The sequence below is a fragment of the Rhipicephalus microplus genome, chromosome 7 (genome assembly GCF_043290135.1).
Source record: "Rhipicephalus microplus isolate Deutch F79 chromosome 7, USDA_Rmic, whole genome shotgun sequence".
Lineage (NCBI taxonomy): Eukaryota > Metazoa > Arthropoda > Arachnida > Ixodida > Ixodidae > Rhipicephalus > Rhipicephalus microplus.
In genome coordinates, this window is record NC_134706.1 from 75736751 (window position 1) to 75808839 (window position 72089).

Consider the following 72089-nt stretch of genomic DNA (forward strand, 5'->3'; position numbering starts at 1 on the left):
AAATGCACAAGAAACTTACCTCCTCATGTACAAACAGTGAAGGGATCTCTGCTTTCTCTTTTACATGAGAACAAATGATCTTGGGCGTGGCACTAGCGAAGAGGCCTGCAAAAAAAAGTAAAAGATTTACTGACTTTAATCACGCCTCTAACAATCTGAGGAATTGTGACGATTCAGCAATCAGTGCAATTCTGACTGCCTCTATAAGGGCATCAAATTTGAACAATTTTCTCGTTTTTTCTACCCTCACAAGAAGCTCCATCAATGGCATCTAATCCTAATTTGACGCTGTGCTTCCTATTTGCCTGCTTTTAGACGTAGGGCGGCGAACATGTATTTTGTGCAACTAATCTAGCACAGAAATTCGTCATCTATATTTCAATCATCTTAATTTCATTGCGATTTGATAAAAGATGTGATAGCTCGTCCAGTTTTTAAAGAGTTGCGGGCCTGCAATAGGCACTGCCTAGCACGTATGAAACTATTTATTTAAAAAAAATTCTTCAAAGCTTGCTTTCAGAAAAAGCGTCTGGCATATTTCGACAACCAAGCCCATCTTCTGATAGCAATCAGGGGAACGCTATTAGCGATTATTGACCATGGGATTTACAAACGTAACCCGTGCCTAAATACTCAGTTGAACACAATCAAGCAAGTAGGAGCACTCGAACGACACCAGTGCGCGCGGACGCCGTCTAAGTTGCAGCAGCCATGGCTTACGCTAGAGCTACCACACATAGCTCCCACAGTCACGTATACTCTCTCGATTCTGTTATAACGCCGAACGTTATCGCAGATGAAAGCAAAGCACGAAAACAGCAAACAGAAACGAGGGAAAAAACGCACGGCGATGGCCACAACAACGCGCCTTTGGAAGTCTACTAGATCTTTCCCTGTTGCTGGAGACACGTGTCCTAAATATTTTAAAAGACCGACGCGCACGTGCTGGGCGCATCGCGGCATATCAGCAGCTCAAACTATACCATCTTTAAGAAAAAAACCCATTTCGTACAGTGCGCCTCTGTACATAAATTTTTCTTTTTCTTTCTTTTTTTACGCTTACACCTACACAAGCACGCTGCACATTTGAGTATTAATAGAAATGTTATTACGATGTAGCCTAAAGCGCATCTTGAAACAATATCAATCACTTTGAGCAGTGTAGAGACAATGTGCGATCAGCAACGAATCGCGCCCTTGTTAAGTGATCACATCGCTCACTGAATGAGTGATGCAGGCACTTACACAACATCGCGCATAGCAGTGTGAACTCGTTAAGTCACACGTTTAATCGGGCATCTGCAACAGGCCCGCGAACGCATGCTGTTGTAAATGGCTGGCAGCCTACTTCGGCAGAGCTGCTGCAGGCGCCCAGCTAGCGCTGTATGATTACTACCTACGAAAAAAGTACACTCACCGTTAACAGGCCCACGTTGTCTGTGTCCGCCGCTCCATGAATATTCCTTAATTCGAGCGTCACTTTGAACATGGTGTCATGCGTGACCACCATTGAAGATGCGCCTGTTCGCTAGAACTCACACAGCGACCAAGACCCCAGACCTACGCAATGCATTTGAAAGACGAATGAGACAGAGGGAGCAACGTTGAGAGAGAGAAGAAGGAGGCACTGGCGGCACTGGCGGCGGCGCCGAAGCTGTCGACGCAGGTGTTCGGTGACGCAACTATTCGCTTATCTTCACCGCCATTGTGGGGGCAACGCTGGCCGGGGTGAGCGGGGTGGGGGGGGGGAGCGGGAAACCCGCCAAGACGGCGCCGAAAGGCAAACGCTATGGCGCATACAGCGGACGGCGGTTCGACGCGGAGGGCAATCGAATTGCGCTTCAAGAATGACTCCTTGTAAATGGCAACTCTCCTTCCAGCCAGCCGCACAGCGACGCAGGTTATTTACCAGCCTCGGGTTCTTTGAGTATTTTGACGGAATGTGATTGCAGTGGGTGAAAAATAGTGAAGCAAAACTTGTGGAAAACAAATTGCACCATGGAATGGCCAGAAACAATAATTATTTCGTCCTCTGTGGCATTAGCGGGAGAGCATCGCTACACCTTTTTCCAGAGGAATTTCTTTTGGCATTGTCTGTGTCTGGCTATTCCGCGTATGGCGCCGCAAACACTGAATGCGTAGTCGAAGCTGGATCAAATTAATCCACAGTCGCGGATGTTTAGAAGGCATGTCACGCACCAGGAAACGTGCCGAGGTTGTTATAACAAACTTTTTGCTGAACATATGATCAGCACATAATTCCATATGGTTGCCCAATGAGCTAGCTAAGCACCTGTAGCAAAGGCAGGGCACGTTCTTGTTGAACGTTGTTAATATAAACGATGGTTGTGCATAAGTGCAGTGACAGCTTTCCGTGTGAATTAGTCATAAACCACGTTTTCGAGCGTAGTAGCGCCTCAGCGGACCTAATCAGCTACGACAGCATGTTCGTAAGCAACGATGAGGTATGAAAATGTGCAGCTGTTTTCCGTGTACGGAATAGTCCGTTTACAGTGCGTTGACCACCGGCATTCCTTAAGCCACCTCCCATAAAGACTCCCAGTCTGAACAGGTGTGGGACCTTAAACACTAAGAAGCAGTGCCCCCCCGCACACACACACACACACACACACACGAAATTTGAGGGCGCATGGGCTGATACACACGCATTCTTATTCACAGGCGCACACACATACACGTATACACACATACGGCCACACACACACGCGACCGTAAACGCACGCGTGCGTGGGCGTACACATGTGCAAAGGCACGCTTAACACAAGCACGGACTCGCACATACACGCGCACGCACACATGCACGGGTGTACACACAATCGCGCTTACACGCGAACACATGCGCAGGCTCACGCACACACACCCATACTCGGGCGAACATTATGTTCCTGTATATAATCCATAGCAAACATGTAGCTTATAACCAACGCTAAGGTGAGCTTTCGTCACGTGGATTGCAGTTAATTGCCATTATAGATGAAACGCGATTTGCTTCTGCTGGCATTCTGCTGTATTCGGAGAGCATCTTCACACATTCTAAGTCTAGGCCGTCATTTAACGCAAGGTCCACATATTCGTGCAGTAGCTACGCTGCTCGGCCGCCAATCCGAAGGTCGCAGGTTCGATGCCGGCCGTGGCAGTCAAATCAAGACGGAGGAGAAAAGGTAGAAGCCTGTGCACTGTGCGATATCAGCGCACAGTGCACAAAATCTAGAGATTTTGACCAAATGGTCAAAATCTCTAGAGCTTTCCACTACGACGACCCTCATAATCATATCGAGGTTTTTGAGACGTAAAATTACAAATATTATAATTAAGTGTTCTTCTTATGCTGCATATTCCATCTGATGAATCATCACCTACACCCTTCTCAGGCACAAAAGCACCCTTAGAGCCTATTTTAGGGTGCTATCAAGGCAAGCACCCCAACAAAGGGGTGCTTTTTTTTTCAATCGACCATTCATGGGTGTTAAAGGGTGTTGCAAAGAATGCTTTCTTGTAAAAACATCCTTTTTACACCCTTTCGGGTGTAAAGATTTCTACTGTGCTATAGAAGTTCAAGTTTAAGTTTTAGTATTAGCGTTCATTCCTTTCAACTATTAGTGATTTACCTACTTTATTCGTAAGTCACCTTACGATTATCCACTCTTACATTCTCCAGTTGACTGAATATTTAATTTATTTTCTTCAAAATTCACCAATTCGTTTTCCCCATTACAATACCCTCTGGTTTAATGGCCAATCCCTCATAGTGGGTACGAGCCAAAGCACATAGAAACATGCAAGCGTCTTGAATTGGGTTAGTTGGTGTACATTGATTCTGAATAAAGTAACAACGCTGCAACAATACGGAGAAAGTCGAAGATAGGGAAATACTAGACGTTTATGCAGAGCAACGCAACGTGATATCTTTGGGGCTTATTGCACCCAGAAAAGTGCAGAAAGTTGGGTCAGCATAGCGGTACTATCGCATTGCAAAAACAAAATGTCGATTATTTCGAAAACACAATTTCGCATTCTTACACCAAGATCTTGTTTCCATAGATGTATAATGATTGTGTTGTTTCTTATGTACGTATAGTGAGGTGCAAAAATAGTCAAACATGGTCGAAGAGCAATGCTTGTGTGCTCTCCTATTTGTCCTTTCCTATAGCGCAGTTTCCTCTATGAAACAATAACATTGCAGCGAGAAATGGGAGTTCTGTATTTAGCGTTTGAGTCGTCAAAAAGCTTTGAACAGCAGTTCTAATCGCTCCTTTTGCTGTGAACAACAGCCCCCACATGCGCTTTAGAGTATTGAAACTTGAGGAGATAAATCAAATCCATTTAGGTGAAATGTCGCATCCTTGTATTGCTTATTTATTGCAGTAAATCTTTTACAAGAAGCCCGAAAACCTCGCGTCTCGTAATGTTTCCTAAAATAACAATAAAACAAAGAAAACCGTGGCTCCACTCAAGCAATACAGTTTCAGAAGTGGCATATGCCGCCGCATAGCCCAGTAATTGGGACTTCTCGGAACAATACATAATTAGCCGTGGTGACCATAGACGATTACCACGTATTTCGGAGTTTCTTTTATGGATAGTGTACGTCACAACGACATCCCTTCACTGTCGTCTAGATCTGTTCACTGAGTGGACAATTACAGAGACACTTAAGTCTCATTACGTGCATTGAACGCAGAGGTTCGCCAGGTCTGGGCGTGGCAAATGCGCCGACGTGGTCACGCCGATGTATGCCTATCCTACACGGTTGTGACGTTTGGCAAGCAGTCAAACAAACAGACATAACATTGCGAAACGGAAGCGTTAATCTCACCCGGCGTCATACCATGTGCATTTCACAACGAATGACTGGTTTGAAGCTTCTAATCCATTAAAAAAAGCTGAGCTACATAATTAATCATCAATAACATAATCATCAGCCGCTGTATTTAATAAGATTACAAAATCTCACGTGACCTCAAGATCTGATGACAATGATACTGATGAAATTGGCCCACCTGAGAGCCTTCGTACAGTCTTAAGGAATTGCATAAGGGACCCTGTGAGTTATGTCTTGTAAATACCCTTGTTCAAGAGAATATTTTTGAGGACATTTGATAGCACTTGTGCGGATAAGGCGCAGAAAACAAAGGACCAAATCCTCCGCTCGTTTTTCCTTTTTCAAGATGATTAAACTTTACTTGTCGCAGTACTACGCACGCAAAAAAATAACGAAAAACGTGACGAAAAGCACAAGCACTCGCCGCAAGTCGGGGTGGTACAAGCGTCATTTTGCGTCCTGCACGTCGTCCTTTTCAACGTGCTTTCGAAAGAGCACTCCCTGAGCGTGGTCAGGTGCCTCAATTCCTGCATTCTGCGGACCTGATGAGAGGAACCGGAAGTGACGGTCTGGAAGCGTGCTGTAGCGAACCAAGTCTACTCCGGTCCGATGCTGCCTCCTTTGCGAACGCCTGCCTGCGTTACCTTAAGAAAAAGAGAGAAAGATATTTAACTTACTATTGTCCCTCTGGGGGTCACGAAAGGCAGTGTTTCAGAGGCCATAGCTCTACCGGATCCCCCCTTTACTCATCGGGCGGCCAGACTGAGTCTATAGGTGAAATCGTCGGCCAGCTTTAAGAACACTACATGTACTGTAACTCTGTTACATTTTTTGCGGCACCTCTAGACTGTATTACTGGCACCTTTTGTCAACTTATATGGGGCAGCTTAACATAATTAAGCTGAGGTATTAGTGGCCAACAATACGATTCACGCGTGAGGCACGCTGTTGTGAAACGCTTTGAAAATTTCAGCTTTGTAGTGTTTTTTATCATTCTCTACGGTTTGCGAATGCGAAACCGTGAAGAGCCATAAGAAAAAAGAGGGGATGGGGGGAAGACCAAAAGATAGAAGAATACTTTGTGCACGCAACTTTTGCCTTGTTTCTAAGTTACTTCTAAAGGTGTTCACCGACAGGGAAGAAATTGCCCTCACGCGACATGACGAAGCCAGTACGAGGCAGTCTGCCCACTGGTCTGGTTATCTTTTTCCACTGCTGTTCCTCTCACCCATGCCGGAAAGAAACAGTTTTAACAGTGCGCCGATGCGACAGTGGACACTTGACTGACAGTTCTAGAGAATAAAAGTCTAGACAATGTTCTGTGAACCTTGCAGCAAGAAAGGACGATCCCACGGATATGTTCAACTGTCGGCGTCTTTGTACTATGATAAACAATTACACTTTCATTTTGCTTTTCCTTCGTTACAGGCCACACACGTGTTTGTTTAGAAATGATTTACTTGTAAGTAAAAATTCATAGTACCTGCCTTTAGGACGCTGGAGACATAAAACGTGTTTCTGCCCGCCTCCTTTTGGCGTCTAAGCCACACTTTCGCAATGGATGAAAATCCGCCCTCTAGTAGTGGTAGCGAAAAACAGGTGGAAGGCAAAGCGCCACGTAGAAAACTTCGCAACATCGCATGCAGATGGCGCGGAGCGTCCAGAGACTGGCGCAAAAGCAGACTACCCGCACAATTTGCAGGGGTCAGTTGAGACGTTTCCTAGGCTGCAATACAGTGGGTTACTTTCTTGTTGCAATATTAAGCGCATACTTCATTTCTTTGCGTAAACATTTGTTCGAAAACTTTACACCACCCCTTCTCACAATTTTCAAAAAAAAATGTTAAGTAAAATGTGAGATTCACTGGCAAACGTTTGTGTAGCTGTGACGCGAAGTAAAAGTTGGTAGCTGAGTTATCAAGGCTAATCAGGCTTAATCTCCGTGTGCAGAAAACTGTAGTTTCAAATTTTGATAATTTTCCTGGAAACGAATATTTGATTATCTTTGTTAGTATTGGCTTTTTCTCAATAGTTATGCTTATAAAAACTTCCTGCTTGGTCGGCGGAGTGCCCTTGGTACTGAATAAAAAAACACTCTGTCATTATAATAAATACATGTTATGACACCAGCTGGCAATGGACACTTGTACCACGCATTACTGGTGCAGGTTTTTTGTCGTATTGTGAGGAATGTGTAGAGGAGGCTTGTGTTGATAAAGGATGTTACTTTCACTGAACTTTCAACCAGAAGAAGTCAATTTTACTCCATTCACAGGGAGACGCGTGGATGTGTGGTACAACATCTGCATGGCAAGCAAACGACCCGCGTTCGATTGTCACTTTGTCCCAGGATTGCTTTATCATTTATTTCCCGTCACGTGTATTATGAGCTGCCCGTCATCGTATTTCCTTTCTGCACTAAATTGCGGCGAAAGAACGTACAAAGCAGTGTACGCCTGGGGAAACGTACTTTTCGTTGTATAGGTCGCGTAGAAACAATGTTCCTGCATGTTAATATAAACCTTATTCGATTGCATTAAGGTGAGGTATTGCATTATCTGTTTCTCTATCTTTATCTTTTTCAACGGGAAGTAATCAGTGAATTCTCAGTGCTAACCAGATGCAACCTTTCATGTCTGTGCTATGGCTGACTGCCAATTTAGTTCTTCGGTACTTCAAAACAAAAATGTATGTATGTATGTATGTATGTATGTATGTATGTATGTATGTATGTATGTATGTATGTATGTATGTATGTATGTATGTATGTATGTATGTATGTATGTATGTATGTATTTATTTATTTATTTATTTATTTATTTATTTATTTATTTATTTATTTATTTACAGGTACCTTACAGGCCCTTGGTTAGGGCATTGAGTAAGGGGGGCTAACAAAGACATGTACAACAAGTAAAAGGGCGAAAGGTGCCAAAACGTAAGCTCTAGACATGAGTAACAAGTAAACAAGAAATAAGTAAGTATAAATTGACATCATACATCGTTACCAAAAAACTAGAAAGATGCAGTTCTCGGCACGCAGCAGTTAGGAAGTGTAAAATACGTATAAGTATAATGGCACAGATTGTGGTATAATACACTGGAAAAATCATGAAAGCGCTTACAGGAAGTATGAACAGCTCGTACTAAGCAATTAAAAATAAAGCATAAAAAAAATAAGGGGGCAACAAGCGCATTAGAAAAAAACTTTTTGCACAGCATTATGAATGTCATATACATACAAGAACGAAACTGTGAACATGAAATTGTCAACCAAAATGTAAGACCAAATTGTTGCGGAAGGAAACAGGAAATTTTGAAAGAAAGGGCGTACAAGTTGATTGATGGTTTCGCCAATCGCCTGGGCACGCACAGATAAGTTATCATAATTATGTATGTATGTATGAAATACCATATTGTGACGCATACTTGGTTTGAAGCAATCATCTTGGTTTTATTTCCCCACATTGTGAAATAAGGTTGTGCGAATAAATCTAAAGATGAGACCATGATAATTCTATTCAAGAACCGTTTCTTTGCGTGCTCTGAGGCTTTTTGCACGAATTCTGTTGCCTATCCTTCTTACACTGTTGTACAATGCCTAGTAAGGCGAGATTGAGAAATGATGTAAAAAAAGTTGCTTCAGTGTACTCTACGTGTTCTGACAACGTGTCTCATAAAAGCTTCGCGAGGTGGGCACATTTAGCACACTCTTCCGAGATCCCACGCGTGCGCCCTACAGGACAGGTAGACGCCACGACTCACCTGTCACCGCGAAAACAGTTGCAATCAACAGGGTGAAGAGCACCACGCTGACGATCACCAGCGCACCATACAAAAATGTGCTCACAAACGGCTGCTCTCTGAAAGGCGGAAAAAAAAGATCAAGCATTTTCAAGCACATACAATAAATATGAGCGAAAGATGGGAACTGCAACAAGACATCACTTATAAGCAACAGTGGAAACGCGCGTGTGATTAGAAAGTCTGAGGATTGACGTCATAAGATTACAATGCTTGCGAACGAAGTAGCCAGTACGAATTCGCTGTAGTGGCTGGGCGGATACTTCGACCTGCTGTCGATGATGATTGATTGATATATGGCGTTTAACATCCCAAAACCACGATATCATTTTGTGAGACGCCGAAGTGGAGGGATATAAATATTTCTACCTCCTGGGGTTCTTTAACATGCACCCATGTCTGAGCACATGGGCCTACAGCAGTTTCGCCTCCATAGATAATGTAGACGCTGCAACCGGGATTCGACCCCGCGAGCTGCAGGTCAGAAGCTGAGTACCTTTGCCACTGCACCATCACGGCTGGGCTGTCTTGCTGTTGAGCAGAAGCGAGCTCTGAACGGCTATTTTAGGCCTCACGTCATAAAAACGAAACACCAAAGACTTAAAAAAAATTGGGGCAGCTATGCACCAATAGTGTGAATACTGAGAAAAGAGTGGAAATGGTGGATTTCCCTTCCTCCTTTCTTTACCCCTCACCTTTACTGCCTTTCCAACTTTTTGCTATTCTATACATTGCTGCGCTCCTAACCATTCTATAGATGGCTATGCAATCATTTGGGCTCTTCCATCCTCGTTTTTCACGTCTCCCTTACATCAGTCATGTCCCTTACTTCCCTTTCACAGTCCCTTGCTACACTAAACCCTACGAGGATCTTATTCGTTGTACCTTCATCCTCTTTTCCACCTTTTTACCTACTTTAGTATACACGGCCATTCTATCCTTTACCATCTTCCCATCTTCCTCACCCTTACATCACCCCTCCTCATTCTCAGTTCACCCTCAGTTCATCTTCCCATCTCCTTCCCATATGTGACCATTCTACAGGACACTGTGCCGTGCTGTAACACCCTCCTCCATGTTACTTTCCTTCTCACCCTAACCTCTCATCTCTACCCCTCAATGCGAGATTCTATGCACGGCGCTGCTATGCTTGGAGCTTGTTTAATTAGTTGTTTTGCGAACACAAAGCATATGAGGGCCAGCTCAAACACTTCCGGGATAAAACGCTGGCCCGCTTAACTAGACACAGTGTACCTCAAATTTCTCAAAGTTAGGTGATGGCCCTCCATTCAGGGACGCCTCTTATGACCATATTGTTGCTTTGGAATGTTCAATCACTTAAATCAATCAAACTTATAGTTAATAAGAAATAGAGGTACAAGTACCAATAGCACGTGTATGAAGCCTTAGTATTCCAGCGTCCGACTTTGTTCCTGCGTTCAATATAATGCCATTGATGACTTAGATGTCAATCTAAAAGTGACCATTCTGTGACATAAACGATACTGATACTCAGTTGTGGCTGCGTTTGCCACTGAGGTGCATGGCGAGTTGGTGGTAAATGTTCCGGAAGGAAAACGTGAAACATGTCTCGAACGTGGAGTGAGCTGTGACGCAGAATGCTGCGCTGACACCATAGGGTGCCTTGTGCGTTTGAGTGTGTACTCTAGCAATACTTCAGGGCTTTCGCAGATTCGTTCTGACATGACTATTCGTGAAGCTATTGTTTCAACATTTAGATGCGAAGCAGCTTATGGGTAGGTCGGAGTTCATTCTGGTGGTGTGAGGCGTGAACACCCTTATTGAGCATACAAAACAGCTTGCCCAAGCACTGCCAGAACGCGCTCAGCACGAACGCGCTCAGGCTTGCGTAAGTGCCTGGGTAAAAGGCTGTGTCCGGTCGCTCTTACGCCCTCTCAGCAATCACGTGATGGCGTGGGGTAACGAGATTCGGCAGACGTGCGATAAACCCGTGTTGCGTGCTCCAACAAGAGTTCGAGACGAGTAACAGCAACATAAACTACAGTGAATTCATGGTGTGCCCCAGATGCAAGAACGCGCTAACATCGAGCAAGCTGCCAGGGATCAAGGGAACTTCAAGTCGATCCATGCACTCACTGCTTTGCACGCTAGTCATGGTTCCCTCTAGTGAGAGATGGTGCAATTTTCTTTCCTTCTTCCGTTCGTCCCGTGGGTGACCCTTGGTTGAATGTGAGAGAGCTGAGCTTCTTGGTAAGTAGTCATTTTGAAAGAAAGGACGTACAAGTTGATTGATGGTTTCGCCAATCGCCTGGGCACGCGCAGATAAGTTATCACACCTTCTTTCTTCGCCGTCGTTGTACACCTTTGCAGCTGTTACTCAGCTTTTGAAGTATTCTGATTTCATTTTCGAGCCCGTGTTTGAAATCCCAGCTTTTTTAATTTGTTTTGTTTGTGTGTCAGATTTTCTTCTCTGTTTAATTGTACAAGAAAGAAGAAAAATTTGAAAAAAAACGCCTGTGATACTCACTGCTGGCCGTAAGTTGGCGCTGGAAATAAGAGAACACAATAAGAGAATATGAGGTAAAGAAGTCTATATTGCTTGCTCGCAGGGGCGGCACGAGCGCGGGCCATGGGGGTAGCTAGGGCATCCCTAACATTTTCGTCCAGCCCTCCCTTGTTCACATAAGAACAAACTTCATTATAGCACAACGCATTAATTGACGCCTCTCTGCCTCCTGAAGGAGCCCGCATAACGTAGGTGCCACTTTGCCCTCCCCCCAAATATTTCCTGGTGCCGCCCCTGCTTGCATGGCATAAGAAAACAGAAACACTCGAAGTGTTCGCTAGACCGTAATGTCATGAACTTTACAGACAAAAATTGTTTTCATTGTCTTCAAGTTACCCCAATTTTAATGTGCCTCATCATTTGCCGTTAAGACGTTGAATGGCCGTTACGCAGATCTCGTTAAAAATTATGATCAACCACTGGTTTTTGTAGAAGTGAAAGCAGCTAAAGAAACTCAATCATTCATTTCTCTTCCTATCATGTTATTCCGGCTATCCCAAACACTTTATTTCATTTGGCAAATACTGGGAGAAATTGCCTTTTAGTTTATATTAGCGCTGTAATTCCCAAAAGCCTAATATCGTAAAAGAGTTGTCAAAATGGTCAGTCAGCTTCGGTATTGACATATCCCTCACCGTGATTAGCTGAAATGTCTGTAATTTTTGTCTTCTTTATTAATAGGTGTTAAGCTGACAACTTGCCCATGTGTCAGAGCTTCCACAATGCAGCGAGAATTGCCGCAGCGTTGCTCCCTTATGAGCACTGAAGTCTTTCCATTTGCCGCTCGTAGTAAAAATGTAACCATTATCATCTTTTATTATGCATTCGTTCAGTTGCCAGATAAACGCCGCACGCAGTCGCTGCGATACATTGGAGAGGAGCTGTGTGTCAGAGCTTCCTGTCTTGTACGCGCAATCGTGCAAACCTCAATCAAGCTTTGCAGCGCTATTTCTTTGAGCACAGACACGCTTCTTGCGAGCGGAAGAGTGTAGAAATAGGACTGCCTTCAACTTTTCAGTGCAAACATGGATACTTGCTGCAGTCACTGAAAAGCACAATAAATGTTAGGTGTCTCACAGCAATAATGATTGCCTCACTTTTTTGTTCAACCGACATATAACACATCAGCAAAGGTACGTACCTCTCAGTGGTGAATTTTGAGATAACCATTCAGCAATATCTTAAGGACAGGTATTACGCTAGTAAATGTAGATGGCAGCTTACCATGGACCACACGGTAGCGCCCCAAGAAAGGACGATTGTAGGGTTGAATCAGGGGAGGACGGGGCATCACCGGAGGAGGGGGAGGAGGATAGTAGGAAGGGGCGTAGTAGCCCTGCATCGGTGCAGGGTAGATCTGCATCGGTGGAGGCCCGTAGTAGCCCCGCGTCGGTGGAAGGGGCCTGTAGTAGGACAGGCCGTACGGACTCACCGGGGGAGGAGGTGAAAGGTAGTCCGCGAATTCACTCTCATCTTGCGAAGGAAGCCACGCAGTAAGACGGTAAGTTGGGCCAGTTGGTTAGGATCCATCGTGAACTTACTTACAGCGCAACATCAGAAAAAATACAGGACAGGGAAGTGGTCTTTTCTTTCTCTTTTACTCTTTCCCTGTCCTGTATTTTTTCTGGTGTTAAGCTGTAAGTTCACGATGGAAGCCATGCCACTGACAGTTAGGACTCAGTGGTCGACTAAGCGAGTTGGTATAGATGCGTATCACATTGACACGGCAATGACACGGAGTACAACAAAACAGAGCTGTAGGAAGATTGTACCGAAAACTTTGAGGGTTAGAGCAATGAAACGACGCATCAACAAAGTATGACACGAGCAGAGCCCAAACGATAAGTGATAAACATCTTTTTATTGCGAAAACAGTATATGCCCAATAAAGCGCCAACTCCGGTTTTGGTCTCGAAAGCGGTGTTACCACCCGATGGCACGAAAATTCACGTGTTCAAGCGTTGACAAATCTATTGAACCCAGTGCTACTGAAACACATACCACCAATACAGTGAAAATGGGCTTTCCTTGAACTTATCGAATGTCCATCAGTGGAGTTGATGCGAACAATTTCATGGCGACTTGCTTTATTATAGGTTAATAAATATGGTCGCATGCCTCACAAATGTCTTATCGTGAATTTACTGTCCTCTATGTGTAGACAGTTTCTGTGTACGTAACGTATACCGACTTCACTGTGCACAACGATTAGTTCATCCACACTAAGACTGGGCAATGATGCTACATCTCGGTTTATCTCATCAATGGCTCTGATTCAATTACTGCGATATTCTTTATCTAAAAGTGCCAATATGAAAAAGAAAGCTTACCTGGCAAAGGTTTGTCGGGTGGATGAGGTCCTGGAAAATAAATTGCAATAGCAGAGCAGAATGATGAACACAAGCAGCTTAAGTTCCCACAAGATGTCTCTATTACAAATTGCATAATAGTTTGTGGAGTTCAGGCAGCTCGAGAGTCTGTGCACAGGTGTTAGGCAAGCGTTTTTGAAAAGCTCATCAAAGATTGAAACAGAAAGAAAAGGAGGGAAATTTTTTTAAAAAGAGACTTAGTTTTCTTTTGGAGCCAGACCCACCAAAAAAAACTACTTCTTCAAAACAACGATAGTTTTGAAAGACGCTTTCGGGTTCAGCAAAAAATAAGAAGTAGCGACAAAACTGCAGCGCCACTTTTGTTGGAGCATAAAAAATGCAGCGTAGTATTCATAACAATCACAGCGAGAAGTTTTGTTTAGCTGAGAGAGAAAATGGTGATCGCAAACTAAAAATAACCAACAATTATTTACAGCAAATCTTTGACACCGTGAAGAAGTGAACATTCATGATCTCATTGAGCCACATCTTGATTTGCCATCATCTGCTGCATAGATACTATTGTATATTTCATTTATGCCGTATGCCTTAGATACACAACGTTGCGCCTGCAAAAATTGTAACAGTACTTACGAAGAGAAGCCTGGTACTCTTCGCTAAATTCCGCTGAAAGCATAAAAAGAACGCTGAAAGTATATCGTTCTGAGCCGCTAAAGCTGCACAATCTGCGAACATTTAGTATCCGCGTTCACTGGAAGCCTTACTGATGGGCATTCGTGAACATTTTCGCATCAAAGGCCGTCCAGAAGGCTGAAAAGACTGTCCACAGTATAATAAAATTACAAATCATTGCGATACGTCTCACATAAAGATTCATACACTGCGGGCTTAAGTGTCGCAGAGCAACGATGGATGAAATGAAATCAAGCATAAAGAATGGAAAAGCGACAGGCTTCGTCAACCAGCAAAATACCGGGTGACAATAACAGATAGAGCTGGCAGTGGGGCCATGTTTCGTGAGTCTCGAGGCAAGTCTAAACCCTTCCCACAATCTTCTTATTCATATTTATAAAATAAGGACCTCCAGCTTCAAGACAGGGATGTCGTTGGGTGAACTTGAAAACGTGCTAGAGTTCAAGTCAGAAGTAACCAAAAGTAGCCATGTCCCACAATATTATCGTCAAATTTTTAGCCAAGTAGAACAGGAGTGGCGTTTTGAACAGAGGGTTTACTATTGATGAATAAATAAATCTAGGTCGAATAAGTAAAAGCCGAAGTTTAAATGTAGAAACAAAATAGCCATGGAACCAAGGGAAATTTTTCATTCTCCAAACTGGCAGAAAAGCCGCCAGTTTGGAGTAGCCACCAACGGAGATACCAACAAATGTGCAGTATTTAAAACATATGCATGATAATAGAAATGGTGAGTGTGATTGCGGACATTCGCGGCTTGGTTGTTCTTGTATTGCCTGCTCGAGCTTTCCGTCGAGCATGGTATCTCACCAAGACAATGAAAGCTTCATAGTTATTACACTGAGCTGACGAAGTGTTAACAAGATTGCATGAATATGAAAGTTGCTTCAAGGTGCATTCACAGGGCGAAATTTGGGGAAACAATTTCAAAATTGGTGGTACACAAGGGCGAAAAAGGACAGCTGAGCTGCCATCTTTCCTGCGGCTTGCGCTTCATTGGATTCAGTGTTGTTTACTCTCATTTTTCAAACACGAACCAAATAGCCCACGCATCAACCCTATCAGCCACACAGCAGGAAGTTTAAATCAATGGATACTTGCCCATCGTTCTCTCTCAACCAGTTAGTTGGGTGGCCCTCGAATGCCTGACGCCTAACAAATGATGATGATGATGGCCTTTTGTGGATGGCGCTCACCCACAGAGGGGGACGATCCAAGAACCGGGCGGCAGGATACTTAAATGAAACTAAAATGAAAGTGAAGCCAATCTGAAAGAGTAGTTTAAAAATAATACTACCAAAAAAAATGCTTGCTGAGCAAGCGGTCAAACCATCGGTTGTTTTTGATAGACATAACTACGAATTATAAACTAAAGATCTGAAAAAGTTTGGGGTTCACTAGCACGGTAATCTTTTAGTTGCGTTGATGTAATCAAACACAGTGGAGCATACATGCCTGTGGCAGTAACCAAATGAAGTTCCGCCAAGTGATAAAATTACTCGTAGATTTATTTGTATTCCTAGCTTTTGTAATGGGGCTACTAAGAATCTTTTTCTCTGATAAGAATAACGATGGCAGAATAAAAAGAAATGTTCAATTGTTTCAATTTCGTTGCACCGAATGCATAGCGGTGACGCCTTGAGTCGAGCTTTGTTAAGGTATTAATTTAGTTGTGGAACTGCACAGCGCAATCTGGTATAAGTGACCTCTAACTGGCGAGATACACACCACTGTTTATTCCAGCAATAGCTCAAATGCTCGAAATCTTTGAATTTATCCAAATTACCTTTTCCCCATTGCAGGCAAGCATTTCGGAACCTTAGCGCTGTCACGTAAGCCGTATCTGGCAAAACTGGGATGGTGGGCCCACCCAAGGATACTGCTGCTATAGAGTCCGCCATTTCGTTCAAATATAATCCGCGGTGGCCCGGTACTCATAGCAAATGCAGTTTTTTCACGTTTTTCGGTACTAAATGAAGAAACGTACTCATCAGCTCTACATTTACTGCCGCACACTGTAAGCAAAAACTATCCGAGTTTACGGTTTTTGCGGCTCATGACCTCTGAAAACTTCCTTGGGTTTAAAATTACTACCTCACATGACAGTAAAAGGCGGTCATGACATATTTTTACTACCATCTCTCAGAGAGGTAGTAAAACGATGTCACTATCCAATTTTACTCCTTAGGGAGTTTTGTGTCACGTGATAAAAAACCTACTGTGGAGAGTTTAAAGACACGTGATCAAGAAAACCTACAACATCACGTGATTAAAAACTCCCCATGCAGACTAACATGACGGATGACCGGAGGTCGGACGCCCGTCATCAGACCACAGGTTCGCGCGAGTATACAAGCACATGGCTGTATATATATATATGTGTATGTGTGTTCTGTGGATACGCCTCGAGGAGCCAGGGCTAGAATTTGTGCCGACACGCATACGCTCGCTTGCGCTGGCGTACACATCAACCAGGCGCATCGCTAGATACCGCGACACCTCCGGCGGCTATGCCTACTGGCCTAATGGAGCACGGAAACTACGCGTTGCAAACGTTCCTGAGTGACCGCTTCGTCAACCGGTGCGAGAACGACCAATACCACCTAGACCACGTGGTGTTGGGACGACACAGCAAACGACTACGTGTGATACCAGTGAGACTTGGTTTCGACGTCTCAAGTGGTGCGACAAATTCAGCGAATATTTGCGGAAACCTTCCGGTGTGACTGTATATTCGGCCGAGTCAAAACGTCGCACATACGACTATTGCTGCTCTTGTGCTGTTAGGTTGTGCTCTAAACTAGTAGAAACGTGCTTCTAAAGTTTGGAGAATAAGCTAGCGTGAAATGAAGTGACGTCTGTGTAAACCGTAAGCCTAGCGCTGCTATCGAGTTCGTGCAAGAGTGAGTGAGCGAGCGAGCATGTGAGAAACACTCGACAAAAAGAAGTCGGCGTTAGGTACTTTCGTCGCAGTGTAAGCTCTATCTATATAACGCATCACTTGGTGTGCTGCAAGTATTGAACCGCCGAGTGTCGGTTTTCGACATCAATTAACGCTATCATCGTTGCCAAAGACGAGCAGGATTCGCGAGCATGTTTTGGCGATCTGTGAACACATGTGACTGGACTTGAACAGTTCATGACATTTACACATTGGTTTGACTCTAGCAAGTTCCTCGCATGTGGTGTTAGCCATCCAGTGTTCCTAAACATTGCCCAGCTGTCTTTGGTGTCAGTGGCTTTAGTTTATCAAATACTCTCTGAAACTTGCTAAAAAGGCAAGCCTGTCATCTGCAGCCCTCAAGCAGATCTCACTGGACCTTTTGCATTTGTCATATGCTAACCGAATTCATGTTTACACGGACGGTTCGGTCTCGGGAAGTTCGACAGGTGCCTTTGTCATACCATCTCGATCAATCACTGTCAAATTTAAGACATCACACGTCACGACATCTACGGGATCCGAGCTCGCCGCTCTTCGAGCTGCCGTGGAGTTTGTTACGCAAGAATCCCCTAGTAGATGGGCCATTTTCTGTGACTCCAAGGCAGCCCTTCAATGCGCGCGAAATCTACGACGTGGAAACTACCACCAGATGGTGTATTGTATTATTGAAATTTGTCATCGCGCTGCTGATCAAGGACACGAAATTGTTTTACAATGGTTGCCAGGCCACTGTGGCATCAGTGGTAACCACCTCGCCAACGACGCTGCCCGATGTGCCCACGATGGAGCGCCCACACTGTTAATACCCTTGTCAAGTGTAGACGCAGCTAAAGAACTTCGTCACATCGCGCATATTGCCACGCTTGCGCACTGGAATTCTCCCCCTAACTCCAATCAACGCCCTAAGAATCTGAAGTCATTACTTCAGAAACAACTGCCATCCAAGATTTCTCGACGTGACGCTACAATGCTGTGCCGGCTGTGGACTGGGGTAGCATTTACTAAGTCATTCAGCCATCACATCGGCATGGCGGATTCATCCATGTGTGAAAGCTGCAACTGTATAGAGACTATTGAACATCTCTTGTGCCACTGCCCTATTGGAAAAAAACGAATGGTGGGCATGGTGGAAACCACCACCCCCCATTATAGTGGATTAATGTAGTGGGTGAATGGTGGGAAACGCCCACCATGGCGCATGGTGGGTATGGTGGGTGCTGCAGTGCCGGCAACACTTGAGCGCGAAATGACGTCAGAATCACCGTGACGAGCTGCCACAAAAAATAAAAAAGAATTCTATAAAAACGGTATAAAAAACACCCGTCCCGTAAAAAAAAAAAAACGCCACAACGGATCGAACGCGCAACCTGCGGATTCCCATTCGAAGACGCTAACCACTGCGCCACACCAACTTTTTTTTTTCTTTAATGAATGACATTATCACCAGTAAAGTACACAGAACATACTTCATCAGAAGTCAGACAAACACACACAAGCGTCAAGAACGGGAAGCCACTCCGGAACGGGGTCAAAAGTCTCGACAACACTGCGCACTTGAGCAGCTGCTTCTCGGAAGACAGATCTCGTCGACCGTGGTGGCTCGGCGTGTCTATCGATCATGCGACTTTTCCATAATGAATAAAGTCCCAACAACATAAACAAGTCGTAAGGAGTACTATCAGTCAGACTCTTTTTGAACGGAAGAAACCTAATACCATGGGCTGTGATAGGAAGTTCTTTTCTTAACGTTCTTTTTAGAATGTCCCAAAAATAAAAAGCATCACGACAATGAATAAAACAATGCTCTATAGTCTCTGGTTGGTTGCAGAGTCTACAATTCACTGTCCAGGGTACGTATATTGATTTTTCATTCAGCCACGTTTTCACTGGCAGCGTGGAAGTGTGCAGTTTAAAGAAAAATGTTTTCGCTGAAGGAGATATACACATTCTACGTACACAAAATAATACATCGTGACCAGACAGAAGCGAATATGGTTTTCGATAAACAGGTTCGGGGAAAAGGTTATTCACAAGTGCAGCGGTTAAATTTGTTCGGTCAATAGTATACAAATACTCTAAGGTAAACCTGGCTTTCAAAAAACTGACAGTATCAACAATTTCTTTTAGGAATCCCCGCAACGGCAATTCCTTAGCAACGCTTGTTGTGACATGAATAAAAGGAAGGTGGTAACAAAGACGGTTACGAAGAACCGCTAATAGAAATGGGTGGCACACATCCTTGAGGTAGAAAAATCGCAACACCAACTGTCGCACGAACAAATGCACAAGGCCGAGGCCACCCTTTTCGAGTGGAAGAAAAAGATTGTCTCTTCTCATGGGTTCCCAGGAAGAGCTCCAAATAAAGCAGGCAAATATCCTATGAAAGGCTTGAATGTGTACCCGAGAGCAATGCAACACCTGCAGAATATAAATAAGCTTTGATACAAGGAATATATTGCACGCTTTCGCTCTGGCAAAAATGGAAAGCTCCCGTCCGTGCCATGTTGCCACCTTTCGGCGGATTGTAGTTATCGCAGCGGTCCAGTGTGGGCCGCTGTTACGATAGTTATCGAGAGGCACACCGAGGTATTTCATAGGAGTCGCATTCCAATGAATATTTGCGAAGACCGAAGGAGTTGTAGCCCACATGCCTAGCCAGAATCCACTACTTTTATCAAAATTTATGCTGGCGCCAGCGACTTCACAGAAACGTAAAGTAGTGTTGACTGCTTCTTGAACGCTGGGTTTATCAGCGCAAAAGAAGGCAATGTCATCTGCATAAGCTAGAACTTTAACTTCCTCAGCATCATACCGGTAGCCTCTTATGCTGGACTTTAGAAGCACACTTAAACATAATGGTTCCAAATAAATTGCAAAAAGCAAAGGTGACAGCGGACATCCCTGACGTACAGATGAATTTAACTCTATTATATTGGAAAGTGTGCGATTTACAATTAGCCTAGTTGTGCACTTCTTATAACAGAGTGAGATACCATTGTATAGTACATCACCCAACTGCAGGTGTCTTAGGAGCCGGAACAAAAAAACATGCTGTACCTTATCAAATGCTTTTGCAAGGTCTATTTGAAGGAGGGCTACTTGGTCCATGCTACCATCTATACACTCAAGAACTGAACGTGCAATATGAATGTTTGTCTGTATAGAGCGACCACGAATTCCACATGTTTGGTGGTCACCTACACATTTAGTAATCACTGTCTGTAGCCGATTTGTCAACAATTTAGCAAATATTTTGTAGTCAACGTTACATAACGATATAGGCCTGTATTCGTTAACTCTCTTTAATGCGTTAGGATCAGCACTTTTTGGGATTAATGTTGTATGGCTCTGATAGAAAGAAGGAGGAAGTTCACCACGGTCATAAGCCTCTTTAAAAAGTTGCTCAAGGAAAGGTATCAGAAGTTCCTGAAAAGCTATGTAAAATTCGCCACTAAGGCCATCTGGGCCAGGAGTTTTGTTTTTCTGCAACGTTGTTATTGCAAATCTAATTTCCTCTCTGGTTATTGGCCCCTCTACAGGGAGTCTATCATCATGTTGTAACTGAGGCACAAGGGCAATGAAGTGGTTAGCTTCTTCCTCAAAATTCTCCTGAAGCTCAGCCGCGGTGAACAAACATTTGTAATAATCTTCAAATGCAGCTCTTATTTCACATGTCTCTGTGCAAAGGGAACCCCGCGACTCAATTTGCAGTATCTGTTTAGAAAGTGCATATCTCTTTTCATCCCCAAGGGATTTTTTAGTGGGTTCCTCTTCAGTGAAATGGGTAACACGGGAACGAATCTTAGCTCCTCTGTATAAATCTGTATCATGTTTTTGTATCTGTGCTCGAATCACATTTATCTCGTCCCCGTACAATCCCGGCTGTTCACTCTCAAAAGTATGGAGCTTATGAAGTAAATCATAAAGATAGCGCTTTTCAGCTTTTTTTCTTTGCGCTATTTCGCATGAAATACTAATTGCCTGATACTTGACTCTTTCTTTGAACCTTTCCCATTGAGCGAAAATTGGTAGCTGTCGACACCGTTTTACCTTTTGTACCGATTCTTTTACTATTTTAACAAAACAATCTTCGCGCAACAACTGTACGTTAAGCTTCCATAGGTCCCAGTTGAGAGGGGTTTTACGAAAATTTTTAGGACCCCAAGAAACAGTGACCAAGCAATGGTCTGTAAAAAATATGGGCTTTACAGCATAATTATGAATGTGAGACCATAAGCTTAGAGATACATATACACGGTCAAGCCGAGCATGAGAGATGCCTTGAAAGTGCGGGAACCTCACCGAGGAAGGTGCATGCGCTCCCACATCTATTAAATTGTGGTCATTCAATAGTTTCTGCAATAAGGCCGCACTTGCATCATAACGATTTGTTATATATGAATGATCTCTAGCGTCACAAACACAATTAAAGTCTCCAAAAACTACCAAAGTTCTGCCAGTGTTTAGTAGCGAAGTTAAAGAAAGGAAAAAAGAATTCCTTTCATTCACTTTGGAGGGAGCATAGACACAGATAAACCTCCAATTATGGGAATGAAAAGATAAGTCGCAACAAATGAGGCGTCCTTCCCCATCAACATGTAGTGACGTCAAAATATGATTCAAGTGCTTTCTAATTAATAAAAAGCATCCAGCGGATGCACCACGCGCTGGGCTGATGTATAAATTGTAATCACGGAAAACTTCCAGTGCAAGATCGGCGTCACGAGCAGCGGAAATCTTAGTCTCTTGCACTGCAAGTACATCTATGTTGTACTGCTCAAGCACGTGGCGCAACTGCCACTGACGCCTTACATTCCTCAAGCCACGTACGTTGAGTGTCGCTACACACATGGGAAACGTTAGCGCGGTAGCCATTTTGATATCTTACTACTTTTGTAGGTCACCTTTAGCCACAGGCCAACCTGTGGCTTTACCTCCTTTGCACTTTTTAGCAGCACTTTCCTCAGGACTCTGGCATAGGCGGCGCGTCTCTCGGTCCCCAAAGAAGGTGACACGTGGACCACACGAAGACACTTGCTCTGTCGTGTCTGGCGCACTCGTTGTTGCTTCATCGGTGACCGATGCCTGACGCTTCCTTGTCTGACTGCAATCCATTCCTTCTTGTTCCTCATTGTCAGGAGGCTTGTCCTTAAGGCCTTCCAAGTGGTGTTCGTCAGCAGCATTGCATTCATTTATGCTTTCAATGGCGTCGTTAGCGGTTTTATTTTGCGTGCCAAGGGTATCCATGGACAAGTGTTCCGCTTCCTTTAAGGCACCTTCTGCTCCTCCCGCTGCTTCTCCTGTCGCATCAACTACCTCAGTGACATCCATAAGATGATCGAGACGTTGGTCTTCTGTCCCTTGGCCAGAACGGAGTTTGTTGGCATAAGTCGACACGCAGGCATCCGACGAGTGACCAAAACGCTGGCATTGCAAGCACCTCGGTGTTTTGCACTGTCGTCGTACATGCCCCACTCGCTTGCACCGAAGACACAGTGGAGGCCTACCGGGAATAAGTACGAGGCATTGGTGGCCATAAATTGACATAAGGTGTGGTATTGAGCTCACAGTGATGGTGTCCTTGAGCTCCAAGGCAACGTCTCTATTTGTTGTCATCCATTGTTCCATTCCTGCACATCTCCATGCCTCTCTTTCAACGGACTTCACAACGCCGTAAGCTTGGAACGCCTCTTCAACACGTCGCGATTCAAGATGAGGCGGAAGCCAAAGTAGTTTCAGCCTAATATTCTTGGTCTCCGGATCTAGCACCATGCACTTCAGCCCTTTTACACGGAGCTCACCACAAGTAACGAGTTTCTGTTTCGCCATGCTGTTTGCACACGTAACCATCCATACATGGCTCATTTGATACTGGCCAACTCCAATAATGTCCGCTGTGCTCACCACTTTAAGCAGGGCGTCACGGAAGTCAGGGGCACGGTACGGCCTACCACTCAAGTCGGCATGAAGGAAAACGGAATTCAAAACATCGTTACCGGTTGGAAGACGTGGCAGGACGACTTTATAGCTTGAGTCTTCATCATGAAACGGAGTCGATGATCCTCGGCCGTTGGCCGATACGCTGTTACCAGCAGAGAGCATTTTGGAACGCAGCCGATCGGTGCGGCTTCTTCTTCCTCTGCGCCACACCAACATGACGGTGACTGCAAGTTAAATGTTCAGTTAGCATACAAACTTAAGGTTCAACTTGTTTGTCGTGTACACAACATAGACAAGATCTACACCTGCTACTAAAAATTGCACATTTATTCAACACAAGCAACTGCGGCCTGTAACGATTGCCACTATGTTAATGGCACTAGTGCTATTTTTTTTACAATTCACAATTTCAAGAAAAAAAAACCAAGTGGACTGAGGAGCAGCAACAGTTTACCGGTGGGGTCTGCCAAGTTTATTATCCGTTTCGCGCTCGTTTTAAAGGGCGACATCTGCTCACGCTTTATGACGCTTCTAGGCTCATTTCATAGATACGCCCGCCTAATTCATTTGATTGAGTATTGAGATGCTTTTCGCAAAATGTAGAGGGCGGCCGCGCCAGCGCAATGCTGTAGCTCTTTCGCTAAAGCAACAACTACATAACGGCTTGACCAAAACGAATGCAGTGTGCCGGAAACATTACGCTATCATAATGGTTCACCAAGCACACGAATTGCCACGTCTGAGTTCTCGTACAAAAGCTAGAGAAGTGCCGGCGAGTGCGACCGGCGGCTGTCGGTGAGAGGACACTTAATTACGTTCTCTTGAAGTGCTTTAATCGCGTCGCATCGATGGTTGTTGCTTCTTGAGCGGACACCACACACAATGAAAAATGCTTCATTTAGGTTAATTGATGCCATATGGCTGCACTGTATTGTCATACTTAATCGTCGTAATCGTGTATTCTGAAACCCAGAAGCAAGGATAACACAATTGTACGGGCTCGGTCAGTAGGCCTAACCTTTGGTGGAAATCATGGTGGTAGAACATGTAGTGTACAGATCCCAGCTTTGTACACTGTATAAATTGCCCGCCATTATAAGCCCACCCATCATCTGCTTACTGCTTCCCAGCATTATCGCGATGGTGTTCAGAGCTTCTTAGCTTGGTACACCATGTGCCCCACCATAACAAGCAGCACCCATCATCTGCTTAGTGCTTCCCAGCATTATCGCAATGGTGGGAAGAGTTTCTCAGCTTGGTACACCATGTAGCCCACCATGATAAGCACCACCCACCATATGCTTAGGGCTTCCCAGCATTATCGCAATGGTGGGCATAGTGCCCCATTATTGCCCACTATCTAGCCTCTGCTTTCCCCATCATTTCCACTTTACCCAACATCTGTACACCATACAACCCAGTATGTCCCGGCATAACCACCATATTTTCCACCACGTCCCACCATAGCCATCATAATTTCCACCATGCCCACTAATATTTCCACCATGCCCACTATTATTTCCACTACGCCCACCATGTTTTCCAGTATCCACCATGGTAATTTTTCCGATAGGGTGTGCCCGATTTGATGAAGATCGCCGGACTCTCCAGTGTGCCTTGAATAGACTCGATGACCAGCCATTTAATGAAGCAAAGATCTTAGGAGCCTGGTCGCGCAGCACAACAGCACAGAAAGCCACTCGAGCCCTCCTGAGATACTTGTCAACAACTTCATTGAGGGACCGCCTGTGAAACTTGGCATTGTGTGTGTGATGTGACATGTGTCTATCCTTCTCTCTCTCTTTTACTCCCCTCTCCCCCTCTCCATGTGTAGGATAGCAAACTGGACGCATAGTCTAGTTAACCTCCCTACCTTTCCTACATCCCTCTCTCTCTCTCTCTCTCTGAAACTTGACTGAATTTGCTAAATAAATGCTGCTTTTTCTGCCGACTGTTTCACTTCTTGCTTCCTATGTGTCTCTATGCATTTAACAGTGGCTCATTCCCAGTTGCACATGCCTTGATTCCCTGGTTGTCTTTTATGACACATGTCCTGTTACACAAAACAACTAGGAAGGGCATGCGTAATGTGAGGAGGTCACAAAGAACAGTGTTCCTTGTGCATTTTTTTAGTTTACTCAATTAGACCACACTTTTTACGAGACGTCTTCTCAGAAGCCTGTATATGAGAAATCCCTCTTCTGAAATAGGTGCATCAGGACAAGGTTCTGAATTGAGCAGAGCATGTTACCACATGTATGTACAGATTGAATGAAACCGAGGTATGAGCATACTCCATATTGTTTCAAGGAACATTAACTGCCACATCGACCACCACCTACTCTTGTCATACTGTTGAGAACTGTCCTTATTTTTATCCTTCCCTTTGGACTGACTTAAGCTGAAATGATCGTTTGGGAATTTCAAACAGCACATACTTGCATTAATTTGCAAATATTTTATATCGAGATGGAGAGAAGATGCCAATTTATCAGATATTTTTGACAGTGAATCAGCAGATGATGACATGCAACATCTTTGGAATTAACTGCACTGTATCGCACCATAGCATCATCTCCCTCAGTGTAAGCACCGTCTCGGTACTTCCCATGGCTGCGAGGCACCAGCAAAGCAGTAAGTTTTCAATATAAAGATGTGCACAACTTCTGTCTGGAGCGAGGAGGTAAAAAAGGCAGTGTCCAGTGCTGTGATCTCAACTCTCATTGTTGAGTTGGGAAAATACTTTTACCAGGGCTGTTATAATGGAAGAGAAGCTTTTCCAATAATTCCATAATGGCATGGTGACCAAAGCAGTTCCAGAGGTCTTGTCGTAATGTGAATGTTTCGATGCCAACAATCGTAACAATCTTTTTGGTGTTCTTTCAAAACCTATAGCCGGCCACGGGAAAGCTGACAATCTACGTGCGGTCAAGCAATGAGGTTATGGCGTGTTCAGTACACAAGGGTGCAGCCAAAGGAAGGAGCATATCAAATGGTAACACTGGATGTCAGCAAAATAACATATAAGACAGTGAATAACCAGTGGTTTCATGTGTAGATTTGTACTTGAGTGTGACAAAGGAGAGTGCGCTGTCCCAGTCACAGCAATTTGGTGAAATGTACATTAAGAGCATCTGAGTAAGCATTCAGTTCACATGCTCCTCTCATCTCATCTGTAGATGGTGAGCTTTGATATGCCTTTGCTCAGAGAAGCAGGTGGGAAGGATGTAATGCATGACATGTGACAGAAAGTACCTGCCTCAATAAGTAAGCAACTGCTGAGGGATGCCGTGATGAAAAACAACAATTTATAGGAGAAAGTCATTGATGTTGGTGGAGCAGAAAAAAACATGTTACAATTGCTTGAGCGGTGACAATGCATATGGCATATCTCCGGGAAATGCAATTTGTTGATTGCCCAAAATTGATGTACGAAAAGGGCCTAGAAGGTCAAGGCCAACATAGAGGAATGGTTGTGTAGGTATGTCGATGGGGTGCAGGTCACAAACAGTGATGTAGCTGGCCAGAGAACGATACATACCATTCTAGAAAAAGTGATGTCCTACGTGATAGGTGCGCTATGTGATAGGTGTAAAAATACACCAAGATTAATAGCTGGTGCTTAGTTGTTGCGGAACACTGGTGCAAAGATGGTAGTAGCAGCACAAGAAGTTCCTAGCTATTGGCATTGAGGCTATGATGGTACAGAATGTCGTCATGCAAATTGAACAGGCAAGCGGAAGGGCCTGGTGATGGGGAGGTTAGACGGTCGATGATGAGCATAATGATGCATATTGTCACTTTTCGGTAGAGATACAAACCAATGTCCAGATAGAGAGCATGCAGGAGCACGCAGGGATCAATTAGGTCTGGAGCATCAACTGAATGACCTGACAGTCTGCACCTTTGTGCGGTTGTCTTGACTTGAAATGAAGCACAAATGAGTACTTTTGCATACATAGCCAGCACCTCTACCAAATGTGGTGGAGATGATGTTGATTTAATAGATATTTCCAAGAGTGATTTCCAAGTGCATTACAAACTGATAACGAATCTGTAATGATAACTGCTAATGATTCGCTTGAGGGCAATTTGCGTAGGGCAAAGAAAATGGCCAATAATTCTGCAATGAATACTGGGGTATACTCTGGGAGTCGAATCGAAAAGGACCAGTCCAAAGAAGGAGAGAAGATGCCAACCCCAGCCTTTTCTTTTGACACAGATGCATCAGTCGCAATGATATTGCTTAACTCTAGGTGAGCTAGATAATCTGCTAACTGGTCGTTTAAATACCTATGTGCCAATTGTTTCGCGTTATGAGGAAATATGTCATGAAAATGTATGCTAAGCATCGAATTTAGGTTGTGTATTGGACCAATATGTTTATTTTTACATTCAGTTGCTGTAGTAGCGCTTGTGCAAAAACTATTTGCGGGGTGTGTAGTCGTGACCAATGGGTTTCGAAAAATAAAGCCGGTTCTTGAATGAAAGCGTAAAAAGAGAGTCTTTGGTGTGAACTGTATATGTTTAAGAATGCTTGCACAGTAAGAACTTTAAACCTATTTAGAAGAGAAGGTAGGCGAGCTTCCATATACAACACGTTATTTGCCACAAATTTTGGTAGACCCAGACACAAACGCAACGCTTCTCTTTCCAGCAGTATTAGGGGTCTCATTTTATAAGCTGCGCTGCCAGAAAACAATACACATCCGCATTCTATGATGGGCCGCACATAAAGTTTATATATCATTATTAGCACATCTCTTCTTAAACCCGTTTACGGTTTGCGAGCTTCCGTAGTCACCCCATGACCAGTGTTGCCTTGGAGTACACGTCATCAATGTGGTTTCGCAAATTTGATGTGTCATTATATAGGATGCCCAAATATTTAAGGCAATTCACCTGTGGAATGAGCTCATTACTGTGCAATAACGAGATGTTGATAGGCTGCAGAAAAGAGAATGCAAGAAGGCCACTTTTCGTTACGTTCAGGGTCATATGAATATTTTTAAGCCATCTTTCTATGATATTGAGATAATTTTGTAGACTCTCGTATAGGGATTGAATGTCAGTATTACTTGCAAAGAAAGCAATATCGTCCGTGTACACATATAACTGAATATCCTTAGTTGATGGAATGAATCTTAAGAAAATGTTAAATAAAACTGGCGACAGGACAGCCCCCTGTGATACGCCACGTGTCTGCTTATATCTATTCGACGAGTACCCATTTTTAAAGCAGTAATATTCTCTCCCTCTTAAAGTCTCCGACACCCACGCAGTGATGTAGTTGGGAAAGTGGTGATATTCCATCTATTTTAATAAAATTGAATGCTCAACCCTATCGTACGCTTTAGCCAAACCTAGAGTAACTAATGCACAGTATTGGCGCCGACGCCGAGCCATGCAGTTGTATTCGGCTCTCTAAATCAACATGCGCACACCATATTGAGCAACCGGATCTAAAACCAATTAGACTGGGGTTTAATATTGCGTTATTATTATTATACTTCATTACCCGGGCATTCCAATCTCTTTCAATTAGCTTAACCAGATTGGACGTGAGTGATATCGGCCTTACATTGTCCAAGGCGAATCCTTTTTCCTGTTTTTAAGAAGTGGAATCACTTTAGACAGCTTCCATTCCGCAGGTATCCAAGTTTTTGTCAAAGAAAAATTCACCAGATTAAGTACATCAGTTGGACAAATCTCGAATATAACTTTTATCATTGCATTTGCTACCCCGTGTGGTCCAGGTGCTGAAGAAGATAAGTACGTTATTATCTCTGCCAGCTCATCTAAAGTAACCTCCTCGAAATCCTCGCCTGCCATTGGGTTCACAATGTGCAGTGGTATAGTTGACATAAATCTATCTTGGAGCCCTTTCGCAATATTTTCTACTAAATCAGAGAGCTCACGGGGCAAAAGAACAGAAGAGTCAATATTTTCAGCGGGTTGTGTCATCTTTAGAGATCTTAAAAATCTGAAGAGCGCTTTTTTGTTTTTAGCCCTAGAAAGATAGTCATGTCGTTTCATATTATAACCATCTTTTGCTATACTTACTGTGCGTTTGAAGTCTGCTGCTGCGAACTTATAATCACACCACTTTTTCGGACATTGGTTGACCAGCAGTTGTTTTCATGCAGCTTTCCGTTTTCTATAGCTCCTCATGCACCCTTCAGTCCACCATGGACTAAAAGAACCTCTTGTGGCCGAGTCTAAAGGTTGCGTCTTTTACTGATCTTTTTAACACTGCACACAGACTCATAGCCCTAATGTCACCTTGTATGTCCTTGCGGCGATCAAAAGTAGCCCTCAAGTCTTTGTCTAATTTTCTATTGTTCTCTAATGAGCGGGCCTTTTCGGCGATATGTATTCATGGAAGTTCAGTACAAAACTAATAGGCAAGTGGTCACTGTTAGTAGCACAGTCTGAAGTTTGCCAAACATATATTTAGAGATGAGTTTGAAAATGTCAAGTCAATTACAGATTTAGAGAGACCTCGGGGACAAAAGTAGCAGATTGCGAAATTAAACAAGATAAATTCTTGTCAATAGCCCATTCCCACAAGCGTCCGCTTAAATATGTTTTAAAACCCCAAGCCACGTGATGTGAATTGAAGTCTCCAGTGAATAATATACCCTTTCTGCAGGCAGAGAACATATCGTCTAGACTTCGCGTGTCTTGCACCGCGGCTCGAAATACGCATTTACAAACGAAAAGAGAGAACCGTTGGGTAATATTATGTCTACTATCGAAATTTCACAATCTGGAGTCACACAACGATAAGAGATCGTAGCTTTGTGACTAAACTTAGTTGCTATCAAGACAGAAAGCCCACCACCTTTGCTAGGTCGGTCCAATCGAAATAGCCGATACTTTTTAGGTAAAACTTTTGGCTGGTTGAAAGCCAGGTTTCTTGCAGTGATATAATATCCGCGGAAGTTGTGAAGAAATTTATGATAGGTCTGTAGATGCGGACGGGCGGGCGGGTGGGCGGGCGGGCGGACGGATTTTTGTCCCCTAATACTGCTCCTCAACTACCAGCCTAACAATGTTCCATATGCAGTCCTTGACTTCGCTTTAAGATGGCCTCCATAGGTTATGTTTCGGGTAAGAATATACCTCTCCCAATATAGACGAGTTTTGGTAAGCTTTTTATTCTGTTTGGACATTGCTTTGATTGATATGTGGCGTTTAATGTCCCAAAACCATCATATGAACGTGAGAGACGCCGTAGTGGAAGCCTCCAGATTTTTTAGCACCTCCTTGGGGTTCCTTAACATGCGCCCAAATGTGAGCAAATGCGCCTACATCATTTTCTCCTCCATCAAAAATGCAGCCGCCGCAGCCGAGTTTCCATTCCATGACTTGCGGAATCTGTTCGAACATTGCTAACAACGAAAATGTGACGATTTCATGCTCACATCAACAGTTCTTTTCCGACACCCAAAACATCAAGCTCATGTACTGACACCTTTGGGCATATTGAAGACGAAAGTCTTTCTTGGGAAACTGGAACGCCGAAACTTCGGTTTGTCTTTCTTCCTGCCTAGCGAAACAATTCGGCCTCCCGGCCAATGTTTAACTATTTACTCATCGCCCACAGTACTTGAACTTGTGGATGTGTTCATGCTTGTGAATATTGTGATCAAAAAGCAAATATTACGCATATTTGAGAAACACCATCAAAACTCAAGTATTATAGGTGATGTGTTCTTTTACAAGAAAGTACATGGCGCGTAAATTTGCAGATCTTGGGGTTCCTTAGGCTGTGCTACAAATACGACACTACGCAGAAAAGAAGGGCGGCACGAAGCAATCGTCTTTTGATGACATTTGCAGCAAAGCACCGAAATACAGGGATAATTTTTACGTATCAAGTTAGCTTTAATTCATCAAAACGCCACAATATACCAGCTGAAAGCAACAACGTAGAAAGCACCGAATGCCCTTTGCAGCGAAAAGGCGCAGCCAGTCAGCTATCAGGGCTGATTTTTCCGCTGTTCTCTCGCTGCTCGAGAACCACGGGAGTCTTGCTCTGAGCAGATACCAGCGTCGTAGCATTTTCGGCCTTACGGCGCACGGTGGGGCCAGCGTCATCCCGACTTGTGGCGAAGCCCTCATCGTCCCCCTGTGTCTTCTCATTCCGGGCCACTGAGCGCTTCTCTGGAAATATCAACTGCATATAAAAAACTAACAAACGTCCACTTCACAGACACTGATCAAGTAGATAAGCTGGGGGATTTCTCTTCATCATGAAATTGTATTTCTATATTTTCCAAGTCTCTCAGATATATTTTATCAGTTATCATTACTAAAAACACTCTGTGTTGAGCTTTCAGGCGGTATACTTTTAGGCGGTATACTTTTAGGCGGTATACTACTAGGCGCTATACTTTTAGGCGGTATACTAACGTTTTTTGGACAATGAAGTGAAGGCTTTACACATAACCTACGGGTATCCTACCACGAGTGAGTCTGGTTCCAGAATTTCATGCGTGTTCTCTATGCGTGACATAGAAATTACTCCTCTGCTTTCTACAGGCCGCTCTTTTAGACAGAATGCAGCACACAATACAATGAGACCTTTATATTCATTTAACGTTACACGTTGTCATTTTACGTTTTGGGACACCTGAGAAAGTATCGCCTTCTACCAATTACGTTTCCCTCAAACGCTGAGTTGCATCTCCGTCGAAATGCAACGCTGACTGCACAAAGCGAGAACCACTTTCCACAGCGATGCGAGATGCGTGCCAAACAGGAGTGTATTTCACGTAAGTGTGCATGCGTAAAAAAACCGCCCCCGCAGCTTTCCCTTCGTTGATAAGAGTAGATGTCCGCGAGTATCATATATTACCTACCTTTTAAAACTACGAGAAAGAGCATCACAGTAGTGTGACTATGGTATACTTTTTGAAACCACGAGGTATAACGTCACAGTAGTGTGACTATATGGTATAGACCCTTTCACTGTTTTGAAAATGAAAGGGTATACACCCTTTCACTTTCACGACTTACGGTTTCTTCTATCGATGTGCCGGAATAGTATAGGTAAGCAAGAAGAGCGTTAAAAAATATCCCGCTCAGTTTCTATATCTTCTTTCTGTCATTTGACAAAATATATTCAATTATTTGTTCTTTTGGACTACATAAAACTTCAAGAGATATTCTTAACATTGCGCACGTTCTTTTTATCTGAAAATCTAATAAGAGACTTACCTTACCCTTGAAAAGTATTTGAAAACATTTTTTCAGTTTCAAAGTTAGAAGCTGGTGATTGAGTTGACCGGAAGTTTTTTGGGGGCACAATGCTTCCAGTCTTGAAACCCTCTGTATTTTATTCACTACCTTTTAAAACCATGAGTTATAACGTCAGAGTAGTGTGACTATGGTATAGTATATCGACTACCTTTTAAAATACTAGGTGTACGTCACGATAGTGTGACTATGATAATGTGCACGGCATTCGCTAGGCTACCACGCCTTTTTTTTCCGCGGGAGTTGTGTGTAGTGCGACTTTAGCCAACTGCTGTGGTACATACGCGTTTATAAATTTCAGAAGGGCTGCCCACGTTTCTTTAGCATATACCTGGTTGTTCGGTGAACTGCTGCTTTCATACTTAATTAACCAAGGCCAAATAGCTGAATTTAGCGAATATCTGTGACCGATAGCCGTTTACGATACCCACTGTCATTACCAAGAATAGCAGACGTTAGAGGCATAACTAAGAGCAGTAAAACAGCTACATTGTTAAATACATTAGTATATAGTGCTACCTGTGGGATTCTTAGGTGTATGCTGCTCGAAGGACAAGGTTGGCGCAAAAAACCCCATCGCATCTTTGTGTTGTGTAAGTACATCGCCTTGTTTGTTTTTATTTATTCCCAATTTTCCTCACGTGGTTTTTCTTTGGACGCGCTTCATAACCCTATGTCATTAAAACATCTAGGCACTGTAGACACGATATTAGTTTTATTTTTAGAAAGCTCCACGGTTTAGTCGGTAGCGCTTTTACATATATAGCACTAGGCAGTAGTGGTTCGTTGTACCGGCAAGTACTCCCACAGCAGGAAGGAGGTTTATTTTGTTATTTATTGGTTTACACAAATACGGCCTGATGGTTTCCTTAGAACTTTCCTGCTTTGTCTACTTCAACGTTGAATTCATTGACTGTACCTGTCTTTTAATTTTGATTGCTTGTCGACAATTCGCTAGACAGTCAACTCAGCCTGTATGGCCTTGAAATGGGAGAAACTCATGCTCAGGGTAATCACTTAGTCTTTTAGAACCCGCGGGCATGTGTTAGTGTCAATGAAATACCGCGGCAGCATTCAGGTGCCCATATTTTACAATTTGAAATTTCGAACGAGGCCCGACTTAACGAAATAACTAGAACACTCTAATCTCTTCAGTGAACTGTGTTTCAACATGCGTATGTAGGAAAATTAACGCATCCACGGTGGAACCGAAAATCTACGGTGGAAGCGAACGCCTATCTCGAAGGCCGTTCTCTACAGCTAAAAACAACTTGAAAGCGAATGACGTCCCACACGCCGTCTTCGAATTAAGTATCTCGAAACCTATCGTTTTGTTCGCGGCAACCGAAAGAACAATATGCTTGTCGCTTCCAACACTCGTGTGAATAACCCTACAGCCAAGCCAGGCCATGCTGCGGGAAGAGGCCACATGATCACCCGTTTCCATGGTCTTTCACCTGGCATGGAGCGCATTTTACGGCGTATCATACGTCAACCTTCTTGGAATTGATGCCAATAGCAAGATTCCCAATACACTGGGTCTTATGGATACTGTGTCCAAACCAACGAAAACGACGTAGCAACTGGTAAAGCGTAGCAGTGACGAAGATACCAGCGGGATTTCACTGTAACGGGACAGCTTGAGCTCTTTTAGCCCCTGATGTACACTGTGGCGGCGAGTTGCGCAATCATAATAAAAAAAACGTTGTTTTAAGAAAAGTAAGAAAAGTGCATTATTTGTGCAATACAGTGAGGGGCAATAAATTGAAAACCACAATATATAACACAGACATGTACAACAATTACTGCAAAAGTAATGCACAAACACACTAGGTACCCTCCAAAGCATGTAATTAAATTACTAACCATCTATAGACTTGAACGCGAGGTTAAGGGTGGAAGAAATTGCGCGTAAGTCACCGAGACCGGCGTTGTTTAAATGAGACACAGCGGTTCAGATTTTGTTATACTTGTATTATCAATGCCGGCGTAATGAAAAAAATTATTCAGTGTTGGTGATATGTTTTTATTTATTTAAAAGCTATAACTGGTTCTGTAAAACGTGTGACATACCCAACGTTCTCCAATATTAGTGGCATACCTAGTGGTGGTAGTTTGTAGACGACTAATTTTAATAAACCTGCTTGCCAAACAGAACCATAAAGTCACCCTAGTGAGAAAACATCACAAATCTGGCAACACTGACTAAAAATTTTTTGCTAAGACTTAGTGCCAGAGACTACTCATACAGGACCACTGACATGATATTCAGCAATTCCAAAAGGGACATTTTTAGTTTTCAAGGTGTGCACTATCAACTCTCCACACACCGCAGTGAGATAACAAGTATAAATATTTTAGTTTATTTAGGGTTTTCGTCGCCCAGTACTTGAAAGCCAATGTCACTGCTGTGGACGTTGCCACGACACGTTAGCACAATTCACCGAGTTAGCGTAATCTGTGTCGGGCATGCAGTCTAAACCGTTGAAATTTGCTGTTCGAGTCCAGGGCTTTTGAATGACAATTCACTCGACATTGCTTAACATGCGACTGACAGCGAATTAACAGCTGTGGTTAGTACGTCGCTACTTCCAGTCTTCCGGTGACGTCGTACTTGTGTTAACAGGTCGTTGAGAAGACACCTCTTGATAACGACACCATAATTACTGCTTTAAAGTAGCGGCTATATAATATAATAAATTCGTTTCCAAGCACTACGATACTTTTTAAGGGTTCGCAATGTTGTGTTTTTATTTAGAACAAAATCCCGAAAATATATTCGTGTCAGGACTTTTCCAAGCTTGATAGTGTCATTCGGTGCATATCCTGTGGCTTACCTGCCATAGCGTAGGCCATCAAGACTGCCATGCCGAAAAGGAGGACAACGAAAAGCAGAAGGCCAGACAGCAGTAAGTTCAGCGCGGACTGGCCACTGAAAACGTTTTGGACATTTGTATTTTGGTGAGGTGTAAAGAGACGGATAAACATTGACTTTTCTGCGTAACAAGGATCACAATCTTGGAAATGTTTGTACACATAGCGCTTTTCAAAGGTTACCGGTTATACGTGATTCTTAAAAGTCTCCAACATCAATGTACATGGACCACATTCTGTCGCTTATAACGTGCCCCGTCACAAAGCCCGCAACTCTAATTCTACAAAAAGAATGAAAAAAATGCATGCACATAACCCCAAATACGCCCCTATACTTTTTCAGGACCGTTCTCTCGTTTTCTTTTCCTTTCATTTTTTTCGGGAGGGTGGGGAGAGGTTGTATGCGAGAAAATAACATATACGTAAACTATGTTAGCATTCGTGGTATTCAGGTACGATCGCTTAGACACCGACCCATGATTTAATTGTGAGGAACACCATGTCCGAAAGGCAGACAATGCCCTCTGCAGTGAATTACATAGTAGCAACGATACGCCCGGTAGAATTGATCGTATCGCGTTTTTCAAGCTGTGGACAACCTACAAGGCGAACAGTATGCAAGACATGAGCGTTGCCATTGTAATCGATACAGGCAAGAAAGAAGAACTGACATACTTTGATAGCTTTACATTTCAAGTGAACAGTCATAAATTGACAATAATTCAGGCTATAAAACAGAACTGAATACGCAGGTGAAATTTTTGGCGGGTGAGCTGACATTGTTCCTGCCCCTCCACATTTTTACTAATACTCAATGAATCTTCAGCGGCAGCAACATCTAGCCCTCAGGCGTAGCCTTCATACATTCTTGAGCCTTACGGCCAATAAAAGCATCGTATTTCCTGCGATTATTCAAACTAATGTAGTCTACACGAAGATCACGCACCTAATGAAATGTTTTGCAATGCAGGCCCAGTATTGCGCGAAAAGATTATCACAAAAAAGGAAACACCAACCAAGACGCCCTGTCTTGATTGTTGAAATTGTTAAACATGAACTAAACTTGAACCTGATAAAACTGAATATTATAGAAATATCAGCATCGATAAAAAACGTTACGCAATAAAGAAGGCACAAGCTGTGTGTATAAAAGTGATAGGTAATGAAAGCTCAAATACTTACACTTCACTTGAGTTTGAAGCTAGTGAAATAAAAATAAAATGTACAATACCAAGAAAAACACAAACAGATTGAGTGCAATGTTCTTTGCCGACAGCCATTACTTGAAGACGGGCATCTCCTGCCGTATTTTACTTTTGCAATATATACAACTACCTAAGCGTATTCTCGCGCTGTAAAAGTTGTTTTGCGATTGTGACAAAAAAGGTTATTACAATAAAGTCGTTTTTTATTCAACATCTCAAGAACAAAGAAGTCAACTTAGCTGAAAGTTATTTGTACGAATTGAACTCGACTTCATACAGACGGTAGGCCTACAAACACGTAAATAAGAGAGCGGTCATCGCAAAACGGAGCGAACGAGTGCCTGAATAACGGCTGTGAACGCTAACCGAAAAGGCACACAGCGGCGCTAAACAACGTATACATCAAGAGGTCTGCGCATGCCCATGCCATGGCCTTGGCCTGCGCATAGTCGATGCCTCTAAAGCCGGCATGCGTGCTGGTTCATTTGAGAATAGATCTTTCTGAAACTAACTAGAGGGCACTTTGACGCTGGGATCGTTCTGCGAGCGATGCAATAATGGCTATCACACAAATTCGCCTAGTCTTCGTGCTTGTCGGTCTTGATTACACTTGTAGATTTCTTCATTGCTGTGTTTTGGTGATGTTTCGAATGAAAGCGCGCACGGTTGTGAACTTCGTGAGCCGATTTGAATAGGTTAGCCTAAAAGGTTCAGCTAGCGAAGTGACAGTGCTAAACATTTTTGGATTTTCGTTTCGTGACAAAGCAGCTCCAAGCCATGCGAAGCCAAAGGTACGAATATTGGACAAATTCGTGTACTACCCGGCAATCCCATGATCACTGAAGCGCCATGCATTGCAGCTAACATAGACGGCAACGCAAGAGTTTTCTCCATTATGATTATACGAAACTATATGCATGTGACAAATAACTGTATAGGCACTCGACTACTTCCTGAAAGTTAACCGACGTTTGGCTCACGCATGCAATGGTCCATCTATATGTCGAGCCTCGCCTTTCGAGCTGTTTCTTTATTCATGCACCTGGGTTGTCCTGGCGTGTTTGTTGTGTCCATATCAGGACTTAACCACCAGCAATATTCAGGTAGAAGTTAAGAATATTCGTAATCTCCACTCGAAGCAGTCATTTGTTCCTTCCCGCGAGACCATGCACAAATGATCGATCTAATCGCATTTGCTCGTTTCCATAACGTCAGTAATAATTGGCGTATTTCACATAGCTGAATGTGCTATGCAGACACATGCACGCATCTGTGGCTTTCTGACGAAAAATTTCAACTTCCTGGCAAAATTCAGTGGAGTTTAAAATCATTCTCTAGGTGTAATACTCTAAATAGGGAAAAAAACTTTTCAGTATTGCTATGTGTATTGTTCATATTAGCAGCAATGAAAAAATCGCTGCATATCTACGCAGTGACTGATAATGAGTGGGGCGAAGCGTCAGTCTGTCCATCCGTCCGTGTGTTTATCCGTCCATGCATGCGTCCTTGTGTCGAATTGCTTGTTACCCGCGCAAGACGTCGCGCGTGTAACACCGACGAGACGCGAGCCAAGGAAGCTGAGCGCAAGTGTCTTCAACGCATCCGCCGCTCTTCATCTATGCCTGCCCAAGGATCCGCGATGCATGGTGACTATCTGAGATACTGACAGAGGCACTCGTTCTCCGCGTACGCCAGCAATGCCCGCGCAGCAGCCAATCGGAGAGCAGCGGTACAGTGTCGTCTAGAATATCCTCACTCAACTGCAGTTTGTATGTACCTATGAGACAGGGCCGTCTATTATACTGTTCGGACGACACTGCCTTCTTTACTTTCTCCCTTTCCCTTCTCTCGGTTACGCGTGACTCACGACAAGGTTAGACAACGAGGAGCTTCGCCCATAAAACGAACCTCCCCCCCTCCCAAAAAAACATATGCTTACAACGGAAACAACGTAGGACGACTTCCTTGCACAGATGATTGACGCAGGTGCGCTGCAATTCCCAAGTCGGAGCTCGTTTTTGTTCACCGACTACAGTTAAGCCTTCTGCCATACTAAGAGACAAACTCACCTGGACGTCTACTGTCGATGCTGTTGGGAGGAGCATTGACGGGAAAGGCCTCGAGCTCTTCGAGAGAAGCAGGTGCGTAAATAGGGGCAGGTGGCAGAGGAGGCAGGGTGTAAACAGGAGGTGGTTGAGGGTATGCTTGAAGGTAGAAGTAGTAGTTGGGCATGTAGTAGTTTTGGCCCACCGGGGGAGGCGAAAAGTAGTTCTGGAAGCCGGTCTCATCTGCGAGAGGAAGCTTTCGAAAAGTGACTACGCAGCAGGACCCCCTCCAACATGCGGCTCTTTCAGGACTCCCGTCGTCCGTTATATAATTATGTACGTACATGCAAGACTGGACTAATGAATTTTTTTTCACGTGGCACAGCCTGCGGTACACATGGAACGTAAACATGGAACAAAATTCAGAATTGACGTCCAGATTTCATTCATTTGGAAGCGAGGTATAACTATTTTGTAGGAATCCGGGCGTCCAATCTCCTTCACAACTAACCAGTATATGAGCTATGAGAAAGGTCTATCAGGTGGCCATGCTAAGTTATTCTGTACTAAACGCATGTACCCTGCCCTTCATTGCCAGCTTTTACCTTCTTCAACAACCTGGTCCTTAAGGGTCTGAACTTTCGATATTATGTAGGTGCACTCAGCTGAGCTCAGAATGGAAGCCTTGCTGTAAAAAGTCTGCTTCAATTGTTGGAGGTTCTAAGTTCGATTCCCAGTGACTTCGGGCATCGAGAGGTTTTTCTGAAGGGAAAAGAGGTGCCCTTACTTAGCTCTCGGTGGTATAGGTACTCGTATATTCAGGAGTTTGCCTCCTTTCCGCACCCTACTATCTCTCAGTAACCGTATCCCCCACCCCGCCACCCTAGCCTGACAAGCTGCCGTTCTTGCAAAGAGCACAAAGCACGAAAAGTTGCTCAATGAACCCCGCTATGACAGAATAAGTGATGGTAGCCTATTCCTACAAAAAAGAAAAAATCATAGCCTCATAAGACTACTGCGCACACGATCAAACTCGCTATTCGTACCGATCGCTCCCCTGAGTCTTGTGATAAACGGCTCTTCATTAATTGCATGAAACATGCGCTAAACCTGTCATGGTTGGGAATACAGAGCCATGTCAATGTCAGTTTATTTATTGACCAAGTATTTTACTAGATGAACATGCCATCTTCGATTCTGTTGAATGGTAGTATACCTCTGGGTTCGCGTTCTATTTCTCCTGAAAGATGTATATTGCTCCCGCCATGACAACCACCTACCCCGCATTATTCCTTCACGCGACAAACTGAACATTTAATGGTGTCAGTTGTCTGCTAAAATTGAGTTAACTGTCATGTTCTATATATATTTTATTGTCTTTCTTCTGTAGTCGTTTCATTTTAGGTGACACCCCGACCATATAATTGCTCTTCCGTGTATACTGTTCTCCTGCGTTTCTGATGTTGCTTGTTCTGATTACTTTCGTATTCCTCCTGTTAGCTTGCCTCATGTTAAACGGTAGTTATTAGAGAAGCAAAGTGCACGTCAGCAGTTGAACAGCTGCTTACGGAACGGCTTTATGCTCTCCCATAGTAGAGTACCTAGTACTATAAATCGTTACTAGCATCTAATTAACCTCCCTGCCTTCCTCTTTTCTCGTTTCTCTCTCTCTCTAAATCGTTAACTACTTCTTTTAAACACAGTATCAAAGTTTTTGTGTTGATGACTAACCTTTACGGTACGGCTTCATGCTATCCAATAGTTGAGTACCAAGTACTTTATATCGTTAGCAACGTTTTCCAAACACTGTCACAGAGCTCTACAGGACGGCCTAGTGCTCTCCCATAGTAGAGTACCAAGTACTCCAAATCATTCTCCAGTTTTTTTCTAAACGCTGTATGATAGAATTTGATATATTTATATAGTAAGCATTTACTGTACGTGTTTGCAAATGTTTGCATGCTGCCTGTCAGGCTTTGTCATTCAAGAAGTGTGTGGCTTTATTACCGTTTTTACGTTAATAAATTGGCAGATCCCACGGACAGTTAGAATCAATGATATGTGAAGCATGAATGAGAAAGGTTTATATGTCACTTTAAAGTCAGCAGAACGTTTCAAGGTAAATGTAAATGATGGCGTCCATGACTTCCGTGTCATGATTATGATGTTTGAATGTCTCTTTTACTTTCGTCATCTATTCACGTCACGTGATACCAAGCTTAGTATATGTGGAGCTAGCGAAACGACCGTGTGCACGCTATGAGCGTGGTATGTTGTCATGTTCTTACATAACACGCGTGTCAGGATTATCTTGTTTGCACCAGTCATAGACTTTCGTCATCCATTGACGTCACGTAACATCAAGGTTGGTATATGTGGAGGTAGCAAAATGGCCGCGAGTGCATCATGAAGGGCCTATGTACTCCTATGTAGCGTTGACGCGCGCGTATACTGGGCACAGTGACTCTACGTTAGCAAAACGCGAGCATTGTATAGTATGACGCCAGGCGCGATCCGTCAGCGCGGCCCGATGGCAACCGGCGCGAAATGGGGCATGCTGCATCTCGCGCCGACATGTTACCCAAACTAAGGTCTCCAGATGAAACAAGTTTCCTTGTTTCATCTAGGCACCTTAAGCCAAACAACACTGCGCCTCCCTCATTTCGTGACAGAGGGACGCTGGACGCTTTGAAACGCGCATGCGTGAAAGCTACGCAGCGCTGCGCAAGCCTGCGAGTATATAGCAGGACCGGCGTCTGGCGTGGCAACGCTGGCGTTACGCGACGAAATGAACACCGGCGAGCACGCGCAGCGCGTCACGTCGAAATGTTTTGGTGTCTTCACTGTGGCATGCAGTCATGTTCTCACATGACACGCATCTCATGATTATCATGTTTGCACCAGTCACATGTTTGCACCAGTCATGTTTGCACTAGTGGGTGAGTGGGTGGGTACGTTTTAAGTCGCCGAAGTTCGCCAAGAAATGCTTCGCGTTTAAAAGTAGGAAGGTGACTGACTTTCGCCACAAGTGTAGAACGCGATAGTGCAATTGAGCCTCTTTTGCACCGCCTTTTGATTCGCTAGCCCGGTTTCTGCTTTCAAGAAACACCTCAGCCGTGCCGCAAAGAATATAACGTCTGTTCGCGTATATAAGCTTGGGCATCTGGAACTAACCCGGAGGGCCTAGTACAAATGCCGTTAGAAGGTACACACGACAATTTCATTTTGAGAATCAGTTAGGGGCCCTTTATAGGCCCATAAGACCGTATGCCTACCTACGTGGTTCATCACTTTGTTCGTTGACTTCAAATAGTCGCTCAAAGGCAACGCCAATTTTAGAATCCTAATCAACGACGTTGACAAATGGGTTCTCCAACACTGTCGCTTTAACATTTACTCGTATCCTAAATGGGTTGCCTGAAAGCTTACCTGGCAGTGGCTTGTTTGGCGGGAGTGGCTCTGTGCAGAAAAAGCGGCAAAACGAAAAGTAAAAAAGAAACTGCAATAAGACATAAGCCACTGGAGTTCGAGAGCGACTAAGAAGTATTAGTTAAACTTCTTGTTTATATAGATCAAACCAAATTTACACACACAGTAGTCAAAGTTTTAGGTGGTACGGTTTCAATGTTAACCGCTATGTTTTTGCTTAGTCGCCGTCAATTCTCTAACATCTATAGGCTTACCTTTGCCGGCTGGCTTTGTTTCTTTTGGTTTAATTGCATGGCATCCTGATCGCAGAAATTCCAATGCACGTACCCTGATTCATTTCTGTGACGATTCTCGTTAAGAAGAATGCTAGCAGGCGGAAATGTTGTAGGCCCGTGTGCTCAGAATTGGGTGCATGTTAAAGAACCCCAGGTGGTAGAAATTTCTGGAGCCCTCCACTACGGCGTCTCTCATAATCATATGCTGCTTTTGGGACGTTAAACCCCACATATCAATAATCAGTCAATCATCGAAGAATGCTAGCACCAAAAACATTTCATTATTGACTGGATTGGCAAATGAAAATTATGATGTTTCCCGAGGAAAGTCAAAAAAAGTCTGCTTGAGTCGTGAGACGCATCCCGTGAAATTTATGAGGCTTCGCACGACGAACTCACTGGTTGGTCCTCACTGACTCATCAGGCACTCAATAAGTTAACAATGTATTCAATTTGGCCATCCGGGGTTCACCGCTCTCCTCGAATTACAAGTAAACGGCCATTTTGCCCCTCGGATACAACTGCATAGAAAGTTTGAAGGACCTTTCGATCAATTACTTAATACATAATGAATAAATATATAACTAGGTAAAAATTAAAAAGTGAACGAATAACGTGCTTAGGAACAGCCATATTATTTTGTGCAGACGCATGTAAATGTAAAAAAAGAAACCCTACAATACAGATAGTATTTAGAAAAAAAATCACCTTGAGCCAAACGCATATGCAAAAAGCAATTGATGGTAGATGGGAAAAATAAAAAGGCAACATGAGGTTCATGGGAAGGGAGTGGGAAATAATACTTATTATACACAGATATCCAGGAAGCCCCTAATTCATAATAATAATAATATAATAATAATAATAATAATAATAATAATAATAATAATAATAATAATAATAATAATAGCAAGAAGAAGAAATGAGCAGAAGACTTTCACAATAAAAGCTCACCATAATGTATACCACGTGTTCTGCCAGTGAACGAGTAGTTTCAGTAGTTTCAGGTTAGTACGAATGAGATTTCAATGGCTAAGTTAAGGCAGCGGCTTGTTATTTGTTATATTCATTTCATTCGCCCGTTTTTAGACACGGTTTGACGAAGTAGTTGTGTTTCTTCGTATATTTTTTATATTTTCGCGTGAATGCCGATTCTTGTTAAGGTCAGCCTACGGCGAAGGTATAGCAGTACAATCGGTATGACCCCAAAATAGGTAAGCCTAATGCCAAGGTGAAAATGGCAACTCGCACAGAGATATTCGAATCACTTACTCAGAGACGCCTGGTACATCTCACTGAGTTCAGCTGACGAAAAGAAAGCACAGTCATCAGAATTTACCCATATTTTGTCTCGGTGCCTGACATTAGATTAAAGTGCAACCACGTATGTGATAAGGAAAAAAGTTAATAGTAACGACATTCCACGAGGAATATATCACTAGAGGTATGTCCGCCATTCCGCATTGCTCTGACTTTCTTTATTATTAAGTTATGTATGCATACTATCTATATTTGGGGGATTATGACAGGTGAACCAATCTAAGACAGTGGTACAGTATAATCAAAAGGAAAAAAATGGATGAACAAACAGAAAAAAGCACCAGATTAGTAAAGAGACCTTAATATCACACTTTCAAGCTACAAACACATTAGAGCTTTATTTAGATGATACGAGAAAACGTAACACTATATTATATTTCTAAGGCTATCAAATGCCTTTTTGCTAGGTTTGGGGAAGTTGCTGAGGGTCTTCTACTAGTAAAGGGAGGGGGTGAGGGGGGGGCAAGTTACTTTATTTTTTATAGAAAATGGCGAGGAAGAAAATTTGAAAGGATCTGTGAAATCTGTAATAGGCAAAGGTTTGAGAGGCTTAGTGGCGGGTAGTTATAGCTGCGAATAGCGTAAGTAAAGCTAGTCGACATGCCGATGTAACACTTCATTGATTAAGATGTGGGGTTGAACTTCCCAAAACCACCATTAGAGTATGAGAGACGCCATAGTGGAGGGCTCCGGAAATTTCAACCACCTAGAGTTCTTTAACGTGCACGCAAACCTGAGCTCACAGGCCAATAACATTTCCGCCTAAATCGAAAATGCAGCCGCCGCTGCCGGAATTCTATCCCGCGACCTGCAGGTCAGCAGCCGAGCACCTTAGCCACTAGACCACTACGGCAGCCAATGTGATACTTAAACAGGATTGAATAACTTGATCACTGAAGCATCAGTGGCTCCAAACGAAAATATAGGCATAGCGCTATAAACAAACATCCTGGACATTTTGGATTGGAGATAACAAAGTAGCTGATGTTCTGGTGCAGGCTATTAGAGTGGCATGTTTTATAACCTACAGAACATGTAACCATCGGAGGGAGAATATGAATAAGTTTCCGAATGTACTGGGTTGCTGATGAAACAAGTCAATGATATGCTTGAGTGATAATGCACCAAAAAATGCATTCTAACAAACTATGAGTGCACCAGGCGCAGTGCATGAAAACTCGGAGAATTGTGGCAGTGATCCTCGACTTGTATATTGCAATTATTAGCTCGAATTTGTTGAGTTTCTGTGCCTGGCTCCTACCTGCGGGTGCATACTCAGTAACTCTACGCTTTTGCAATCCCGTACGCTCAGCACAACGGACCCGTGGAACCTCATCGAAATTCTCGGCTGTTCTTTCGGAAATTGTTTGCGGATATGCCGCGTAACTGTTGGACTAAAAAGCAAATTGGATTGTCGCAATTTCTAGTTTTAAGTGGCATTGAAGCGAATGGAGAAAATGTTTTTATTGTGAAACATTGGTAACCAAAGCTTTAAGATGACCAGCCAGGTCCGGCGGCTGCGAAAAATTCCTCAGAAAAAAAAATTTCCAGAAAATTTTTGTACAAGCACCACACGTTTTCCCATCTATATGCGTGTGCTTCTGAGGCAAGATGGGAACAATATTCCTAGGTTTGAGATTGCATGGCGAAAAACACCACATAAGCGTGAAATAACACACGTGCATATGTCGGCTCATTTTGATAGCACTGTGATTTCTCCACTCTAAGCCTACAAAAAGGTTGCACAAACAACCTCAAGCCTTGCGAACTGATTTATCTGATCATAGCCGCCGTATCTACAATACAATAAAAGGACACATCATATACGGGTGATTTACTAGGCCCTCGTGGCCTACATTTTCTCCGCCTGGTTCTCACCCTTGACCGGAATTAACGACTTGTGGTGGCCAATATAGAAAATTCAAGAGTAATTTTGTCAGACCGGAAAACTCTGACGCCTAACAAAACGGCTGATTCAACGCGCTGCTGCTGTTGAGACGCGGCCACCGTTGGCCGTAATCGCAGCTGAAACCTCGTGCGCAGCCGGTCACGCCGTAGTCTCCAAACCCTGAGGTCTTGCTTCTAACATAGTAGGAACTGCTTCGCACACTGAAGCGAAAGTATCTCCGAGTGAAGACAGCTTGCAGGGACACACAAGGACGCTGCGATAATGCTAGCAGCTGTTAAGATTTATCCAAGCGTTCCATGAAATGAACTAAAGGAGTCCGATGAAGCGTTTAACATAAGGCTTTGAGTTGCAGCGTGTGATTCATTAAACCTCGGAAGAAGCACTGATTTGGGTAAAAGCAGTTTTCGTGGACAATGGTACAGTAGTCTGTTCAAATAAAGGCATGGGACACTGTTGGAACGAACCTTTTAGAGTGTGGGTATAGCGCCTTATACCAGAATCACTTTTTTATCCACCCGAAAGTGCGACTTCGTGGTAGAGACACAGCGAAGAGCTGCATAATCGCTTACCCATCTCTTTTAGTCCGCTGGACAGAGCCTGGAAAACGAGTGCTTGGCCTCGTCACCACCTTCTTCTTCTGACAGATAGCTCAGTTGGCTAGACTCGAAATCGGGCAGCCCACTGCACGAGATAGCTCGGTATTGGACATGAAGAAGTTGACGAAACAGTAAGAAGTCCAATTGGAACAACTACCTACGGGAGAAAAGATGAATTCATTGCTAGGCTTGTTGATATCCAGCATACTATTCAAAAAAAGATTAGTCGTCGTCTTTTAGGGACGAAGCTCTTGAAGCCTTGTGTCTACGTCCCGTGTTTGTAGTAGTAGCCATCTCTCGTTTAGTCCTTAGAATGTCCGCAGGATGGCGGTACTTATGTATGATGATTGTACGATGAAAAGGTGCGAGATTGTGGTAATTGGAGTGTTCACTAGACGGACAGATGGACAGACAGACGAACAGAGGGACAGACGGATGAATACACGCGCGGACGGAAGCATCAACAAATGAACGAACTGACAGATCCCCCTCATATTAATTCACCCCGTGGTTATGCTGACCGCTTTTATTTATTGAAGCGAATTGCAAGAATATCGTAATCCAACATGTTCATTACACACTAGTCTTTATTTCTTTTCTCTTCTTCTTGTGAGTTAATCTAAAAATTGTTTTTAAAAACATCTCTTGCGCAACATTTTGCATCACGAAAAAATCTTTTTATATAGGAAGGCGTCATTCGTTTCAGGCTGATCCCCCTTTGTTGGTGGTGCCAGAATAAAAGGGGCAATCAACCAATCGATTAGAACCATGAATTCAAGAAAATGAAATATAATTTTAATTCTCATGCACCCTAAAACTTTGTCCTTCCCTCGTCTCTCTCATCATTGTCTTTGTCATAAAGTTTACCACAACAAATATCTGAAAAACAAATCACGCACACGGTCATTATACATACAAGCTCGCATTGATCACCCCAATAAAGTTGAAATCCGATCTTGTCCCACTAAATGTTTTGTGACTCATTCATGCCTAGAACTTCTGTTAGTTGAAACTACCATCCCCGTGCCATCGTTAACACACGCTATTATAAAAAAGAAGTACTCTGGCGCAGAGGCAGTGGCTCCTGAACGCTCGAACACGCAAGTAGCTGGTCGTGCTTGCTCTGGGGTTTTGGCCTAAGTTTGTGTAGTGGCTGTGGTTTCTTTGTCGTTATTAGGTGTTCCTATAGTGCTTTTACAGCTAAGTAAGCGCATTTAACGCTTGAAAGTTCACTTAGATGCAGTTTTCTTCACCTGGACCAGGGGCTTGCGCCTGGTCTGCTTCACTTCCGCCACAGGAAATACCAGTGGATCAGTTTCTACGCAACGGCATTCCCGCAGTTCCTGTGGCCCTCGTCCCTAGCAATGACGGCTTCATTCGGATGAAGAATCCGAAAGTGATCCAGGCGGAGCTTAGAGCTGTGACGTCTCACTTTCACAGCATCACAGAGGTCCGCCAGTTCGGCAGAGGTGGTATTCTATGTTTTTCATCTGATCAGCTCTGTGTCCAAGACCTATTGAAGTGCTCGAGTTTCGCGACCAATCCGATGAGCGCCTTTATTCCCCCGCATCTGGCATGTGTGAAAGGTATTGTTCGCGGTGTCGATGTTAACTTGACTCCGTCTGAGGTATTAGAGATGTTTGCCGTGACTGGTGCTATTTCCATTTATAGGTGTGCACGACTAGTAGAGAAGCAGAAGACGCCGACTGAGTCGGTAATTGTAACCTTTGCTGGAGCGAATCTCCCAAGCGAAATCAAGGCATGGCCACTAATATACAGAGTGGAACCGCTATCACCGCGACCACTCCAGTGTACGAAGTGCTGGTGATACGGTCACACTATTAAAGGATGCAGGTCAGAACTCAGATGCCGAGTGTGTGGTGACAACCACGAAACAAATTACTGCAAAGCTAAAGAAGAGAAATGTTGTCTCTGCAACGAACAACACTGTGCAGATAATCCTGATTGTTCTGCAAAGGCTCGAGAAATGCAAATTCTTGATATTATAGGGCGTAGGCGCTGTTCTCGACGAGAAGCCATAGCGGAAATACAGACTAGAACTCGGGGGTATGCCAGTGTTGCAGCACGACATCTCTCGGAAGTAAATGGGTCGATTTCCCTGAATATAGCGGAGGCCATAGAAAAGGCTCTAGAAAAAGCCATGGAACGACTGCCTTCTAACCTTTGCGATTCTCTATCTCAAATTTTGGCTAACCAGATGACTCGCATATTTGGTACAGCGGGAGAGTCAGGCCTAGTATCCCAACATGTTGAGAGTTCACGACCAATAGCTGACGCTGAATCTGAAACTGCGCCATCGTATTATCAGCCCGCAGGAGCCTCTGCAATAGGCGTCCACAGCCAAAATGAGGAATTTGAAACCGCACCATCGTATTCTCCGTCTACAGCACCCTCTGCAGTAGATATAAAGAGTGTAAGTGAAGACAAAGCTGCATATACAATAGATTCCGATTACATGAATTTGGACCCTAGGTCCCTGAAGAGATCTAGATCCCCTGTGTCAAGGAAAACTAACTCACCGAAACAAAGAAAGAGCAAAAAGTATCTGAAAGAAAAGGAGAGCCTTTCAAAGAGGGATTTCTTGAAAGAAAGCATTCTAGAGAAAGCTATAGCGGAAGCAGCTCTTTCGAAACCATAGGGTCGCTTAAGATTCTCCATTGGAATTGCCGATCAATCCATTCTGCATCTACGGATTTGGTATACTTGACTTCTAAATTCGCTCCTGATATTATAGCATTAAAAGAGACATGGCTATCTGTACATAATTTGTTCCAATTAAATAACTTCAGATCTTTTCGATTAGACCGTCCATCGAGAGGTGGGGGTCTAGCTCTCTTTATTAGTAATAGAATTAGTATGAAAGTCAAATGCTCATACAAACATCTGTCGCCAGAATGCGAAATTTTGGCAGTAGACATTACACTGCCCAACTGCACTCCTTTCACTTTAGTTAATATGTATTTTCTGGATGGAGTTCAAGACACACGAAGTTTGGATCTAGCTACAAAATTGTGGTGCGAAGACAAAGTTTTAGTTGGAGACTTTATTTCCCACCACACGAGATGGGGTTTTAGAACAGATCTTAGTGGGAAACGCTTGTGGGAGTGGACAATGGCCAATGACCTGACGTGCCTCAACGTCAGAACCCCCACCTTTATTCGTAATCACTCCAGGTCGGCCTTAGATTTAAGTTTTGTCAGTTCAGCCATTAGTAGTTCTTCTTGGAAAGCGCTGGACTGTGGCACCAACAGTGACCACTTACCGATAAGTTTTGAAATTTCTTGTCCGATGATTCCATCTTGTTCAAATGTAAGAGTATTTGTAAATTACACTAAATTTAGGATTGACCTGAAGTCAGCACTGGCTTTTCATTCGGAAGAGAGCGATGATAAAAAAGCACTGAAAATAAACGCAGTCATTAAACGATCCTACAAAAGAGCCGAATTTACTGTTGAATCCACAAAAAGAGTATATAGCCGTTGGTGGAATGATGAATGTACATGAGAGCACCGACGACGTCAGGCAGCTTGGAAGCAGCTCTTACATAATCAATCCCCACAAAACTGGGCCGATTATAAATTCATTGCTGCGGGCTTTAAAAGAACGGTAGCTCAGGCTAAACAAGATTATGACAGAAGACATTATGAATACCTGTCGAAGCCTAGACATATGAAAGCACTGTTCCGATATATGAGAGCTCGGAAAATCTTGCCATCACCAGTTAATGTAACTTGTGATAATCTGTCGGCACAAGAAATGACCACTACCTTAGAGGCAATCGGTAAAGGTCTGGAAAGCAGATTCACTTCAGTAGTGCCAAACAACTGGCACAAGTCTACGACAAAGTCTGACTTTGAAGAAGTGACACAGACTGAAGTATCCAACGTGATTAAACATTTACCCTGTGCATCTCCTGGCCCAGATGGAATCACAGTACCCATGATTAAAATTCTGTTCAATTTATCGCCTCGAGACGTCGCCAATGTTATTAACTACTTCTTAAAAAACTCATGGGTGTCGCAGGATTGGAGGATAGCAAAGGTGATTCCTATACTAAAAAATCCGGGTGGAGGATTAACAGTCTATAATATCAGACCAATCTCTCTAACATCTAACATGGTCAAACTAGTAGAGAGGGTCCTACATAGCCGAGTAACTATCTGGATGGCAGAAAATTTAGTAATAAAACCGAACCAAATTGGCTTTCGTAGTGATTTCTCAATTTGGTGTGCCCATGCTGATTTAGAGAGCCGAATACAGCTCGCGCGTAAAAGAAGGCAATACGCTGCTTTAGTAACGCTTGACATAGCCAAGGCGTATGACAGTGTGGAGCACTTCATATTGTTAAATACGCTAGAGAGATTGACCTTCCCACAATATTTTATTGAGTGGGTGGCAGAATTCTTAAAATCAAGAGAATTCTACTGCGTCAAGGATGGATGTTCCTCGTCTAGATTTAAACAAACGCGCGGAGTTCCCCAAGGAGCAGTCTTATCTCCAATATTATTTAATGCTTTATAGAGCACAATTCCAACAAATCAAGAAGTTACTGTCTACATTTATGCTGATGACATCGCACTCTTTGGTGCTGACTGTGGTATTTACTCATTACAACTTAAATTACAAAGATATATTAACATGTTATAAATTTGGTTGAAGTCGATTTCGTTATCGTTAAATGTCAACAAAAGCGCGCTCGTGGCGTTTCCGCTTGCAGAACCAATTTCAATTTCAATTCTATATGAACAGGAACCCATCCAGCAAGTAGACTCTATAAAATATTTGGGAATCATTTATAATGAAAAACTTAACTGGAGTCCACACATAGAGTATATAACTACCAAAGCACAACGGGCTTCAGGCTTACTACACAAGCTAAGTAACCGGAAATATGGGTTATGGAGGCACACCTTGATAACGTTGTACAAGATGTACATGCGCCCCATCATGGAATTCGGCTGCATATTATTCTCGGGTGGCCCTGCTTATAAAACGAAACCTCTAGTTGTCTTGGAGCGAGAAGCACTGCGAATGTGTCTGGGACTCCCTAGATTTGTGGCTATCAACGTACTGTACCAGGAAGCGCGCCTGCCTACACTACTTTGTCGATTTCGAATTTTGACCGTACAAGCATTTTTAAAATTTTATAGCTTACCGGCAAGAAGATCTCAATATGCTTTTATCGCAAACCCAGACGCCTTCTTTCTTGCTCATTGGCCACGGTTTCACACACCTCAGATAATGTTTGTACAAAAAAATCTACCAAGTATGAATGTGAACATTAGAAATGTAATTGAGACTAATGACTCGAATTGTCATGTTATTATTGAGTATGATGATATATTCCCGCAAAACGCCAAATTACAATCCCTCAAATTTTTAAATAACAAATTATTAGATTACTTGGAGCATGCAAAAACTAAAAATATAATAGCCACAGATGCTTCCGTAAATAATCAAAAGGCAGGTGTAGGCATTGCCTCTGATTTGCTTGACTGGTCCTTTTCAGTGAGACTGCCTGATTTTACTCCAGTTTTTGAAGCGGAGCTTTTGGCGATTATTTTAGCTGTTCGAAAACTTCCATCAAATCAAAACAATGCAGTAATAATGACGGATTGTCTTTCAGTTTGTGCAGCTCCGACAGCTTCAGAGAACTCTCGAATTCTAAGCACATTCAAAACATTAGTACCGCCGCAGTTGAGACTCCTGAGATTACTATGGGTTCCGGGTCTCTGTGGATTAAGAATAAATGAATTGGCCGATTCCTTAGCACGAGCCGCACTCGATGGGCCAGTTTTGTTCATACTGCCAGATGTAGAATATATCACGGCTATAAGATATCGAAAATCAGCAATCTTCACTGATACGATAGAAAAAGTAATTATATGGACAGACTATAACCACCTTATGTTTCCATGGCAACCCCACTGGAGCCAGTCCAGAAAGATCGAAGTCTTAATCACTAAATTTCGATGTCGTGTCCCCCCCCCCTAAACCTGTATCTACACAGAGCTGGTCAGACAACATCACCCCTCTGCGCATTCTGCGGAGAAATGGAATCACTAGATCATTATTTTTTGTATTGTCGCCGCTACGAGAAACTTAGAAAAAGGTTACTAGTTATGCCATTTTGGAAAATAGGCCTTACATTGACGGCGGAAACGGCGCTAAGCTTTGGCGCCTCAGCTTTGGGACATTGCCACAGGGATGCTTTCAATGCCGTTTGCGATAATATTCAGGCAACCAAGCGTATACCTTTGTGATATTCAATCAAAAAAAAATTATTTATTACTCCCAAGGGCAGAGTGAAGTAAACGCAGCTAAGTGGTAAACATAACACCTCAAATCTCAAAATTGCTCAACTTGATTTTTTTTTCGTTTGCTCTTTTTATGTTGTTTTTATTTTTACATTAGTCTTATAATACGAATTCATTACACATAGTTAAAATGATCACAGAAAAACTGCACTACACTTTCTTGGCCAATCCCCCTGAGTGGGTATGAGCCAACCTCCCAGGAAAACAAAACAAAACAAAAACAGAGGCAACAGCAGAGGCGAAGCCGCTGCTGGCGCCCTGAACGACGCGAGAGACAAACAGCTTTGTTGAAACATGGAGAGTGAAACAAGTTTATTGACACCATGGACATCACTTGAAGACGTAGTCGACGCTCTGGACCACGAGCAAAATGGCGGAAATGTTCCTTAAAATGCAAGCGGCGTTCCACGAACATCAAACAGGCATCCTCACAGACTACCAAGAAATAGATCCTTGATGGCGTCCGTGTTAAACTCTCAATGTCTCCTAATATCAAGAAACGGAGTTTTGATGGCGTCCTTGTCAGACGTGTCAGACTCTTGTCTTCTCTGAATATCAGGAAATGCAGCCTTGATGGCGTCCGTGTCAAACTTCCAGTCTTGCCGAACACCAAGAAGGAGCCTTGATGGCGTCCTTGTTAGCATCGCTCCTCCTTAGGTGGTCGGTACTCGGGTTGCCACCACCGAACGGATCTATGGAGTTGGTCCGGGACGCGATGTAACTACGTACCTCTTCGGCATTACGTCTCAGCATGGCGAAGTTGATGAACGAGTAGCCCAGGACACAGGCACAGCCAAGGATGGCTACGCCGAGCACGGCCACGATCACGCAGAGGTCATGGCGGTTGACGAAGACGACGGCAATGCTTACCCGCGTCTCCAGCTCTGACTCCATAGTGGCCGCTCCTAGCCACGCCCAGCGAGCCCAGGGGCGCTGCGCAGCCCTAGACGGCCCCGCTTAAAATGGGAGATGCGCCAGGAGCTGCGGCAGCCGTCCTCGCCGTCGTCCCGGAGTCGAATGCTTCGTCATTGTTCCGACTTCTCCAGTTCTTCTTCTTCTTCTCTTCTTCTCGCGGCTCTACACAATGCAGGGGATTGGCTGAGTGTTAGGTGAATTTCTTTTTTTTAAGTGTTTCTTCGAAATACTTCTATGAGCTAAAAGAAGATTGTACAACAAACCTAATTACTGAATGATAGTATTTCTATATTTAGGAATGAAGAATTTACATCATTAATGTTTTAGTATGAATGATAAAATCCCTCTTTGGCGTAGTAAACATCCCTGTGATTGTAGCCCAGACTAGAGGCGCCAAACGAAAGAACAACTGATTCGGACATTTCCAGACCCAAGTTTTGAAGAGGTGGTGCTATGAATCTTCTCCTCAAAGATGTGTGCCGGTGTCAGAATAGAACGTAATGACTAATTCTTTCCTCCTCCTTCTTACAGAAGAGACACAGGGTAGACAGTGCTTGCTTTGCTCTAAGCAGATAAAAGTTGAGTGAGTTAACCCGGCAGCGAAGTTTGGTTATTGCCACTTCCGTTATATTTGACCACGATGACCTCAAGCCTCTGCTGCACTCTCGATGCTGCTGTGTGTGTGCTGGTTTTTCGTAAAACAATTTCTATTTCATGAATATAATTGTTCTTTCGTATATTTTTCTTCTAGTAAAGTGGTTCCTCATTTATTAAAAATCAAATACGAATGAAATTGTATTCTCAATTTTATTTTTCATTCTTTGTCGTGCTGTGAGTTTGTGCCAACCACTTTGTACTTTTACTTTTTTCTTTATGCTTTGCTGCTTACTGTAGTCTTCAGCTTTCAGTGTACGATAGTATGTATATATATATATATATATATATATATATATATATATATATATACATGGCCGTAGTGGCTGTAGCATTGCTATAACTAAAGTAGTTCCTCCGTGAGAACGGTAACATTGGCAGCGTTCAATTCGACACTTTCGACAAGTGTCTGGCGTTCGTTAGGAATGAGAGTACATTCTGTTCGTGCTCACACCTATATTATTTTGAGTGAAAAATGAGAGGGAAATAACGGCTAAAAACAGAAAAAGATAAAGAAAAAAACGAGAAAAAGAGGGAGGAAAGAAAATCCCGAATGTTCCAGGGTCCACTGTGCTATGCCAGTGGCGTCGTCAGTGTGCATCCTAATTGAAGTATTGCGTTCAGTATATTTGGGTGGTGGTCGCTTTATTGTAGATGGGGCCTGGCTAACATAAAGGCTGGCGTGTCGCAGAAAATGGATGTGTTTTTTTAAAACCGTTCCTAATCGGGCTTCGGAGACGGCGTTTCAAAGCTCCAGGGAGGTGGCGCGAAAGAAAATGTTTCTCCAAGGCACCGTCTGTCGCTTTGAAGGGGTACCAGGCAGTGTTGCCGAAATACGGGAATAAAAATTTAAAGTTACTGGTACTATTTTGTTTTGAGAATCCATGTTTAAGCTTTAAGGTGTGTATGCTTCCGTCCGTCTATGCGTCCGTCTGTGTGACCGTCCACGCATTCATGCGCTAGTCCGCACGTGCGTCTGTTCGTGCATACGCACGTCCATCTGTGCTTCCGTCGCTGTGTTCATCCATGCATCCACCCCTGTGTCCGTCCATGCGTTCATCCGTCCGTGCAGCCATTCGTTCGTACGTTCATGCACCTGTCTGTGCGTCCGTTCGTCGACCTATTCAACACTTTAAGTACCACCATCTCACATCTTTTCATCATATATTGCCCTTATAGAAGCACCGCCATTCAGCGAACATCCAAGCGCTCATCACGTTTAGTGAAGCAGTTGTGAGTAGTGCGAGTTGAGCAATTTTCGTAGCACGCGCCTAATTTTCGTGCTGATAGTTTTTTTTTAGGTCGACACAAAAAGAACGGTTTGCTAAAGGGCTTCACTGTTACAAAACACATTGAGGAAGCGTGACATTCCCATTCAATTGAGAGCTGTGCGGTGGTTTCGTTCACATGACATGTTGCGAAACTGATATAGTATGGCATCATTGTACGGCGAACATGACCGCCAGACCGCAACATGAAAATTATGACATGCGTGTTATGTAACAACATGACTACATGCCACGCTCATGATGCGCTCGCAGCCTTTCTGCTAGCGTCACATAAACCAAAGTTGATATTACAGTACGTGAATGGATGACGAAGGTATGAGACTACTGCGAACTTGATAAAACACGAGTTGCGTGTCATGTAACAACATGGCTACATGCCACACTAATGATGTGCTGGCGGCCGATCGCTAGCTTCACATATGCCAAATTCGATATTACATGATGCCAATGGATGACGAAGGTACGTGAGTGGTGCAAACATGATATGTACGGGATGCGTGTCATGTGACAACATGACTACATGGCACAGTTTAGGCGCCAATACATTTTGACGTGACGCGGTGCGCGTGCTCGGCGGCGTTCTATTCGTCGCGTTACGCCGACGTTGCCACACCAGGCGCCGGTCCTGCCTTATACTCGCAAGCGCGCGCCGCGCTGCGTTGCTTTGAAGAATGCGTGTTTCAGTGCGTCGAGCGTCCCTCCGTCACGAAAAGAGGCAGACGCAGTGTTTGCGTAACGCATCGGCGCGAAGTCTAGCATGTCGCATTTCGCTCTGGTTGCCGCCGGGCCGCGCCGACTGACGCTAGTCGCGCCTGGCGTCGTGCTCACGTTTTGCTGACGTATAGCGTCGCTGTTCCCAGTGGTCAAGCGCGTGCGTCAACGCCGCATTAGAGTATATTGGGCCCTTCATGATGCGCTCGCGGTCATTTCGCTAGCTCTACATATACCGAATTTGGTGTTACGTGATGTAAATGAATGACGAAATATACGACTGGTGCAAACTTGATAATCCTGACACGCGTGTCATGTAAGATCATGACTAAATACCACACTCATGGCGTGGTCGCGGCCGTTTTGCTAACTCCACATATACTAGATATCGTATTAAATGACGTGAATAGATCATGAAGGTAAACGAAGCATCAAAACTACATAATCATGGCACGGAAAACATGTACGGCATCATTTACCTCCACCTCGTAACGTTGTGCTGATTATGAAGTGTCATAAATATATACACTTCTCATTCGTGCTTCGCATATCATCGACTCCCACTGTACGTGGGATCTGCCATTTTTTGTCATAACATTACATAGAGAGAACTAGAGTCATAATGGAAGTAGCACCGGCGTTACGCCTTCAAGCTGTCTTTTTCTGAAGTGGTTTCCAGACCTGGGGTGGCTCTTGGGTAGAAAAGCTGAATGCAGCGCAGAATGCTTGGGTTCGATTCCGGCCCAGATCCTGATTTTTTTGTCTTTGCATCTCTTGCGTTTGCCGCTGCCGATAACAGTTTCTCTTAACACCCTCACAGTACAGTTAATTATGTCTTTCATCACCGTGCCCGCATATAGACAGTAGAACACCTAAGCTAGCACATACCCGCTTACCGTGGCTTGTGGTGTACGGGTACGAGCTACGCGCGTCTAGAGCAAAGGGTCTGATCACGTACGCCACAGGAATTTACCATTATTCATGTTCGGAGCATGACAGTCTTATTCCCTAAACTTTATTACACTTCAATGCAAATTTAGCTTTACACAAAGTTCAAAATTCGATCACGAGGGCACCCAGAACTAGGTCACCGGATAGATAGATAGATAAACAGATAGATTGAGAACGATATATATATATATATATATATATATATAGATAGATAGATAGATAGATAGATAGATAGAAAGAAAGAAATGCTCGAGGTGCCCACAGTCCGGAAAGGTATATTTAATAAACACACCTGCGCTGCCGCATGCTTTCTTGTTTCTGTTTCTGATACTCATGAATAATTACGCCTCTTTGCTTTGTAATTAGCGAGTTTCAAACCACACCCATGTTGTGCAAATGACCTGGCATGACGTCTGGTGCAATTCAGCGCCTTCAGTTTAGTTGTGTTAAGGTGAGAAGCAGCATGATTAGTTTTGACTTCGGCTCGAACCTCCCAAGATTGTAGTTTCTTCCAATCACAATTATTCGTTCATGAATACCAATGTTCTTCTTCTTCACAGAACCATTACTTCTGGCGCCGACATTGGCGTTTATGCCACCAAGCTAGAACGTTATCACGCTAATTAAGAGATTCTTCCACATTCACCACTGCAGCTAAACGAGCCGCGCTTGCTGAAATCCCATGATAACACAGTAGGGAACATCGAATTAAGAGGGCAGGTGCTTAGGGTGTTGAATAAGAGGAGGAGATATGTATATAGATAATCGCATGCCTAATTTTAAGGATTGAGTTTTGGACCCCACAGAATTCAGCATTACTTTTTGTCCGATGCAAATGCCTTTTCATATGTGCAAAAACTACCTTTCTTCAACGAAAAGCTGAAAGCACTCTGATTACCTCGGCTTCCTCTTTTTGTTCTGTTAGGTTTATGTCACATGTCCGACGGCCAGGACATAGCGACAATGTTCTTTGTGGGGAGGGGGGTGTAAACGATTTCATAAGTACGTTTAGCCTTAGTTTATGTTCTTGTATTCACATGCATAATAAACAAAATGGTTAAGGGGTAAAGTTGTGGAAGCCCCCCTTTAACCCCGACTAAGGCATGTTCTCATGGGCGGTATAGAAGTATTAAAAAGCACCGAATGTCTTAGGTTCATTTCAGCATTATGAAAGTGTTCAGTGTTTCCCTGCCTGTTAATAATATTTTTTGTAGTTAAGTGGACTTAGAAGGCTACCCAAATTTAGCTTCAAGCCTGGTTGAATAATAAAGCGTATTTCTCTCCCTCTCATAAATATGCATGATAGACAATATACTTGGCGATTCGAGCAAATATATGCTATTCACTTCAATCGGCAAGACTTACTTAGCTAAAATGATTAACTTGTAGCGACGTTGTCGTACAGTATCTGCGAAAGACAATTTACTATCAATTTGTTTGCTTGGTCGTTATTAGCGGTGAATTGATCTCTCATGAACAATATTTACCCTTTTTATGTCCTAACTATTGCTCCTCAACGAACAGCCTAATAATATTCCTCATGTGTTTCTTGATTTTGCTTTCAGATGGCCTCCATGCAGAGGTTACGTTTAAGGCGAATATTTCTCTCCCAATATAGACAAGTTTTGGTAGGTTTGCCATTTTGATTGGAGAATCATTTGATTAATATGTGGCGTTTAACGTCCCTAAACCATCATATAATTATGAGAGACGCCGTAGCGGAGGACTCCAGAAATTTTGACCACTTCTATGGGGTTTTTCAACGTGCACCCAAATCTGAGCACAAGAGCCTGAGCACTAGCGGAATTTAGCGGCCGCCTGGGTTTCGATCCCGTGACCTGCGGAATCTGTTCACACATCGTTAACAAAGAAAACGTTAAGATTTTATGCTCACATCAACAGTTTTTTCCGACACTCAAAACATCATGCTCATGTACTAAAACCTTCAGGCATATTGAAGACGAAAGTCTTTCTTGGGGCGTTTGAACGCCGAAACTTCGGTCTGGCCGCCTGCCTGCCACGCGAAACAATTCGGCTGCCCAGGCAATGTTTAACAACTTACTCGACGTCTTGCCATCTTGAACTGCTGGCTGTGATCATACTTGTGAATATTGTCGATCAAAAAGCGAATAATATGAATATTTGAGGCACATCATCAAAACTCAAGTTTTATGTGGTGTGTTAAGCCTTTTACTTGAAAATACGAAGGTACACAATTGGCAGACATTAGTGTTCATTAGGATGTGGTACAAATACGACGCTACGCAGAAAAAAAAAGTGCGACAGGAGACTATCGTCATTTGACGACATTTGCAGCAAAGCACCGAAATACGTGTACAATTTTTACGTATAACATTAGCTTTATTTATCAAAACGCTATAATATACCAGCTGAAAGCAACGACGTAGAAAGCACCGAATGCCCCTTGCAGCGAAAAGGCGCAGCCAGTCAGCTATTGGGGCTGATTTTGCCCCTCTTCTCTCACTGCTCCAAAACCACGGGAGCCTTGCTCTGAGGAGATAACGGCGTCGTGGCGTCCTCGGCCTTACGGTGAACAGTGCGGCCAGCGTCGTCATGCCGACTTGTCGCGAACCCTCATCGTCTCCCTGCGTCTTTTCGTTCCGGGCCACTGAGCGCTTTTCCGGAAATATCAACTGCATATAAAAAACTAAGACCTCCCTTTCACAGACACGTATCAAGTAGAGAACATGGCTGACTTCGCTTCATTATAAAATTGTATCTTTATGTTTTACAAGTGTCCAAGATATATTTTTGAGTTATCTTTATTATAAAAAACCATGTTTACCTTTGAGGCGGTATACATGCGGATAACTTTTTCTTGACCGTAAAAGTGAAGGCTATAGACATAATCTACGCGTATCTTACGGTGAGTGAGTTTGGTACCAGAATATTGTGCAACCAATTTCCCTAACGTCTACATGCTGCAAGGTACTTGAACACATTATTGCTCACTTTATTACCGATTTTCTTGAAAATAATAACCTGTTGTCTCCAGCTCAGCATGGCTTTCGGAAAAAATTATCAACGTGCACGCAGCTAGTTGCAACAGTTCATGATATCGCACAAATACTTGATTTTTCAGGCCAGGTTGATTTAATATTTTTAGACTTTAGCAAGGCATTTGACCGCGTTGCCCATGGCAAACTTCTCATAAAGCTCCGAAACCTGAATGTTCCATCTTTCATCATAAGTTGGATAGAAGCTTATCTTTCAAACCGCGCTCAGTACGTTGATGTGGGGGGACATATTTCTAATACGTTACCGGTATTATCAGGTGTCCCACAGGGAAGTGTTTTAGGGCCGATTCTTTTTCTTATATACATAAATGATATAGCTGACATGGTTGAGTCTGACATTAGTATCCGATTGTTCGCTGACGACTGCGTAGTATATAAAAAAGTGACATGCCAACAAGATCAGGTTGATCTAAGTCTTGCATTAACACAAGTTAGTGAGTGGTGTACTCGGTCGTCAATGACATTAAACTCTGACAAAACGGTACTCCTACGTGTGACATGAAAAAAACAGCCATTCACGTTTACCTACAACGTCCAAGGAACACCAGTACGTGAAGTAAATGAATATAAATACCTAGGAGTAACCATTACAAACACACTTTCTTGGTCCGCACATAAAACAAATGTCTCCGCATCAGCTTCTCGTAAGCTTGGTTTTCTGAGGCACAAACTGAAAAAAGCCCCTCCGAAATTAAAAATGCTCGCGTACAAAGCGTATATTTTGCCTAAACTTGAATATGCATCAGTGGTTTGGGACCCTTTCTACAAAAAAGACATTCAAAAACTTGAAATGGTTCAAAGACGCGCTGTACGTTTTATTTTTTCTAAGTTTAAATCATCTGATTCTCCGACAAAATTATTGAAAGACAACGATATTCCTGTGCTTGAAGATCGCCGCAGAATCGCACGCCTGAAATTCTTGTATTCCATTTATAATGGTAAGCTGAATATTCCTGCCCATAAATACATACAACCATTCTCTCCTCGCGCATCTAGGCATCGTCATATGCATAACCTTCTCCCATACACCACGCGGACTAACACCTTTAAAAATTCTTTCTTTCCCCGAACAATTATTCAGTGGAATAGCTTAGCACCCGATGTCATTTCATCTGATGACTTCGAGAAAGCGTTGCTCGGAGCATCTCAACCGTGACATAAGCGCATCTTCTCTGTACTGCTAGTGCTTAATATAATGTTTATACTCTGTATTCATGCAATATCACTTTTTCGGATTGTTGGTGCTCAGTACTTGTAATAGTTGACGTGTTTCCATGTGTATAAATTTGTCTGTACGTATGTGTATATTCTTTTTTTTGTGTGCTTTAAGGCATCACTCCATTTTCGCCAATATTTATTATTTATTTTTATATGGTCTGTTATATTTTTTCTTAAATTCATTGTATCATCCATTTTGTATTCTTGCAAATTTGATTATTCCTTTAATTTTTTTCTCGATGTTTGCATATTTGTTTATTGTAATGTTCCCCACCTGCTTGGTCTTCAGTGACCGCAGTATTTTCTAAATAAATAAAATAAAAAATAAATAAAAATATTCTTAATGCGAGACATGGAAATTACTTCTTTACTTTTTACAGGCAGATCTTTCAGACATGTTGCAGCACACATTACAATGAGATATTTATAGTTATTTACTTTACACGTTGTTACTTTGTGTTTTTGGACACCGGAGAAACTATCACTTTCTACCGTTTACTTGTCCCTCAATCTCTAATTTGCATCTCCATCGAAATGCAACGCTGACTGCGCAAAGCAAGGACCACTTTCCACAGCGATGCGAGATGCCTGCGAAACAGGAGTGTATTTCACGTAAGTGTGCACGCGCAAAAGCCCCCCCCCCCCCCCAGCTTTCCCTCCGTTGCTAAGATTAGATGTCAGCGAGTATAGTATATCCACTACCTTTTAAGACCACGACCCTTGACGACTTCCGGTCTCGTCAACCGATGTTCCTGAATAGCATATGTGGGCAAGAAGAGCGTTCAAAATAGCCCGATGATTTTCAACACCTTTCGTCATTTGACAAATAATATTCAATTAATTGTTTATTGGACTACATAAAAACTACAAAAGGTTGCCATTACCATTACGCACGTTCTTTTTATCTGAAAAACTAATAAGATACGATAAGATCCACTAGGTGACGTAGGGCGGTGAGGACGTGTTGACATCGCTCTCCGCTTTATGAAACGCTTTCAGGCGGAAATTTCATTCAAGTCTGCTTGAAGAGTGCGTCATCTTTTCCGTGAAGTTGCGAGGATTTGAAGGACACCAAAATCTCGCACCTGGATCAGCTTCACGAGAAATTATCAATGTTTGAAGATACGAGGTGCACGAACGCAGCTTACCGTATCACCGGCTTCGGTCGGCGGCGCCGGGACGCTAAACCGGGCGCGGTGTGGCGACGGGTGTGTGTGTGTCGACTGGCTCACAACTATTCGACCGACTTTCTCCGACACTTTCTGACCGAGTTAGAAGTCAATGGTGAGTGCCATTTAACCTCCTTTTTGGACTATGCGTCTTGCGCAGAGGAAAACGGAGGTCGGCACATTCCCCTGTTTCTACTGAGCAGGCATGCATAAGGACGCCTAGAAGTTCTTCGTCTACATGGACGTTGACGAAGACCCTCCCGGCGCATCTCTGGTGTCGGAGAATCAACCGAGCGACGCGAGTAGCGTCTCGTCAAATGAGGAACCAAGTAACGACGTGCGAGCGCCCAGCGCCGAGTCTCTCGATAACAAGAACGATGACAACGTGGGTCTGGCTCTTACTTGGACGGGGGACGGCTGGCACACTGTCCTTTCACGCAGAAGAAAAAAGAACCATAAAGAAAGCCAGAAAGAACCCGAGAAGGGACTAGAGAAGAAAATCGAAAAGTCAGCAGGCCATCCGCTTGCCGACGCAGCACGGGACAGCCAAGTCAAGCGGAATTTCCAGCGCAGAAAACGCCGAGGACCGACGCCCCTTCGAAAGGAAGACATAAAGGTTATCCTGAGACCGCACAAGGGCCTCAAAGTGAAAAATCTATTTGGATCCGAGCTCTCTATGGCAGTGATAGACGCCTGCCGGAACAGCTTTGGAGGAGAAAGTTTTTTGCTGCGGGTCTACCCCGGATCGAACATCGTAATATTGTCCACGCCACACGAACAAGTGGCGGGTAGGCTGAGAGAGATCAACCAATTGAAAATCAGAGGACGTATTCACCCCTTCAATGCGTACGTTGGCGACCCAGAAGACGTGCTGCGAGGCAGAGTTCACGGACTACCGCCCGGAACCACTCAGGCATACCTGATGGCAAACCTACGAATACGGACACAAGGGGTGAAGATAGAGAGAGCCAGAATGCTGAGCTCTTCGAAGTCAGCAATAATAACTTTTACGGGTGACGTGCTCCCCAGGTGTGTCTATTCTATGGGTGCAGAGGTGATCTGTTATTCCTACAAGCCTACCGTACAGATTTGCAAGATTTGTCGATCAACTGGACACCGAACCGACGTGTGCCCGACTCCGAACGCCAACGTGTGCTCCAAGTGTGGGACGTGTGATCCTACTCAAGGACATAAATGTGCCCTGAACTGCACCATATGCGGTGAAGAGCAAGCTACAGGAGACAAATCATGCAAAAAGAAACTGAAAAGTGTGGTCCCCCGAAAATCACGAGTGGAGACGCCTCGAAGACAAACAGAGTGTACTTACGCCGAGAAGGATTTCCCGCAACTTGAGCAACACCAGCAGAAACCTCCTCGTTGGTTCAGCTCAGACCGAGAGGAAGCGACGCTCCAGACGCGGAAGGCATCTAGATCCAGCTCCAGATCACAATCAAGAATGAGATAATCATCAAAAACCCCGCAACAGCGGAATATTAGCAAGCCTGCGGAGGTTCCTGGCAAGCCAAACTTGAAGAAAACACCGAGCAGCAGCTGGGAAACAAGCCCCGCCCAAGCCAGGAAAGAAGAAGCAGTAGCAGCAACCGCTGGCCTTAGTACGCAGGACGTACAAAACAACCAACCAAACAAGGTGAGCTGGGCGAGTCCAGTGTCTCCCAATGTTCACGCAACTGATAGCTCACAGTATAGGATAATTATAGAGGAGAACAAAAGATTAACACAAGAAAGTAAACAGCTTAGAAATCAAATGGCTGCGGAGCGGAAAGAGTATAAAATGGCCATCTCGTCAATGGAAATCAAATTAGAAAATGCAATTAAGGAAATACAAAACCCAGGGTCGATAGGCAACCCAACCGTGGGCAATAAAGAGGCGCGAGAGCGTCTAGCCCACATGAAGGATAGTGCAGAAACGAGCGCGGAAACGCTAAACGAAGACTCGTTAGCTACTCAATCAGAAAGCAGTGAACTAGTAAAGCAAGTGCAGACGCAGGTTCAAGCAAACAGGGAAAGCATAGCTACTTTACGTAAACTTCTAGGTGATTTCATGGCGGAAATGAAAATGTTTGTCGTAGAAGAACTGAAAATTCAGAGGCAGTATGTTAACGATGCTGTGGGAGGCTTGCAGAGGGCACTAAACAAACGCTCCATGTGAGCCCCAGTTATTGACAAACCATCCAAAGCGGGCCACGACAGCATCGATACGACCATGCAGCATGGCCAAAAACAACATCAAAGTGTAGAACATTTACAGATTTGGCAGTGGAACTGTCGCACTTTTTACAAGTGCGCCGCAGCACTCCAAAATTACATGAACTCGGTCCCAATTCAGCCAGACGTATTATGCCTGCAGGAGGTTAGGCCCAAGATGCTCAAACTGCAGGGATATTATTGTTTGCAAGATGCAAATTATCCCCGCGTAGCCTCGCTGGTTAGCAAAAGTATTGCAGCAAAGGTTAAGCACATAGAAAGTCTGCGGATAAATCATCAGATAATCACCCTTCTTCTTCTGAAGAGAGGCAAAGTGAAAACCGCAATATTAAATATATACAGCCCTCCCAAAGAGAAACACGAGGACTTTGGTGCACTGCTTAAAAATGTCGTCGGTAATGCAGGGGCGAAAGATCGACTTTTGGTATTGGGGGACTTTAACGCACCCAGCACCACATGGGGTTATTCGAGAGATTCCCCTAAAGGAACAAGTCTCGAACACGCCGTATCCAAACTAGGATTGAGCTTAATTACTCTGCCCACAACAACTACGAGGCTGGGTAACAGCGTAAGTCTGAGTTTGTTTGAGTTTGAGTTTGTTTAACCACGTGACAAGTACACGAAAATACACTGTTTACGTGGTTTGGTGCGAAGGGAAAAAAGCTGCATTTCACAGCTTGACTGGCCCCTTCACCCAGAAAAAAAAATTTTAACTACAAATTTAGAAAAAAGGTACAAAAGTTACAGGCAGCGGAAAGCGACAATACAAAAAAACGCATGTGGCCCATGACAGAATTTAATAGAAACACAACTCTAAAATGCACACAAAAATGTTCATAACAAAGCAATGCATGAAATAATAAAAACTTAATAACCATTAGAGAAATCACCCAACATTCATTTACAACACAATCAGCACATCCGATTTAACATTTCAGTTTTAGACAATATACGCAGATTATCAGTTCTTAGTTTCCATTTGTTCATCACACTTGGAAGGCGGTAACGTAGTGTTTCAAATCCATAGTTTTTGCGAGGACAAGGTACATGCCAAGTCTCCGTACACCGAGTAACGCGACTGGCAGGGTTTGGTTGCAAGGTGGCCAAGGTGCGTAAAAAGATACTTCCTCTGCGTATTTCTGATTTAAAAGCTGACAAAAGCTGGTATTCGTAATAACAGGTAATTCTTAAAATTCTATACTTTGCAAATAATGAAGCAGTGTGTGCGTTATAGGATACACCTTCAATGCACCGCAAGACCTTTTTTTGTAACACAACCAGGTTCTTTAGAGATGCTTTAGAGCCTGTACACCAGACCAGATGACAATAGTGTAAATGTGAAGAAAAAAGAGCATTGTACACTAATATTGTTTGTTTCACAGGTAGTATGTTCTGGCATCGACGCAACACACCTAGAACTTTACAAAGTTTGTGACTAATGTGTTCTGCATAGTAATTCCATGCCATGTGTTCGTGAAAATGGATACCGAGAGTTTTAACTGTTTGACAAAGTTTAATTTCAACGTTATTAGATATTAGTTTGTGAGACGTTTCAAATGACTTTGCTTTCGCACGGAACAGTACAGCCTTGCTTTTAGAGCAATTAATGTGTAGAGAATTTGTAGAAATTAATGTGTAGAGAATGTGTAGAAATTAATGTGCAGAGCACTTCTGAAGTCGAGACACGTTCCCAGATCTGACATTCACAGGTAGTGTTAACGACGCTAACTGGACAAACCTGGAAGAGAATCTCGGCAGCGATCACTGCATAATCAGTATTTCCCTCTCAACTCCAAAACTACGCAGGGTCATAGGAGACGTGGTGATCACTGACTGGGAAAGATACAGACGACGAGATCCCTCACCCGACTCTGTACCGGAGTCGATTGGGGAATGGTCAGAGTACATAATCTCAGTTCACAAACAAGTATCTAAATGTATCGCAAGAACAGCAGAGACTCCTGCAGTCGACAGGCACCTGCTCCACCTGTGGGAGAGCAGGCGCCGTATGCTGAAAAGGTGGAAAAACCAGCGTTTCAACCGGAACCTTTTCCGCAGAATCGCTGCTTTAGGAGAGGAGGCAAATCAATACGCTAACAAAATTGCAACTGAGGGATGGATCCAGTTCTGCTCTTCACTACAGGACACTCTGAGCACTGCAAAAACTTGGGCCATCCTAAGGAACATGCTTGACCCAGAAAAATCTAAATTGGCCTCGAACAGAACACTACAGCGAATAATGCATGATTTTCCGGGCACAGAGGAGGAGTTAATACAAGCACTTAAGGACAGATACATAGGAGAGAATACCGATAGTTGCAGTATTTGAATGCAGTACACTGGCGCGAAAAACTAGAGACTCGACGCCCCAATCACCAAGGAAGAGGTCTTTGCGGCTGCCCAAGCAGCCAAGAGAAATTCTGCCCCTGGTTTAGATCAAATCACAATTGCAATGATAAAGAACCTCAGCGATAAGGTTATAGAGGCACTGACAAACCATTTTAATGACAACTATTGGCTCAAAGGGAAAATACCTGAAAAATGGAAAGTAGCCAAAATTATTACGATACCGAAACCCGGGAGGAAGTCATCCCTGCAGAAACTCAGGCCCATATATTTGACGTCATGCATGGGAAAGCTTTTCGAAAGGGTTATTCATAATCGACTCCAAAACTTCATAGAGGACAACGGCCTTTTTCCAGCCACTATGCTGGGTTTCCGCAATGGCCTCTCCCCTCAAGACGCATTTCTCCTATTGCAAGAGGAAGTTTTGAGCTATATACCTACAGGAGGAGAACATCTAATACTAGCCCTTGATTTAAAAGGAGCATTCGACAATATCTCGCATAAGGCCATCCTAACAGAATTAAACAACATGGGATGTGGGACAAACACCTACAATTACATCAAGGCATTCCTCACAGAAAGGCGGGCTTTGATGAGCGTAGCACAAGTCACGTCAGACGCTTTTGAGATGCCAAACAAAGGTACCCCTCAAGGAGCCATCCTCTCTCCCCTGCTCTTTAATATCGCCATGTTAGGACTCGCGCGAGCTCTGGATGGAGTTCCGCGGTTAGGATACACTGTCTATGCAGATGATATCACCCTATGGGCAACGCGTGGATCTCTAGCTAACAAAGAGCAGACACTTCAAGAGGCTGCAACAGCAGTTGAAAACTTTGCGACGGCAAGCGGGCTCAGCTGTGCCCCAGAAAAATCTGAAATTATCAGCGTACATGAAAAAAGATACAAAAATAATGGAAGCATTGACATACACATTGAAGGTGTCAAAGTGCGTGAGGTGACCATCGCACGTATTCTGGGTTACTGGGTTCAAAGTAATGGACGAGCGAATCATACAATAAACATATTAAAATCAGCCACAAAACAAGTTGCACGAATGATCCATAGAATAACATACCACAAACAGGGCATGAAGGAAGGAGACACAATTAAACTAGTACAGGCACTTGTACTGTGTAAGGTTACGTATAGTCTACATTTCCACGTGTTAAACAAATCAGAAGAAGAAACCATCGAGTCTATAATTAGGAGCGCCTACAAAGTGGCCATAGGGCTACCGGTAAGCACACCAACCCAAAAGCTTTTGGACCTCGGTATATATAATACATACCCTGAGCTAAAGACAGCGGTACTGATTGCGCAGAGAAATCGTCTAAGTCAAACGAAAGCGGGGAGAGAGATACTTTCTAGGGTGGGCTTTCCGCCATACCCCCAGAACATGGACGAGGTTCTTGTAGAAAATCTGGATTTCGTCCGCAGCGAGATCTCGATCTCACCGCTGCTCAAGAACATGGACGTAAAAACAAGCAGTAAGCGCAGAGAGGAGAGAGTGCGATGGCTCCGGAAAACATTAAAACAAATCAAATGTTTTGTATGTGGACGCTTCGAGGTACAATTTTAAACGGTCAGTTGCATCAGTACTTGGCAACGACAACTGCATGGTGACATGTGCATCACTGTACACGTCCTCCATCGCCAAGGCGGAATGCTTTGCCATTGCCCTTGCAATCAAAGCGCAGGAACAAAGAGATGAACCGCAGACAACTATAATTTCCGACTCGCAGTAAGCGGGCCGTTTCTTTTTAGGAGACCGCCTTCCAATGAAAATAAGCAAGTTCTTAGGCGGGAGCTTGACGAACAAATACAGGCTCATCTGGTGTACAGGACACGCCGGCCTGGAGGGGAACGAAAGTGCTCACGCTTGTGCTCGAGGGCTCACGAACCAAGCAGAGCTTCGACAGCACATTCAATTCTTTGAGAACTCCAGAGGGAAGCTATCGAGGAGGATAATGACCCATCTAGAATGGCCGCCCCTCGCGAAATTCTTGCTAACCAGCGAGGCATGCGACAAAAATACAGCGCCCCCCACAAATCATTAGAAGGGGAGGACGCGATTGACCTTCGCCGAATTCAAACGGGAGTCTTTCCCAATCTTCAAAGGTTACACAAAATTTTTCCAACGCTGTATGGCCGTGCTTGTCCGTGGTGTGGCGGCTCGCCATCGCTCTACCACATTTCGTGGGGGTGCCTAAAACGATCACCAAATTTAGATACCTTTTTAGGTCAGTACAAGCTTTGTAATACTTTCGAGCAATGGGAGGCACAGCTCGCCAGCTCTGACCTAGAGGTGCAGCCTGCACTTCTGCGTCACGTCAGACAGACAGTGGCAGCCAGTGGAGCCCTGGACTTGAGGCCCCACCCATCAAGCTCATGACCCCTGTCCCAAACCCTCGCAAGTAAAGTTTTTCCTTCCTTCCTACCTTCCTTCCTTTCAAATAAGAGACTTTCCTTACCCTTGAAAAGAAATTGAAAACATTTTTTTTAGTTTAAAAGTTAGAAGCCGGGGATTGAGTTGACCGGAAATTTTTTTGGGCACAATGCTTTCAATTTTGAAACCGTCTGTAGTACATCCACTACCTTTTAAAACCACGAGTTATAACGTCAGAGTGGTGTAACTATGGTATAGTATATCGACTGCCTTTCTAAACTACTAGGTATAACGTCACGATGGTGTGACTATGGTAATGCCCACGGCATTCGCTAGTCTACCGCGCCTTCTTTTCTTCTTTTTCCGCGGGAGTTGTGTCTAGTGCGACGTTAGCCAACTACTGTGGTACATACGCGTTTATAATTTTCTGAAGGGCTGCACACATTTATGTAGCATATACCTGTTTGTTTGGCAAACTGCTGCTTTCATGTTTAGTGGATAAAGAACGAATGCCTGAATTTAGCGAATATCTGTGCCCATACCCGTTTACGATACCCACTGTCGTTTTCAAGAATACTGGACGAGAAAGGCTCGACTAAGAGCAGTGAAAACAGCTACACTGTTAAATACTTTAGTGTATAGTGCTACCTGTTTGACTATTACGTGTATGCTCATTGAAGGAAAAAGTTGGCGCAAAAACCCTATCGTAGCTTTGTGTTGTGTTAGTACATTGCCTTGTTTTTTATTTATTCCTTATTTTCCACACAATTTCTTTTTGAACGCACTCCATAACCCTATGTCATTAAAACATTTAGGCACTGTAGACACAAGATTAATTTTATTTTGTGGAAGATCTACGGTGTAGTCGGTAGAGCTTTTATATATCTTATGGCTCTAGGCGTTACTGGTTCGCTGTATTTGCAAGTACTCCCACAGAAAGAAGGTTGTTGATTTTGGTATTTATTGGTGTATACAAAAATGGTCTGACGGTTTTCTTAGAACTTTCTTGCTTTGTATATTTGAACGTTAAATGCATTCACTCCACCTGCCTTGGAATCTCGGCTGCATGTCGAGGATTCGCATGACAGTCAACCCGGCCTGTATTGCCCTGAAATGGGGGAACTCAGGCTCAGGACGCCAACTCGGTCTTTTCGCTACCGCAGGCATGTTTTGGTGGGAATAAAATACCGCGATAGCTTTCAGGTGCTCATACTTTACAATTTGAAATTTTGAACGAGCCCCGATTTAACCAAATAACTAGACCAGTCCAATCTCTTCGGTCAACCGTGTTTCAACATGCGGATGTAGGAAAATCAACGCATCCACGGCGGAACCGAAAATCTACGGTGGAAACAAACGCCAATCTCGAAGGCCTCATTTTCTCTAGAGCTAAAAACAACTTAAAAACCAATGACGTCCCACACGTGGTATTCGCAATAAGACTCTCGAAGGGTATCGTTTTGTTCGCGGCAACCGAAAGTACATTATGCGTGTCTCTTACAACAATCATGCGAATAATCCTATAGTCAAGCCAGGCCATGCTGCTTGAAGGCCCACACGATTACCCATTTCCATGGTCTTTGATCTGGCATAGAGCGCATTTTACGGTGTATCATACGACAACCGTCTTGCGATTGTTCCAAACAGCGGTGTTCCCAATACACTTGGTCCTATGGATATAGTGCCCAGACAACGAAAGCGACGTAGCAGCCGGAAAAGCGTAGCAGTGATGAACAAAACAGCAGAAATCTACTGTTATGAGACAGCTAGTGGTGCCCTTAGCCTCTGCTGTACACTGCGGATACGAGTTGCGCAATCGTAATAAAGGAAAACTTTGTTATAAGAAGAATAAGAAAAGGCATTGTTTGCATGAAGGGCAATCATACAAATACAACGCAATATAACACTGGCAGGTAGAACAATTACTGCAAAAATATAGCACAATCACACTAGGTACACTCAAAAGCATGTACTTAAATTACTGACCGTCTATATATTTGAACGCATGTACAATGGCGGAAGAAATTACGCGTAAGTCATGGAGATTTACGGAGTTTAAATGACTTACTGCGGTTCAGGCTTGGTTATACTTGTACTATCAATGCCGGTGTCATGAAAGGAAGTTATAAGTGTCGGTAATATGTTTTTAATTATTTAGAAGCTATAGCTGTAGTTCCTAAACAACGTGTGACCCAAAGTTCTTTATTATGAGTGGCATACCTATTGGTGTTAAATTGTAGATGACCGATTTTCATAAACCTTCTTGCCAAAGAAAGCAAAATAGCCACCTTAATGAGAAAACATTCCGTATCTGGCAACACTGACTAAAGGTTTATTGCTAGGACTTAATGTCAGAGAATACTGACACAGGAGTACTGACAGTTCTCAGGAATCCCAAAAGGGACATTCTTCGATTTTAAGGTGCGCACTATCAACACTCTCCACACACCGTAGAGATAACAAGTATAAATATTTTAGTGTGTTTAAGGTTTTCGTCACCCAGCCCTTAAAAGCCAATGTCACTGCTGTGGTCGTTGCCATGGCACGTTAGCCCCATTCTCTGAATTAGCGTAATCTGCGTCCAGCATGAAATCTAAATCGCAGGGATTCATTTTCAGTCCAGAGCCGTTGAATGACAATTCACTCCCCATTGTTTACACGTGCGACTGACAGCGAACTGACAGCTGTTGTTCGTACGTCACGAGTTGCAGTCTCCTCGTGACGTCACACTTGTGTTGACACGTCGCTGAGAAGCCAATCCTTGATACCGACACTGTATTTGGTGTATTAAGGTAGCGGCATTGAAGTTATAATGAATTCAATTCCAAG

The 72089-nt window shown here is 43.6% G+C and overlaps 1 protein-coding gene across 1 annotated transcript; it reads right to left on the bottom strand.

Annotated features, from left to right (window-relative positions):
• Positions 1 to 5290: 5290 nt before the first annotated feature.
• On the bottom strand, positions 5291 to 23296 carry LOC119179187 (uncharacterized). The gene is made up of 6 exons (XM_075870038.1): positions 22097 to 23296; positions 13526 to 13555; positions 12420 to 12668; positions 11157 to 11175; positions 8609 to 8706; positions 5291 to 5487 (listed from the first exon to the last, which is right to left on the bottom strand). The coding sequence occupies exons 1-6, from the start codon at positions 23262 to 23264 to the stop codon at positions 5291 to 5293; spliced, it is 1761 nt and encodes a 586-aa protein (XP_075726153.1). The 5' UTR covers positions 23265 to 23296.
• Between the last annotated feature and the right edge of the window lie 48793 nt (positions 23297 to 72089).

Excerpts from the sequence above, each read along its gene's own strand:
- LOC119179187 (XM_075870038.1), bottom strand. The coding sequence starts at position 23,264 with ATGCTCTCTGCTGGTAACAGCGTATCGGCCAACGGCCGAGGATCATCG. Across the intron at positions 12,669-13,525 it reads ACCCGACAAACCTTTGCCAG|ATGAGAGTGAATTCGCGGAC; the intron begins GTAAGCTTTCTT and ends TTCCTTCGCAAG. Across the intron at positions 5,488-8,608 it reads AACTGTTTTCGCGGTGACAG|GTAACGCAGGCAGGCGTTCG; the intron begins GTGAGTCGTGGC and ends CTTTTTCTTAAG.